This window comes from Rhipicephalus microplus, chromosome X (assembly GCF_043290135.1).
Source record: "Rhipicephalus microplus isolate Deutch F79 chromosome X, USDA_Rmic, whole genome shotgun sequence".
Taxonomy (NCBI): domain Eukaryota; kingdom Metazoa; phylum Arthropoda; class Arachnida; order Ixodida; family Ixodidae; genus Rhipicephalus; species Rhipicephalus microplus.
Genome location: NC_134710.1, coordinates 237933993 through 238006081, shown reverse-complemented (window position 1 = coordinate 238006081; position 72089 = coordinate 237933993). Strand labels below are relative to the sequence as shown.

The following is a 72089-nucleotide window of genomic DNA, read 5'->3' as shown; positions in this document are numbered from 1 at the left end:
GACGCTCGCCACCAGCCGGCTGCGTTGTTCTGGAACCCGTGGAATTCGGGTATTTCGCAGACGGCTTTTTATGATAGGACCGCAGACAAAAGTGCAGAGTGACAACGCGAAGATGCCAAGCTGGTCCTCGAGCTGCATGAGAACATCACGGAGCTCTCTGCGTTGCTCGGGTGAACTCGCTTCTAGGTCATGTGAGGCGGCTACGTCCAGCATAGCGTCGGCGGTGCTCAATGCCGGAAGAATAGTGGGAAGAACGACGGTACTCGTCACTGCTCGTCGCTGTGACACGAAGTCGCGTTATCGTACGCTGCAGGACCGCGGCACTCTCCGGTGATTCGCACGCGGAGCCCATGGTGATGTCCAAGGAGTAGGATATTATCCTTGTACTCGCTTGAACGGGACCCTGGTCAGGTAGAGCTGTAGTAGCACCCTTCAACAGCTCAGGTGTCGAAAATGCCCTGAGCGGGAGGTTGTCGCTGAGGGAAGCATGAACAGCGTCCCCGTGCAACAGGAGGCTGTGCGCCGTCTCGGTGGCGGTGGGGTAGTCCTGCCTTTTGGGCACCAAAAAGGCTCGCACGCCACCCTCAAATAGGGGTGTAGGTCCTATCGTAAGGTCGTGGTGTACATGAGCGATGAAGCGTGGGCGGAATTCTTTAGACATAGATACCCTGATGCTGAGGACCCACGAAGGCCGATGGCTTCAGCCGGGAGGTTCAGTTGTCCGGCTGTGCATCCATGGCCATGGACGCGTGGACGGCGTCCCTTGTCGTGAACTGGCACCGGCAAAGTGAACCGGAGCCACCGAGGAGGCTTTGACGCCGTCCCCGAAAGGTGGTGGCAGTGGCGGCAGGTGAACAGCTGCGAGGAGGCCTGGACGCCGTCCTCCAGCTGCGCTAACCGCGACTGCACGTTGGCGGGTGTCCTGGACGACGAAGCCGGGACATATAAGACCTTTTCTTCTTCGACTGCGCCATTGTGAGAAATTATACAAAAGACAACACTTTTCCTTGCTGCGGGCCAGCCGTTCTTTTTCTGCAACTATTTTTCCTTCTCCTCTACGTCGTTCTCGCTAACCGTGCGCTGGAGCCCTGGCGTCTTCCTTGGTCATGACAATAATATACATACATACATACAGAGAGAGAGAGAGAGATTTTATGATGATGATGATTATGTTGATGATGATGAAGATGATGATGATGATAATGATGATGATGATGATAGGTGTGGTTTAACTTCTCAATACCTTCATATGATTATGACAGACGCCATAGTGGAGGGCTCCGGAAATTTTGACCACCTAAGGTTCTTTAACGTGCACCCAATTATGAGCACATGCCCCTACATCATTTCCGCCTTCATCCGGAATGCAGCCGCCGCAGCCAGGATTCGATCCCGCGACTTGCGGGTCAGCAGCCGAGTACCTAAGCCACTAGACCACCGCGACGGAGCATAAAGCTTTTGACGTGACCGGGGAAGGGGTTCAGGCTGCCATGCAAGCTCCGGCGAAGAACAACTTTTGCGAGGCTTCTTTCTCACAAAAATCAACCGTATTACTTACATATTTACAAGAGTTAACAAACTAGGTGTATAGGCGTGCCTTAACATCAGACACGAGAAGGCTAGCGAAGGCCAGAGAGGGAGCTCTAGAGAGACAATCTATAGAATAAGCGACCACCTTATAAATACATTAGAAATGTCTCATGTAATATAGAATTAGCACCTTCTTTCCATTGCAACTGTCAGACGACCGCACGCGTGTAATGCATTTATCTCAAAGCAATCGGTGAATTCGAACGTATAGCCACATTCCAATTCAAACTCCCCCGCCTATCGCTGCCGAAATTCTGTTAGAAATTGTTCATTCATGCCATAGCAGCAATTTTCCATACCGTATGCTGCTTTTATCTGCAACTATAAAGCAGCTCATAAATATTGCTACAGTCACTACTAACTTTTTTTCACTCTGTGGAAGACGTCCGTCGGGGCTGCAGCATGAGAATATTTAACCTTGCGTAATCCTGTGAACTCATTATATGAAGACAACTTGTGTATAATGCGGGAGATATTATCGAAAACAATGGTTTTATTTCTTGTAAAAATAACCACCTCTTTGTAAAGTTTAGTCATCATGTTCTTTTAAAGACCATTTACGTCAAAAATTGAACAAGTCGTCTTCTCGATAAATCTCAAAAGTACAATATGCACAGAACGCGCGCAACCTCTCATGAGAAGCCTTTTTTTCTCAAAATACTCTGTTTTTGAGTGTATTATTATCCTCAGTACCAAAATGAAAATGACATCGAAGGTTGAAACAACACTTGTACAATAAATCCGTAATAGAGGTCACATGTGTGATACAGTATACGTACGTACAAGAACTGACACTGGTTCAAAGCCCTCAACTGCACCAAACAACAAGAAGTAATACAAAGAGCTTTTAGCCTTCTGGTACCAACGGTATAGCTTAAAGTTTACTGAAATTGTGCTTTTCTATAGAGAAGGCCACTACATACTGCTAGATGTGCAATATGCGAACTTCCTTCTATTATACCAAGATGCATATTATTCCATTAAATTGAGCCAGCCTGTATACAACGTCCAAAAAAAGTGAACGTATAAATTTTTCAGGGCTTACATAATGCATTCACATCCAACCAAAACTCAGTGCGGCGTTAAAGGACTCACGCACTATTTTATTTACATACATGTACTGCACGTTTCTATACAATTTAATGCCCTACTATTTTTTCAGCCCACGCATCAGCGATGTAAAAGAGAAAGAAGCGTTGATTTGTGCAACAAATCAATCGAATTTTCGGTTCCTTGTTTTTCCTTCCGTATAACCGCTCACTCCTTGATTTATATGGAACAAAAAACATATAACGGCAAAAGTCGTTTAAATCAACGAATCAACAGAGTCACCGGGCCTTTGCTCCGCTTGTAGAGCGTACAACCTAACATAGGGCTTTGACAAGTGACCCGTGTGTCGTATTTCGCCCCATCAAATTTTTACCCATCAAAGCGCTTCTTTTACTACGGCTCAGTGCCGCGCGTGTTCCCACAACAGTTTCCCCTTACGGCTTACACCGAGGGACACACACGATTAAGTTGATTTTTCCCGACAAAGGTGAACACCTCAGTCAGTGGCCATTTCGCGGGCACGCAGAACTCGCTAAGTGACGCGCACAGTTTCGCTGGAACACAGGCAGCACCAGTCCGTGCGTTGCAGCATGCGACGCCGATCATAGTGGCGGAGGCTTGTGTCCTCCCCCGCCAAATTAGGCACTGCACGGCACATTTGAGCTCGCGCGCTGCCACGGCCGCAACAGCGCAGCTACGCCGACGCCGCATGCAGGGCCGCGCGAGCGAACCCGGCAAGATAAAGCGACCTCGGGCGCGTCATAAAACGGGGTTATAACCGCTTCCCTCGCCGCCCCGCGGTCAGGCACTGGGTGTTAACGCAAACGGCCCGCGCGGGCGCACACACGCACCGAGTGCCTCGCTGCCTGGATGGCCCTTGGCCGCGCTCCCGACGCTCCCTCTAGACCAACAACGCGGGCTCCGGCCTGAGAATTATGCCCCTCGTATGTTTCCCGTCTGGCCCATAAAATAAAAGCGCTTGCACTCTACGAGTAGAGCTGCAGAGAGAGAGACTGAAAACAATAAGCGAAGAAATTGGCGAAAATGAAAGCAAAGTAAAACGAGCCCTGCAGTCTTCGCTGTCTCGGGGAAAATAAGGCACACCGATGGGTGCTCAGAGTGCACGCCGGCTGCGGTGCACACAAGGTGTACGTATGATTGCGTTGTAGCCGAAAATTACGCTGTATGGCCTGTCACATGCAGGTGGAATGGTCTCAGCCATACATCTACTGAAGCGTCGGCAGATGTGGTCACATGCGTTGGTAATGCTTGTCACAGGAGGTGTTACGCAGGTAGTGTAGAAAAATATTCTTCTCAGCTGGTGAGACTCATGGTATGAGCTGTTCAAAGGAAGCTGTCAGGTGTATCAAAGTCAAGTAAGTTTGGATAACCGGCCGCCTATCGCTGAGTCAGCCCTGCAGAAAGAGGAATCGCGTAAATATTAGGCGTTGTCCATGTATGTAAGAAAGTGAGGCTGGTTTAAAGTGCCTATACGAACAATTGTTTGGTTTCGTTATCAGATGAGCCAATCCTCATTGCTCCAGCTGCGTGTGCAGCTTTGAGTCGGATGGAATTGACTCGTACGACATCATTTCATTGTATAGCAGATCCTCATTATTGAGAAATCATTTCGCCCTAATTATACCAATAACATTAATTTCTCATGTTCACGATCAAAGCTCGTAAGTTTAGCACCTGGTCATTCCAAGTACATGGACGGGAATGCACTTCCCGTCCATGTACTTGCCCATGGGGCTGACGAAAAAATTGCGATTAGCTCGTTCTAAATAATTTCCCGTGCATGTTAGGGTTGGACTCGGAAAAGATCTCAAAAGCACCAGTGACCTGTATGCACAATTGTGCATCAAATAGTCGTGAAATGTTCACATGGTGACTTATATACGCTTGCCAACGCGGTTACTCCTATTCTTTCTCCGACCTAAGAAAGGCCCTTGTGTGACCTCAGACACAGCTGATGAAGCATGTTAATGAAGAAGTGAAGGCACATGACACAGACCAAGAAAAAGATGAAACACACAGCACATTGGAGACCATACGCATTCTTCACTTGCTTCGAAACGAAGCGGAATGGTTGCAAAGCGGAAATGGCTGCGAGGAAGGATTTATTTGATGCGCGCAGAATACCAAACACACCGTGTTCGCACCAGGAGTAAACACACGGCGTGCATACATAGCACGCATGCACAACAATGCACGGGACAAGGCTTATCCGAATTAAAGCCCAGACCTGATACCATTGGGTCAGATTAGGGAACGGGCTCGTTTACAGATGAGCCTATAGATCGGGCATTCAAACTAACATGGGCGTTCTACATAGATGTAAGACACAGTGTACGAAGCAAAATTATTTGACAAAAAACAGGCTCTTATAATTACTTTAACAATCACGCCTCCCATAAGAAACAAAATCCAGCAGATCCCACATACCTTGGGAATCGGTGTTTTGTGAAGCACCCGGAAGGAAAATGACCGTGTTGTAATTTGTTTATTAAGCGATTCGTTAGTAAATGACGCTAAATACCTGAACAAATGTTGCATGAACAGATATATGTTGAACAGTTTTAGATGTTTATATAACCAGTTGCTTGCATTTGCTCAACAGAGCCAACAGGAACTTGAGTATTAACTGCACCAGAAGTGATAAGCTGATACAGAGCGCTGCGGCTCGTGAGTAGCCCTAGACACTTCTACATAAATCAACTTCAGCGCATGGCACCAATATACAATTGACGATAACCCAAGGTGACGGCTGAATCATATGAGTACATATATAATGTTTAAAAACGATTGATTGATTTATTTGTGGGGTTTAACGTCCCAAAACCACTATTTGATTATGAGAGACGCCGTAATGGAGGGCTACGGAAATTTTGACCACCTGGGGTTCTTTAACGTGCACCCAAATCTGAGTACACGGGCCTACAACATTTCCGCCTCCATCGGAAATGCAGCCGAATGTTTAAAAACGACAATTGACGCTTCGTGAACATTTGGGTCTATTTCAAATGTAGTTCTGATACATGGCGTGGCTCTGTCGTAGAATGCTTGATCGCCACGCATAATCATGGGGTCGATTCCTGCTGGGACCCTGACATTCAATCTTTGCATTCGTCGGGTCAACGATGCCGATGTCGTCATTCCTTGGTAAATACTAAGTGTCAATCACCTGCGGCGCATACCCGCATACCGGCGCACATACCCGCCCGCGGATATGTGCCACTGTCTGGCGCGAAGTGTTGGACGATGTACGTGACGGGATTGTGACATTATTCGTGTCGTGACCACGACGTCATATTTGTCGAACCATCGTACCCTCCCACAATAATTTTGTTTTACCCAAAGTTAAGGGGTGATCACGAGTACACCCAGATGTAAGCGGCTAGATAGGTAGATAGGTACATAAATAAATGAATACATAGCTACGCAGATAGACGCCAAAAGCGCTTGTAGTGCGCAAATAAATGCTTTTCATTTAATAAAATGGTTGAAGCTGTAGTGACTTGTCGCTTTTTTCCCGGAAAAACAAATGTGTTTCTGTCGTAAAACTCTAAACACTCTACTAGCGCGCCACCGTTGCGATTTGAATATATATATATATATATATATATATATATATATATATATATATATATATAAATATATATATATATATATATATATATATATATATGTGTGTGTGTGTGTGTGTGTGTGTATATATATATACCCTCGTTCTTTTTTACGATTGTAGGATGTTATACTCTTACGAAATAGATACCTTACTTATAATTGGTTATTTCAGGTCTTTGGTAATTAAACGACATTTAAGACTTCTTCTGAATGAACCTTTTATCACACACTGATCGCTCACATGCAAGGTGCTCTCACCATGCACTCTGTGCTTCTTAAATTATCTTGAATATTCGCAAATGGACTGCATAATGTTGACCAAGCAGAGTTAGTATGACAGCTTATTTGAATGTTCACGCGTGCATGAATGTGCTTCATGTCTTTGCTTCCCTTTTTTCAAATTAATAAATAATTGCTGTTGGAGGTGTTAGCTTGGTAATTTCGGGTACTGCTTGAGTACACTGCGTGTGATCATTGCCTCGTTCACCAGCTCATCCTTTCATTTTTTTTTCACACAGGATAAAATACACGCGTCTCATATTTCAGCTGCTCTCGCTTGCTGCACATTTAATTCTAAAATATTTTAGTACGAAGAACACAATGGGGCTCGAACTCAGGTCCACTGCGTGCCAGTTCAGTATTCTACTACTTAGCTACGCTGGGGCTTGGGACTTGTTCGCAAGCTTGTCTTAGGCAGGCTTAAAATAGGGAAAGAAATCACGTTAGTGTGAGCAATAAAGTGTTTTAGAACAGTAAAAGAACAACCAGTTGCCACACACTAAGAATAGCGTTACGAGTGGGTCGTTTAATGATTTAACCAACTACAAAAGCTTGTTCTTGGTCACCTAATAACTATTGCACATACCCACTTCAGGCACAATTCCTCATTGTCTAGAGCCACTGCATGAAATATTGGCACAAAATTACTTGGAATTGTTTAGCGGATACCACGCTTCTTAAAAGAATGACGAAGGATATCATAGCGAATGCCAGCCTACTACCCAAAAATTATTATTAATACCGTGGTGGGTACCCAGCAAGTGTGCTTGCAGCAAATACCCAATGAGTGTTTAGAAAAGTCTGTGAAAGGCCGCTCTTTTCGCTTTCGCTGTAACTGTGGTGCGCCTTCCGCACAGGCCTGGCGTTTTTTTTTTTTTTTTGTACAAACTGCTTAATAATACAATAAATGTTGGTGAATGTGGTTAATATTCCTGATTTCGTTCTTATATAAAGTGTACACAAGAGTTTTCTATAATGTTCCTTCCCTGGAATTTTTAACCCGGTCATTGCTTTTTCTCAAGTTTTTCATTTTATGTGTACTTGCTCGCTCAAAAAAAAGTGATACCGACGTTTTATTACACTGTATTTCGATATGCGACATTACAAACGGCCTTTTAGGCCTCGCAAATACACATAACACCTCCATTGGAGCAAGTCTGGACCTGGTCATATAAGATGCGAAATTAGGCCAGGTATGAGCCAAGAGACAGCGCTGGGTTCGTGTTTTAAATGGTTTGCATGGGGTAGGACACGGCACAATAAATGAAGCCGGTGCGGCGCTAGCTGCGACAAGCTACACGTCTTAGAGCGCAGCAGTTACGTGACGCCGTCAAGCAAAAAGAAGGCTCAATATTTTCCGTCGTGGCTGCGTGTGGCGCTGGCTAACGCTATCACGTTTATACAAACCGTAAACCTAAGAAAGTGGATGACGCAACCACCTTCGCTGCATCACATATCGTAATGCATCGTACAAGTAGCCTAACGCGAAGGCCGAGGGTCCCGTTATCATCAGCGGCAAGTTTTTCCGTCTGCATTTATTTTTCTTCGTTTAGCCCCGCCGTGGTGGTCTAGTGGCTAAGGTACTCGGCTGCTGACCCACAGGTCGCGGGTTCGATTCCCGGCTGCGGCGGCTGCATTTCCGATGGAGGCGGAAATGCTGTAAGCCCAGTAGGGTTGAGAGCTAGGCTAGTTGGTGAGACATCATTTAACCATATGGTGTAGTAGCGCAAATTCACGGGGACGAAGAGGACAAGAAAGCGAGTGTCGTGTTTTCTTGTCCTCTTCGTCCCCGTGAATTTGCGCTACTACACCATATGGTTAAATGCTGTAGGCCTGTGTACTGAGATTTGGGTGCACGTTAAAGAACCCCAGGTGGTCGAAATTTCCGGAGTCCTCCACTACGGCGTCTCTCATAATCAAATGGTGGTTTTGGGACGTTAAACCCCACAAATCAATCAATCATTTTTCTTCGTTTATACTTTACTGCACTTCAATTAGAAACTATATACGTATAACACGCCTTTGCTTTTTTTTTTGCTCTATTGTGAATCGGCTTCATATTGTTGTGCCTAACGAAAACAGCCCCTGGATCAGTTCGCCTTGTATAGTTCATTACTGTGTAGAGACACTCCTTAAAGCACCCAAGCGAGCATGTTGCGTCAATGTTGGGCAATACCCTTCCATTTTTTAAAAATGCAATTTTGAAAGAGCCTAGGAGTTTTCTGATACATCTTCAAGCAGCTTGAAAAATTCACCACCTACAAGTAGTAGTTTTTATAGTGAATATCGGCCTTACCTACTCTATTCTTCAGTATACGCCATCGATGCCATCTTCATGCCGTTTGAAAAGCTCACCGTTTACACCTAGTAGCTTTTATAGTGAATATTGGCCTTTTGGATTCCATTCATGCGGGTAGGCTACCACTGCCAACTTCATATTTTTTGGAAAACACCTGGTACGCAGGGTAGCGTGGAACTGTGCGGCATCAAGGCGTGGAGTCGTCACGAAAGCAATGAGAGTAGCGGTAATAAGCACTTACCAGACCGGCAAGCTCCGATCGACATGCAAATAGCGAAATAAATTCTTGACAAAGGACTAAGAAGCAGAAAAAACGCCATGATTTGAAAGCTAGATGAGAGAACCATACACTGTGCGGATGGGTGACCTGATGATGCATCTGCAGATGAAAAGGTCAGCGCGTCGGACTTAAAGGATTCTTGATATTTCTGAAGGAATACCCATCATTATTTACATACCTATCACTGCTGGAATTTGAATTGAAAACGTTAGTTGGGCCGTCGTTACGTGACTATAAACAACATACTTGCATCTTATCTGGATATTTCAGTGCGCATAACATTTCTGCTTGTGCTTATTGTGCACTCATCCGTGAGCCTCGTAACACTGTGCTGAATTTGAAGTGACATATCAACCTTCTTCATTCGTGCTTCGCATATCATAAATAGTTTGTGCCAATTTTTTCATGATATGTACTTAAAGGGCACTGACACAGAAGGGATCACGTATAAGATCAGGACACTATAAAGTGTTTCTACGATTGCTCGAACTTGTTTAATCGACTCTTATCATGCCACTCGATGTTAGGACCAATGTAGAACCAATGCCACGACCGACTCCGAGTAACAAGGGACACTGAAACTGGCTACAAAAAATCCATATTCATTTATTTAGGACACTCTAAAACTTCCCTGTGAAATTTTTATCGTGTTGGCGCCGCAGTATTTCATTTATGGCAGAAAATGGATAGTCGAGAATGCCGTGTTTGTGAATTTCCTGCATGCGCAAATGGCACCTATACCGTATCGCACTAAATCCAGTCAAAGCTAAATTAGGCTCTCCTACGCGCCCGTAGATGCATCTTAGGCGTGTGAATACTCAAACCTAGTTTTATCAAAAGCAATGAGGTTTTAAAATTATTTGATTGATATGTGAGATTTAACGTCCCAAAACCACCATATGATTATAATAGACGCCGTAGTGGAGGGCTTAGCAAATTTCGACCACCTGGGGTTCTTTAAAGCGCACCCCGATTTGAGCACATGGACCTACAGCATTTTCGCCTCCATAGAAAATGGAGCCACCGCTGCCGGGATTCGATCGCGCGACCTGCGGGTCAGCAGCCTATTAGCCTCCAGATCAGCAGAATTTAGCCTCTAGACCACCACAGCCGGGCATGGCTTTAAGATATGCACAAGTTTGATGTATGACACCCATAATTGCCTCATGCAAGATCCAGAAATAAAATACTCGTGCAGTGAGACAAGTGGAAGGCCATTCGCACCCACACTATCGCTCGTCCACTGCAAAATAAAGAGTGAGCAGGATTGCACATTATATTCATGTAAAAAGCGTTTTGCAGTCCTTTCAAAAACTAAGCACCTTGCTAGCTTTCTATTGGTAAAAGCATGCAATTCACAAACTGTTCCTTTAGGAATAAGAACTGAGAATGACGACAACACTTCACCTTACATAGTACCGTTAATATGGCTTCATGAGCAGCTAATTTCTGCACTTTATTAGTCACTTGTTAATTCATTTATTTAACTTCAGTACAACACTGCCAGTGATTTTGAGCTGCAGGTACAAGACGTTTCACACACCACTGCTGGTCTACATCACCGATACAGACTTACATGGTTTTTTTTCCTTCATTTGCTAATACATCAGTTACGTCAAATATCTTAGACAGGTAATGGTGAGGCAGGTTTCACAAGGTTGGTTTGAAATCTACCAAATGTCCTGAACCACAGCGTCACCACTCTCTGCACTAATGTTGGGACGCTACGGTGCAAAAGAACTGTAAAGCGGAACAAACTATGAATCCATTGGTCTGTCGCTTACACTCGTAGAAACATAGTAAGAACTGGCGTTTTCATTAGAGTGGAAAGAAACTTCATAATAGTTAAAATTTCCTTATCATTCACGCTTCCTAAAAAGCTTAGTCGTATCTGCAATTCAGTTCCGGAATTTATACAGTGCGTCAACAATCACAGGAATAAGCAGACATTGGAATGTGCCTGCGTAATTTACCTTGCGAATTTGTAGTATAGAAACGGCTAAAGAAAAGAAGGTATCGGCGATGCTGAAGATAAAATAAAGGGAGACATCAAGTTAAACTTGCGTATTCCTGCAGCGCTGCTAATTACGCCAGCCTGTTCGATGTTTGACAGATATTCTCGAGCATTCCTAGAACGCGGGCAAAGTGCAGCACACTTTCGCTCAATCTGTCAATTCAACCACAGTAACGCCGCAACTGGTCAAACACTGATCGAATGCCGACAAACGAGGAACGAAAATTGTTTACGACTCAAGCCATGAGCACACACCCATCATAAGTTAAACACTATGCACAATCATTCGCTACTACACGTCTGAGTGGAGCCACTCGCAGATTTATAGGTTGAAGAAGGCTGGGGGCATTGAAGTTTGTAATTGATCGTGGCGTCGCCACATTCATCACGAAACGTGGACAGCGAGAGTAATCCCGCGGCGCTGTGCTGCGACGTGAATCGCTCGCTGCAACATTAAATGAAGCCCATGAGCTCGCACACCCGGCAAGGCGCCTCGAAAGAGCCCTGCGCATGCCCTTACGAAGTGATGCAGCGGCAAAGGAGTGGGACGAAGGAAGGGAGCCGAGGCAAGCAATGGAAAAGAGGGGACGTATAACACAGGACAGCGGGTTTGGTCTGCGGGCGCTGTAAATCACATTTCAAACCGAGCGCCTTTCTCACTGAGCCGGCAGGCTGGGCCGAGGTGAACGGCGATGGTGGTGGTGGGGGGAGTGGGCAACGGCAGAAATGGGGAGGCCGCCGGTTCGAGCCCACGGCGCGGTTGCTGGAGCCAGCAGCGCGCGTTTAATGGTGCTCGTAAGCGCTGGCCTGGGCAGTTAAGGTTGACGCCGCTATTACATTTTGTCACATAAAGGCTGAGTTATGGCCAAACCCCAGGGATGTTGTAATTGTTTCTCGTCCGGCTTTTTTTCTCTCTCTCCCGCCTTCCCGCGACCTTCCTCGAATCCCGTGAGCTCGGATATAAATATATATATACATATATATATATATATGTCCGCTGGTGCTCGTGTGTCTGTGTGAAAGCGGGGACCAGGAAAGAGCGGCGGTGAAGAGAGACCTCGGCGCCGTCGCGCGGGGCCCGCGGCGCAGTGTTTCTAATTTCTTGTCCTTTTACGACACGCCGCTTTCTTCGCGCTGCACAGCGCGGTGAAAAACCGGCAGGCTGAAACGAAATATATACGTATTATTTTTCTCCCGTAATCAGGCCCCACCAGGCGCGCGCGATTCACCTACCACCGACCCTGTGCCGGTGGCCGTTTGAAAGCGTTCACTGTACGCGAGCCCGCCGTAAGTCTCACCGGGGAGTTTGGAGAGGGCAAAAAAAATAAAGGTGTTGATAAAGAACACAGAAAACGCATGCCGAGAGTTTTTAGTCCTCCTCCAATGTGCCCTCGGACTTGTTCTCGGGTTTTGAATTATTCCACCAGGAGTTAAGTCTCACGACCCTTTGTTCCGGAAACGTTTGGCTTTGCTAAAAAAAAGCCGCTGAAAAGGGCACTAGAAATAATTCTTCCATGTGTACTAAAAATAAGCATGTGAGAGCTCTCGCGCACGAGGAAGTTTTTTATGCGAGCAAGTATGGGTAGCAACGATGTGCGCACGTTCTTAACAGTGCATGAAGGATTGAGTGTCGCTTCAATGGTCGTTTGCGTCAGGTGCCTACTTGGTTGCTGTTTAACGACCTGCAGTAAAATTGAATTGTATTCATGACGCAAAGGCATGCTGGTGGCGTCGTACAGGGCAAAACTGGTTGTAATGACGCAGTAGTTGTAGTTGTACAAGTGCTCAGAAGGAAAAACACAATGGCAAGAATAAACATAAACAGTTTGTTGGGACAGATTATGCAGGAGTCATAAATAGAGCCCTACTACAGTCATAATTACACAATTCCGTAAGTGATTCCTATATACATGTCGTTGGAATGTGACAAATATCGCCATACACAGATTTAAAAACAAAGAACAAAACAAAACATATGTGTCTATCACGTATGTACCGTAGGTTCCATACGTGACTGAATAAATGTAATAAGGTCACAGAACTTGTCCTGTATGTCTAGCGTAGTTCAGTTTTTCTCAAGTCATTTTTTGTGTTTTATGAACGTCTTCTTATCAACACACTAAGATGGCAGGATTCTGTTTGGTGTAGCATAAGTCTGTTTCCAAACTTGGGGGTATTTGCCCCTGCAGTTACACCTTTTCCGTATGATACTGTGTAATATGCTGTGCATTTGAAAAGTGTCCGTGTAATTTGTTCTGCCGTTTTACTTGTGTTTCAGAAGTCGGAGCCCCTTTACTCCGCTGCACGTTCCGATTACGGATTCGATCGTCTCGCGGAAGTAGAAAATTTATGCGTTCGGACTCGACTGTGCCTCCAAAGTATGAAACCCACTCGCAACGATGGGTGTATACCGGGCTAACATAGGGGCGTTTTGTTTGATTCCGGCACGGGTTTGATTCCGGCACGGCGATCGCATTTCGATGTAGGCAAAGTAAGAGAGGCCCGAGTACTGTGAGGTGTCAGTGCAAGTTGAAGAACCCCAAGTGGTCGAAATTGCTGGAGCCCCCCACTACGTAGTCTATCATAATCATATCAGGGTTTTGGGACGTACAATACATGTATTATTATTGCGTATAACAGACCTACATAAACCGCAGGATTTGCGTGACGTTTGAGGTGGTGAAGGAATCAACGAAGCAACTTTCTGGCAACAAATTGGTTACATTTAGAAAAAATCGTCCTAGTTCAAGTTATTTTGAATAATATTATTCTAAGTATTTTCTTGGCATGAACACTTGTTGACGCTCAACCTGCCAAGCATATATAAAAATCATTAAGCTATCTTTTCACAGGGTCTACCGTCTATGTACTGCTAACATATTCTTATTCACTGGGACACTGGAACAACCCTAAAAAAGATGGATTCGCCCTTCTGTATTCGCTAGTCCAGAAGGTTTATTAGCATGTATTCAAATACTTAGCTAGAAGAAACAAAAGCGCCTACGCGTATGATTTCCTTGCATATACTCCTCATGAGTGTTCTATTTGGCTGTCGTCCAACCTACTCGATGCAAAGGGAAAAAGCAAGCTGTACCGAAAATCAAGAATAGGCAAGCGCAGCAAGCTTTCGCAAGCAAGCCTATAATTAAAAGGCCATCGGTCTGCATTAGGTAGCACTAGTGAAGCAACACCAAAAATCCCCCCGCCCTGTCGCTACCAAAAGATCTCGGAAACGGGCCGAGCACTGTTCGCCTAATGAGGATGAAACCAAAAATAATTTCTTTCTCGATAGCATCTCTGGCACGTGCAGGATCACGGCTACGCAAAACAAGGGAGCGCGTGCGCTCTGACAGCGCCTGCTGCTTCCTCGGATGTTGCTGCTGCTGCCGCAGATTTCGAGGCTCGATTACAGGCAAGCTGGAACACAAAAGCGCTTATGTATATTTCATAGGGTCACACTTCAGTGTAATATATATATATATATATATATATATATATATATATATATATATATATATATATATATATATATATATATATATATAGGCGATTTGCTCATTTTCTTTCGTTTCTTAATTGGTGCCACCATCTTAAGCTTTTGCACGAATGGTGTATATATTTTTCGTGCAGTGACGCCCAATTAACGAAATTGTGAAAGGTTGAACACGTCAGTAAAGCTGTTTTCATACAGATAATTGTACGGTAGTGATGTTAATTTAGCTTGCACAGATACAAAATGCATCGCAGCGGCAACAAAAACACAAGATCGCAGCTGGCACTTCGTAACCCACCCGCCGCGGGAGATTGGTCATGAAACCGACAGTTAATATCGTTACGGTGAGAGATGTTTAGTTTACAGGGCGTGGGGATACATAGCTGCGGAAGGCTTAGCCCAGCGAGCGTACCATTGTACTTCCTTACTTCAACACTCGAGATAACGAGAAATTTGTCAACATGAAGTTCCACTGGTGCTGACGCTGGTGCCGACGCTGGTGCCGACAAAGGCTGCAACTTCTTCAAGTTGCTTCCTTGAAGAACGACAGCCCGCTTGTCGAATCATCGGCACCAGCGACATACCATGTTGACGAATTTCTCGTTCTCTTCAAGTTTTCAGATTTCCCAAACTTCTGCCGGATTTTTTAAATATTTTTTGTGGAGGAGGGGCATTTCCGCGGTACGAAGTCACATCTGTCAACAGATTAGCAATTATGGGATATTTTACACTATACAAATCATAGGTAACTGCTGGCCTTGTTTGCGAACAATCATCGGTGAGGTAAAGTTTTGTTTCCCACATCAATTGCCCAAACAATAAGAGCTGTGTGAATTGTTAAGCAACATTCCTTCTATATGTTAAGTCAATAACTTTTGAATGCACCACTTATTTGCATTTCAAACAATCAATACGTAAAAACTTGAACGCTATAGTTCAGCGAAAGCGGTAGAGCTGCAGAGAGTTGTGTCCAACATCTCATCGTTGGTGAAAACGTTATAATAACACGTGCTATTAATCAACGTTTTACTTGTGGAACTGGATTAGCCACAAATGTTGATAATATTTACGCGACGTTCTGAAATTAGTGGGGTGATTTTAAATTGTTATAAACTGAATTTTACTCTAAATATTTTGTGACACAATCTTACACTTTGTGAATTGTAACCAGTGACCTCGAAAGCCGAATTCTCTTGAAATGAATTCTGAGAGAAACCCGATTCACAATCTGGTTTAATTTATGTTATAGTAATTTCTGAGCTTCAGAGCTTTAAAAGGCGCTTCGTTGAGAAGTCACAGTTTCGGCACAAGGCTAAAGCAATGGATGCTATAGCAATACATGGGACTGCTATACGAAGTAAGGCTAGGATATTTGAGAACCATACAAAAGGTAGCGAACACGGTCAAATGTGTGTTAAGCTGCAGCGTTTAGCGCAGGCGCAGCAGCATATTCTTTTAGTGTCTAGGCCCGTATGCGAGCCCGCCTTGCTTCAGCGGGGCTAGCATTCCGGGGGAGCTGTTTCACAGGCGTTCGTGCAATACGTGGTGGCGTTACAAAAGCTTAACTAGATACAGAGTTTTCGCTGGCGTTTGTGTGCGGCGTTTCCTTTCTTGGCGTCAGTCAACGTCGAGAATACCGGTGACGGTGGCGAAAAGCGCATTTCCAATGCACTTCACCAAAACGTCCACCTCATATTGTCCCGCCTATTGCAGTGTGGGCGTCAATGCCGGAAGCAGGTGGATGAGGGGAGTAGCTTGCTTGCTCACTTCGCTTTGCTTTGCTTTGCTTTGCTTTGCTTTGCTTTGCTTTGCTTTGCTTGGCTTTGCTTGGCTTTGCTTTGCTTTGCTTTGTTTTGCTTGGCTTGGCTTTGCTTTGCTTGGCTTTGCTTGTCTTGGCTTTGCTTGTCTTGGCTGTGCTTGTATTGGCTTTGCTTGGCTTTGCTTGCTTGCTTGATTGATTGATTGATTGTTATATGGCTCCCACCCGCCACGGGAGATTGGTCATGAAACCGACAGTTAATATCGTTACGGTGAGAGATGTTTAGTTTACAGGGCGAGGTGATAGATAGCTGTGGAAGGCTTAGCCCAGCAAGCGTACCATTGTACTTCCTCCTTCTCTTGCACCCTTCGTTCAGAGTATGGTGTCAGTTTCCCGGGTGCAGACGATGCCCACCCGGCGACTCAGTCAGTATCGCGAGCACGACATGGCTTCAAACCGGCGACATGCACAATGTCAGTTTTTCTGAAGCGATGACTGGCAGATGTGAGCCGTGACATGACGTACGTAACGTCACTAAGGCGCTAAAAATCGACAAAGGGTCCCGTGTAGTGGGCCAGAAACTTTTGGTAGAAGCCACGTTTGCGGTATGGAACCCACAGCCACACCTTATTTTATTTGCTGTAAGAGACATGTCGATGTCGCTTATCGAAGCGAACCTTCAAACGGTTTTGGGATGCAATAATCCGAAGACGTGCGATGTGCCTTGCTTCCTCTGCACGACAGAGTGCCTCGGCAAGAGGTGACTTTTCCTGCTCCGAAAACGAGAGAATGGTGTCAAGCGTTGTGCGTGGCGGACGAATGTAAAGCAGGTAGAACGGGTTAAAACCGGTGGTCTCATGGACAGCAGTATTGTACGCGTATGTTATGAACAGTAAAATGGCGTCTCAGTTTTTGTGCTTAGAGTCAACGTACATAGCAAGTATGTCAATAAGCATCTTGTTCACGCGCTCAATGAGTCCGTTAGTTTGTGGATGGTACAAAGTGGCGTGACGAAAAAGCAGACCTGCGAAGCAGCTCCTCCACGACGTCGGCTACAAACTGTCGGCCGCGATCACTGATAAGGAGGCGAGGGGACCCACGGCGGAGGAAACGTGGTCAGCCATTACGGCGGTGAGCGCGGTGGTTTCAGCATAACGTGTGGGGTGACCGACCCATATTACAATCCAGTGGTTCCCTGTGATTGACCACGGAAAATGGCCCATCAAGTCTTTACCGACGACCTCAAAGGGGAAACACGGAGGTGATAAGGGATGCAGAAGTCCCGGTGGTGAATTAGTTGAACGTTTGTATTGTTGGCAACGCTCACAACTCGCGACTTACTTAGCTGTAGCTTGACTCTTGCATGACCAATAGAAACGTTTTAACGCACGGTAGTAGGTCCTGGCAAATTCCATGTGGCCAGATGTTGGGTCATTATGAATAGCTTGCAGAAACATGATTCGAAAAGATTTAGGGACAAGCAAAAGAAGGCGGTTCCCTTTTACAGAAAGATTTTGCCTATAAAGAATGTCATTCTCTATAGCGAAAGGCGACTGACGCGGCTTTTCGACGGCAGATGGTAAAAAAAAGAAGCCAAACAAGGACCTGTGAGTTGTTCCGCACGAAATGTAGCAAAATCTGGAAACCCTGTGTCCAGAGCTACCAGGCAGTCGTCGAAATTGTCGGGGTCACATTCTGTCAAAACATTGTGCTGTTTTCCCGAAAGAACATCGCTGTCTGACCGAGTCGAGTCTCAAAACCAATTTTTATAACATAAACAGCTGCTCCCGTGTCGACTGAAGCTGACGTGGGAACACAATCTATGAGGACGCTGACCTTATTATGAAACATAAAAACTGGCGGAGGCATGTCTTCGTGCAGTGAAAAGTGTCCAGTGACCTCACCTCCATCGGCTGCGGCGTCTAGTTTCCCGGCGGAGGAGGAGAGGTGAGATGTCGATGGCCTGGTGAGGGCGATTGACGACAGCGGAAAGTCGGTAGCGCCACATTCCGCACAGAAGTAGGCGAATCACTGCGATAGTTCGGGGCGAAATCATTGCCGTGGTAGCTGTTCGGTGGCCTGTGATAATAACCCCGTGTACTTGTACGCCGTCGGGGTGTGAGTGGTCGTTCATACAGCGGTAGAGGTGCACGACGGTGCTCCGAGCAAAAGTGAGCTATTCGCCATTTCATTCAGTTTCAACATAGTAATAGCAGCAGCACGTGTTGCTACCCAGGATACTTCCGGTCACTTCATTTATTACTCTCTGACACTGAAACGGAAATGCTGTGCTTTAGGTTGTGCTGAAGTAAGGAAAGACTCTTCTTTAGCATTCAGGTAAAAGGGAGGCGCTAAAAGTTAAGGACTAACTCTTATAATGTTGGGACTAGCTCAAAAATCATAAATACACTTACCTTAAACCACCGCATTATCTGTCTAGAAGGTCTGATCGGGACCTCAAGATTCAAGAACACCGGACTGGAACGAACCTTTATGCTAATTTTTTTTTTTTGTTCATACTGTACAAGAGTGGAATCAATTGTCTTGTGACCAAGTGTGCTGTCATAACGAAGACTTGTTTTTTTTTTTTCAAAGCTGTTACCCCCCCCCCCCTGTTTACACGCCTTGGGGCAAAGCAGGGTATTTCTGAATAAATAAATAAATAAATAAATAAAAGTGTACTTGAAATATTTGACGCGACACAGGGAGAAAGCTCTTTAAAATAAACTGGCAACTGATTAGGGCTTCTGTTCTTCCCTAAAAATGCTAGGCTACGCCCACACGCAGAACCGTGAGCTATCCAGCATCTGTGTTTGTAAACAGCAATATGTCCATGGATGCCACAGTGGAAGCACACAGGCGATTGACGTGCGACAGACCGGCCGAAGGTAGACAGCGGGATCTTGCCACGATGTGATGTAGGAAGCTGACTTCTGGGCGTAGTTGTCTCGCGGCTCATAATTGCTGGTACGAGGACGCGGTTGTTCCGGCGCCCTTGAGTTGTCGGAGTCCGTAGAATTGATTGCTACAGGTGGGGTGTCGCACTGCAGAAAAACGCCATAGAAAAGTGCTGTCGACGTAGCGGAAGCGTACAACCGATCGAGTTCTTCACACACTATGTGCCGTATAGTTGGTGCCAGATCACTGGCTGACCACACCAGAGCCTGATACTGCCTCAAGGTTTCGCCCCGCAGAGCAAAACCCGGCAGTTCGCGTGATTTATACAGACGTGACCACGGCTGTACATATATAGCTCGCCGTGAGTTGCATGGATATCATGAGCGGCGTGGTTTAGTTGGTTAGCAGTGCGATAAGGAGCAAGGGATCACTCGTTCAAATCCCCGGTAGGATGCCTTGAAGCTTTCATCCTAGTTTATTGTTTTTCTTTGCGTCTTTTTATTGTTTTTATTTGTCCATATCCGAAACATCACGGAAAAAAAAAACAGTCGAGTGTGTCCATATAATTGCTATCGCAATAAAGGCAAGGAACATTGAAGTTTGCCAGCAATTGTGACTGGTCGTGGTATGCCTTACGAAATCACTGTCCTAGAACCTTATATTGCAATATGTGCATCAGAATAAATCGTTTAAAGTTGTTTTGTTACATTTCATCAGTATTAAACTGTAACTTTTGACATCCAGCTTATGTGAACGTTCGCCTTTTTGAGTAGTCTCACTCAAGCAGTAGAATTGTGTGATATGCCAGAGGCAATTAGAAAAAGTTTTTCATCTGGGGCACGCACACACAAAAAAGGGGTTGATTTCACCATCGTTCAGCTGAAGGATGTTGAGTGAACCGATTGAGTAATAAAATAATTGCTGATGATTTACATGTCTAAACCGCGATATGGTCATGAGGTATACCGTTGCGGACGGTTCCGGAAGTTTCTACCACTTGTAATTCTTCAACGCACACCTAAACCGAAATACCTGGAGATCTGGCATTTCACCATTATCGCAATGCCACTGCCGCGCAGAAATCGAACATGCGTCGTTCGGGTCAGCAGCTGAGCACCGCAACTGCTGTACAACTGGCTGCGGCTTGAACCAACTTATATTGCACAGTATTGATTGATATGTGGGGTTTAACGTCCCAAAACTACCATATGATTATGAGAGACGCTGTAGTTGAGGACTCCGGAAATTTCGACCACCTGGGTTCTTTATCGTGCACCCAAATCTGAGTACACGGGCCTACAACATTTCCGCCTCCATCGGAAGATGCAGCCGCCGCAGCCGGGATTCGATCCCGCGACCTGCGGGTCAGCAGCCGAGTACCTTAGCCACTAGGCCACCGCGGCGGGGCTATATTGCACAGTAAACGACGCTGTGAAGCTATACCTTCGCAGATAGTAGGATTTGCGCATACATTTCGGCACACAGGCAACGCAGCCTGTGTACCGAATATGTAATGTAAATGTATAAGGCTTCGTACTCCTCGTTGTAAATTTTGCATACAGTTTTTTTCTTTCGTAAATCAAAGGTAATTGGATAGTACTGCTTTCTTAAAATGGGGCGAGATGGCTATTCATTCGAGAGCTATATCATAGCACAGAGGCAAACCAGTTGTCTTCTGTAGATGTTCACATTGATTGAGTATAGTTTCGAAATTTTCGTTTAATATAAGAGTATTATTTAAAACTCGTTCATCTTAAAAATACGGGGCGTGCAAACATAGACACAAGATAGAATTCAGGACACCACAAATGCCGGCGTTTGCGGTGCCTCAACTTATCTCGTGCCCGCATTTACGCTACCACTGCCGCTGGATCGAAAACCGCATGCGTTCGCTTTCTATTCAGCGGGCGTTGAAACAATCAGTCTCTGTAGTTAGAAAACTTACCAACTAACCCAGCCCTCTCTTCTTTCTAAAACTTGTGAATATTGCAGTGTAATTATGCTCCTTTATCACATACATCAAAGGAAAACTTATTACACTTGCGTGTCTCGCTTGGATAGTATCCGAAAACGAGCCATGAAACGTAAAACCTCCACTCTTCCCCGCACATCATCTAAGCCTCTATATTTCTAAAATTGGGTTTACTTCCTGTTGTTTGCTCAATACAAGATAGTCTGATGGTTCCGATGTACAAAGCCGTGTACCGTCAAGTTGCTGTTGATGCTTTTCCAAGTCAACGATTCGCTAATGACTATATAACTGGGATTGCTCAGCAGAAGAACTTTCTCCTGCCCTAACCAGAGTCCCTACAAATTGCGGTTAACTAATTGCATGTATCAGTGAAATATCATTTTGGAATACTTAGAGCACTGATTTGAGAATGCTACCGTTCGTGCGTTTTAGGTCCTCGTTGAAAACACACTTACTTTCAGAGTTTTTTGAGCTGCTTTTATTGATGTTCCTCCGTAACTTTTTATTATTTCATGACGTCTATACTACAGTCAGTTCAAACCGACATGGTCAATCCATTCCTGTGCTCACTAAATGTGCTTTGTTCGATTTGACAGAGCGTTCTCTCACAAACATTAGTCTGGAGTCTTTTTTGGATATGTTTCACCTGCTTATGTATAGTATTTTGAGATTCTGTTAAGAAAGTGGAAACGACGTTGCACGTAACAATACCTTACGGAGGACGAACTGCCACTCATGTTTGAAAAAAGCTTTAAAGTTTAAGAATTATTTTGTCTGATCTTGTGAGGGTCATAACATACCCGTCATTTTTCCCATCTAAATTGAACGCCCACTGTAGTTCGCAACAGAATATCATCGCCCACACTTCACTGAGTGGAACTGCTAGAACGCTGGTTTAACCGACCGAGTCTGCAGTAATCCCGAAGGTAGAATAAGCTTTTTGACTGTGCGATACTGAACAAACAGCTCCTTGCTTGGAGTAATGGCTGTGTTACATATATTCACGTTCTACCTAAGTGCGTCGTGTTCGGTGAGAGCTATAGTTTCTTATAGTTACTAGGACCTGTCATGCTTTAAAGGGCAGAAGGCTCTTGAAGCCTTTAACCTCGCCACGGTGGTCTAGTGGATAAGGCACTCGGCTGCTGACCCGCAGGTCGCGGGGACGAATCGCGACCACGGCTACCCCTATTTTCGGTGGAGGCGAAAATGCTTGAGGCCAGTGTGCTTAGATTTATGATCACGTAAAGAACCTGAGGAGGTCGAAATTTACGGAGCCCTCCACTACGGCGTCTCTCATATCCATATGGTGGTTTGGGACGTTAAACCCAAACAATTATTAATTAAAATATTGAAACCTTTCAGCTGGAAGTATCACGAATTTACAAGTTGATTATTACTGTCGCCTTCAGGATAGGTAATTCATTTCAAGAGGAGGCGATGCTGCTGTACTTCTGCTTCAACTGCAGCGGAGGACAACGTATTTTCTTCAATCCTGAGGATTTCTAGACGTGGGTACGTCACCCACATGCACAGTCTGATATGTAAAAAAAGAATTTACCGATGTCCGACGACAAATTTCTAGTCAAACAGTAAAAATATACCAACTGGGCAAGCTGGAATACCATTCTTCCTTTTTGCAAGCATTCAGTGGAAAAAATAATAATTATAATAACAATGATATATCGGGTTATACATCCCGAAACCACGGTATGATTATGAGAGACGCCGTAGTGGAGGGCTGCGGGAATTTCGACCATGTGGTGATCTTCAACATGCACCGAAATTGCACAGTACATGGGACACAGCCATTCCGCCTCCATGGAACGGCGACTGCCACGGGTGGGACCGAACTCGCGACCTTCCGCAAGCGAATAAATTAAGCTGTCACTGGAGATGATGTTTTCCTAGCGACCTGAAGGCAAAAGTGCTCTAGAATTATCTTAGCAGATAAATCTTGGAATGTTTCATATACCCAATTTCCCTTTCTGAATCTCGTGTCCTTGTTTTTCTTGCCTTTTCCATTGATCTAGGCGAGAAAAGAATGGCTAGTTGCTCCAGGTAGAAATTAAGCATCGCTTATCTCCGGCCATACAAAGAAGGCGGGTCCACTGAGATCTCGATGTTTTCTCTTGCTGCGTCTCGGTTTTCATGATTGCCTTGCTCGTTGCGGTGAATGATGCGCAGTTTGAAACAAGCGCGAGCGGCTGCGCTGAACGGCCGCAAAATCATCATTAGTGTGTCGACACGCAAAATCTGTGCGCCAAAAAGCTCCTTCATCACGATTCAACTAGAGTGGGGTGCTGATTGAAGCACGATTACGACGGCTGGGATGAAAACACACTGCTGTAAGTGATTGCAAGCGGCTGCTTTCAGCAGTGTATCATAAATTAATATCACGGGAATGTCAGCAGAGAAAGAACAGCTCTGAAGAAAGGAAAGACCACGCTACGACGTTTGAACATTAAGTGAATTTGAAGCATCAACGCCTTTATAAATGATATAGGCGAGCAAACTTTGAGACAAAAAGTAATTGGTGGCGCCAGGTTTAAATAAGTATATAATTCATTGACGAGACTTTGTGATACAGTATAACGTAATTAAATGTCAGTTAGAGCAACGGGATGTGTTGCAGCATTAAAAAATTCAAAAGATGAGAGGCGAACATTATGACAGAAAATGACGGCGCATGGCTACCTTTTGCAAGTGCTATAAAGAGGCAATATTGTTGCAGAGGTGAAGCTGTAAATGTTAGCTGAACAGCAAGTGTCGACAACGCCGTAAATAATACATTGCTCATAATAAAGCGATCAAGCCGACAGACATTCGAGCCAAGGAAAGCACTGAGTATCTTATCTGTGGTTTGTTAACTGTTTCATGATTTTGAGTTATTCTTCAAATTTAAAATTGTCCTCTATACATCCATTTCTATGGCATCGGCCCCTGAGATTCCACTCCTTTCGCAACCATAAGACTTTCTGCAACGCAAATATAACTACCGGGTGCCTGCAGCCTTGCGCATTACATGGCCTACCTAGCTCCGTTACTTCTTTTTCTCATCCTAAAGCCAGCTATAGAATGTTCAAAACAGTTCAAATCTCAATGTTCACGAATTCTCAGTTCACCTTAATTGTGCAGGCGAGCGTATTTGTAAAAAGCACGCGTCTGTGTCAGAGCACGGTGTGCACTCCGTATTAATCGTTAGATTAATGTATTTGCAGTGCTAACAATGCAGTTCAACGTTTGCACGCTCAATGTGTACACCTCTGCAAAGGACAAATCCACACCTGTACGCCAAGCCAACAAACAACCTCTTCGGTTTGATAAGGCATGAAACACCGCTGCACTCATTACTCGATTGCGTAACGTCTACACATATACTGGGCGATATATAAAAATCAAAACAATATGAGCTGAGTAACCACCGTCTGAAAATGACAAAAATATTTTATTTGCGTATTTTTTTCAAGCTGAGAAATGCCTCTCTACCCATCCCGAGAGAACAACTGGAGGAATCTCTCAAGAGCAGCAAATCTTCATACTCAACTCCAAGCCGTTCAGAGAACCAACCATATTGCGGCCGGAGTTTGACTTGCGGTTCCATCATGGGTGGAGTCACCGTTTTGATCTGAAAGGGCTCCAGCTTCCATATACACCTTACTTCCTCAGGACTGAAATAAAGTTCTTGTCATATAATGGGCAATTGCAGTATCATGCGGCAGTGGGCCGGTACATAACCGTTCGTAGCTTATTCCATTTCAACCCTGGTGGACGAGGAATAAGGGGTGCGCAAACCTGCGCATGGTTCAGACACGTATACCTATCACTACTGGCCGCGGTGTTTTCCTAAAGGGTTGAAATATTGAGTTTCAAAGATGACCTATGCTCTCGTGAGTGTTGAAGATTGGGCGAGTTGGTTCGTCGTACTTGAACTGGTATAGCGCATTATGGGGAAGAAGAAACGGCCAAGCAGACCGACACAAGAGGACACAGCGCTACCTCTGTCCGCGCGCTCTGTCCTCTTGTGTCGGTCTGCTCGGCCGTTTCTTCTTCCCCATAATGCGCTATACCAGTTCAACTATGCTCTCATATTATGACGAAGTTGCCAGAGGCACCTGACATAGCAAACAAAGGGTTTCAATACACAGAGAACTTCAAAGACTCCATCAAAACAAGGGGATTACGGCGAAGGCTCAAGTTCAGAAAGCTGGAAAGTACTCGTGTTCGCTATACTTGATGCGCGTGGGAGAACCCCAGGGGATCAGAATAAGGCGTTGTCTCCCTCATCGCTAGCGTCGCAGCTTCGGGACGATGAACCTGACCTCTGAGCTTGTTTTTAATTTTTCCTTCCACCAAACCAAGCAATAGTACCAGCAACGCTGTGTGATAACAGTATAATAATTATTCTGAGGTTGCGCTGAGAGAACCACAATACGATCGCGAGTTGGGGACGCCGCATCGATTTCGACCACCAATAGAGTTACTTAACGTGGACCTAAATATAATCACATGAATGTTTTTGTTTTTTTTTTGCGAATCACCCTCATAACAGCGTGGCAGCCATGGACGGGAATCAAACCCGAAGCTTCGAGCTTAGCAGTACTGGTACTGCTAAGCTCGATGGTGCGGGTTCGATTCCCTGCTATGCTACCATGGTGGATGACTGGCACTACAGAGCAGTACTTTTCACAGCTTCACGCGTCGGCGATCGTATACTCGCGCAAAACAACCTTCACGACATCGACTTGATATGCCTCGAGCCATGCTTGGGTAGACCTAGTCGAGAGTCTCAATGCTACCATGGCCATCGAATAAACATAATTTAGGAACGTGGCTATCGACGCATGCGATCAGAGAATGCATACAGAGACATTTGATAAGAATCTCTACACAACACATGAATGGCGCGGCAACAGCGTCCGCAACGGAAGGAGTTTGTGCTATGACACCTGTTCCTTCGGCAAAATACCGTCAAATCAGCAGAGGGAGAAGCATCCTTCAACCTCTCCCCAAGCAATAGTGTTTGCTCTAAATTAGTTCTGGTGTCGTTCAGATGTGGTTGCTGTGTTTATCTATTGTGTTCTCATTCGGGATCTACATCTCTGTTGCGCACGTTCACTTTTCACTGATAAACAGACTTATACACTTTCGAAGGAAGCTGAGGTAGCAAAAGAAAATGCGCAGGCACTTTGAACGCAGAAGACAAACTACGAAAAGGCAATTCAACCAATTCAACCGCCAACCAGAAGAAGCTTGCTGCCCGTGCACAACCCTATAGATAGGTGAGCTAACACTTCTTTTCTGTCGCTTGGCAGGCACGACGAAGCAAACACTCTGGAAATAAAAGAAAAAAAGGTACATGCGCAAAAAAGAACGGGCACGCAAACTCCGTGTTTCGCGGGAAACAAGACGAGCGAATGCCTGGGCAGACAAAAGAAATAGCGGGCAAGTGGCGCACGCGCGCGCGCGGAAAGACGGAGGACATCAATTTCGCGGGACGGGCCTGAAAGAAACAAGTTGATGCATGACTCGGCCCTGAGTGATCAATAACGAGAGCGGCCGTGAGCGATGGCCGCTCCGCCGCAGAGCGAATCTCTTGGCAGCTTCCGGATATATGCTGCTGCCACCGCCGGTAGCGCGTCGGGATGCGGAGGCAGCGTCGGCGCAGCGGGATGAATGAGCGCCGCCTTCGGTCACGCCCGCGCGCAGAACGCGTCTTGCTCGCTGGCGAAAACGAATGCCCTGCGCCGCGGATCCCGACTGGCGCTGTTCCTCAGAACGACGACTGCCTCGGAAACGGTCACGCGGCGCACGCCGGGCACGGACTGGGCGGAGGACGGGCACGTAGCACGGGCGTCGCGTATACTATCCAGCTGGAATTGAATTCCGAATTGTCTGCATGAAAAACATCTATATATATATAGAGAGAGAAAGAGAGATTGTAAGAAAGAGTATCCGGAAAAAGCTTCCAAGAATGCGTACTTGACGTGACAAATTTCTCGAAAACTTTCGTACCTGGGCATTTAAAACGATCGTCAGCAATGAAGTAGCGTTACTGCCCCACCGCGCTGGTCTATAGTGGCTAAGGCACTCGGCTCCTGACCCGCAGGTCGCGGCATCGAAACCCGGCGGCTGCGGCTGCATTTTCAATGGAGGTGAAAATGCTGTAGGCCAGTGTGCTCAGATTTGGGCGCACGTTAAGGAACACCAGGTTGTCGAAATTTCCGCAGCGCTACGGCGCCTCTCATAACCATATAGTGGTTTTGGGACTTTAGACCTCATATATAATCGAAGTAGCATTACTGTCAGATTATCGTGTTTCGTATCTGTATGCGTGCGTGTGTGGTGGGGGGAGGGGACAAGTACAGCTAATTTTCGCTATATCAGTGGAGTTCATTTTATTGTATGTACCGATATTTCGGTTCCCCATTAGTTGAGCACATTTACAAGGACCACCTTCGATCATGAATCTAGCAATTCATGAAAGTTCCTCCGTGTCGTAACGCTGATATTTCTGTACGAATTACCCTAAGCCTGTCTTCTTTTTGTTACGCACGCGCATACACTTTTGACGAAAACGTAGCTACCATCATATCAATTTCATCATGAACTATGACACCACACAAAAAACACACATTAATATCTATCTGTTAGACGACGAATAGCAAAGCTGAGTTTGCGAATGATTGATAGGGGGGGGGGGGGCGGGGTTTAACGTCCCGAAACCACCATATGATTATGAGAGACGCTGTAGTGGAGAGTTCCGGAAATTTCGACTACCTGGGGTTCTTTGAGTACATGGGCCTCAGATATTTTTGCCTCTACCGAAAATGCAGCCGCCGCAGCTGGGATTCGATCCCACAACCTGCGGGTTAGCAGCCGAGTACCTTAGCCACTAGGCCACCAAAGTGGGGCAAATTTTGCAAGTCATATTAAGGTGAATGAACAGTAATGAAAATGACATCATATTTTTAGACACCGAAGCTTTATTTGTTTTTCTTCCTGGGAAGATGGTTCGAGAGCCTTCACTTGGTGCAGAGTGCCCTGTGTACACTAAAAAAATTCATGCGTAGAAAACGTGGGTGGGAGCAATTTTTGTGCGTGTTTGTTCTAAGTGCGTGCACTTTCTCGCTAAACAAACCACGATTGCCATCCACAACTGGTGACATTTGGACGCTTAGAGAATACGTTAGAGAGAAGCTTTACTTTAGTAACACGGCATTGTACTGCTCTTTTAAGTACTTTTCTTACCTTCAGAAGTCACATAAAATGAAAGCTGGAAGAAAATATTTCTTAGGCTGTATGGGCTTGGGGCCTGTTTGGAGGGTTTATATATGCTCGGCCTTAATTGGCTAATAACGAAAAAAATTGACTTTCACGTTTGATCTTGAATGTGTGCAAACAATTGAACGTTACACTGCGACAGCGGGAAATGAGCTTGCTAGCCGCAATACAGTTAAGGAATAATTGTTTATGGTACAGGTAGTCACCAAGAAATAGGAGGCAAGCTGTCATTAACTCACTCGCCCCCCTTTCTGCGTTGCACCCAACAGCACATATTGCGCGTCTGCGCACAGGTCAAGATCGGCAGGGCGTTTTGTGTTTACGCTGCAGCTAGAAAGCTCGCGTTGGACTGTCGCAGTGGAGTGTTTTATAGTTGACACAAGAGCAGGATTTAAACTTAAAGTTTATTTTTGTGATTAGCTAACTTATGCTGCGTACTCAGTATATTATAGCCTCCAGGCAGCCGCCAACTAATAACAAATAAACCACTACAAATATTATCTTCTTTCAGCTCCATTTTTTAAAACCTTTCTGTCCATCAGAAACACATGTTATAGAGCAGGATAATCCGGCGTCAAGTAAATAAAAATCATCTCTTACGCCTAAATAAGCACCAGGAAGGCCTCCAGTCTCTGAATGAAAAGCCCCATATTGCCATTCCGGCGTGCCATTTTCGCTGTGCACCGTTCAAAACTGACTAGAGTTGGTGCAATGAAAGAGTTATGGACTTTATCTGAAACTTCACTAGTGATGAATGCAAATGCCGTGGAAGGCACTGTTCGTCGAACTTTCATACAGCATTTGCCACAAGTGCATTTGACGAATCTGGCAATTAAGCTGCTGATGTACATTTTTTCAGTGCAATTACTTATACACGCGGTCGTCAAAAAATTATGTGAGGGATTTAATGTGGATTGCTTTGAGGCTTTACACTTTTTAATACATTAGGAATTCATAAAGCAATTAAATTAAACAAAAAATACGGTAATGTTAAATTTGAATGAAACTATCTGTTTTCAGTAGTGTACAAGAAAGCTTGTTTTTGTAGAAGAGCAATCCAAGGGAAAAACACAGAAACTATAAAATTGGCACTCTAAATAAACTTTTGATGTCGCTTTGAGCATGATGCGAACTGTGCTTTTAATTAACTGAAATGAAGTGTAGTTTCGTGAACCAATCCTGCGCCGTTTTTTTTTTTTCGCCTACGAAATTTAGTTATGCCGACACACTTACCAACTGCTTGAACACAGCCAAACAACTGCCAAAAGCAGCCCGATACGCAAGGCCCTTTGCGTAGTACACATACAAACGAAGGACAGAAGTTTTTTTTTTTTTTTTTTGAGCGACGTGCCTGGTTTAAATTTCACGATTTCGCTGGGTTCCTTGCTGCATATACCAGCTCCTTCAGGTCAGTGCGCACAATGCACAGTCCAACAGTGTCAATGGGTTAAATCTGGTAAGAGTAAAAATGGGAGATTATTTTGGTACCTGATAGAATGAATCGTGAAATTTCACATTATACAGAACTACAAGTACATGAAAATGATTTTATCGAGAAAGCTTATATTGCGGTTGCGGCGTTAAATCTCCTCATACCAGGCTCAGAAATGAATAGTGTTAGAGGAAGGAGAATGTTTTGGATGATCTCAAACTTTACATTTAAAAAGTATTTTACTCACCTCTGAAATTATGGTCATTTTGCGAGCCTTAGCTGCCTACTGGCACACGTCGACCTTTCTGAACGATGGGTCCGCTAATGATGCCAATATCACCACTACAGGGAGAAATTGCCTTAGGTGTTTGACATTGTCCTCTATAGCATGCTTGAAAATCTCAATTTGCTTTCTAAGGCAAGCTGAAAGAGAACACGTGAAATTAAACTTCATGAATGCAGAATGCAGCGGAAATCAGCTAAACTTCGTGGCTCTATGTCAGTTTAGTTATACAGGGGCATTGGGGGCCAGCAAGAACATCTATACGAACGACATTTGACGTTTTACTTCAAGTACTTTAGAACATGGCTCGACACTAATGTGAAGTTCGGAGATCATCGCAGGTCTACACAATGCACTAAGAACATCACTGTTCAAAAAATAGGTGCAAAATATATAATGAGATATTTCGAATTAATTTGCTTACCCAGACATTCCAAGCCACCGTGAAATGTGGGTGAGTACCCACAGCACGCGGTTGGCAGAGGGGCGCCGTGCCGCGCGAGAATTCCGGGCAGTCGCAATTGGAGATGTGCACGCGCTCCGGTTAACCCGAAAGCCCGACTCGGCCCGTGGGCCGGGCTTGGGCAACCCGACGTCTTTTCCCCGCGGGCCCGGGCTCAGGCCCGATGAAGAAAAGCCCGAATCAAGCCAAAAAATATAGATGATGTGCCGGAATTCTCGTTGTTCATATGTATGCTTTCTTGGGAAAGAAGTACACTTGTTGTGAAAGAAAAATATTTGATTTGTCATAGTTTTCATAGTTGTGCAAGTGGGTTAATGAGCTGAATTTCACGGCTTTACGGACAATGTTAACGCGCGAGCGTTAAGAAGTACCCGACATTGATATCGTCGACCCGACGAATGCAAAGAACAAATGTCAGGGTACCAGCTGGAATCGAACCCGAGCATTCTGCTTGGCAATGAAGCATTTTATCACAGAGCTCCACCAGGTCTCAGAACTACTTTTCAAATAGACGCTAATCTTCATGAAATGTCAATTGTTGTTGCAGTGCTGCCTACCCAATGTTATAAACATTACATATGTACTCTTTTGATTGAGCTGTCACGTTGGGTTAACGTCAGTTGTGGTTAGTTGCCATACGCTGAAGTTGATTAATGTAGCAGTGTCCAGGGCCAGCATCCACGCGGGCATTGGCGCTTCATATCAACTTCTGGTGTTGCTAATACGCATGTTCCAGTTGGCATCATTGCGCAAGTGCAAACAACTGGTATGTAAAATCTGTAACTCTTCAACATACGTCTGTGCGTGCTACATTTGTGCGTACATATATTTAGAGTCATTTTACGACGTGTAGCTCAATAAAAAATGGAACATGGTCACCTTCCTTCCGCATGCGTCGCATAACGTCTATTTCCCGGGTACGTGGAATCTGCCAAATTTTTATTTGTACTCTTTCGAACATCTGTCTTCAGAGACATGTAGTTATTAATGAGAATGTGTGCTGCTGCCACAGGTATGTTATTCAAAAGAATATGACGGTGACAGCTATTGCAAAAAAAAATCTTTTGTTTCACAAAAATCTCTTGTGACGGATACGACAAATGGCGTTTCCTCTCTTGCTCCGGCCTCCCTCGCAGTGCAGTATTCGGTCATATAACTTCGGGCCTGGGAATCTATATTAAACCATGTAGCCCCTGTGGGTGCTTCTACAGCACTATCGGTTCTTGAATCGGTACATTTTTGTTAGTGGGTTCTAAATATTGTAGCTTGAAGTACAAGTCGCACACTTAAATACCAATTGAGAAAGCGCTTTCCCGGACGTGTCTATACACGCATCCAGAGAGAAATAAATAAAAGGAAGAGACAGGGAGGTTGACCTAGAAGAACTGGTTTCGTACCCTGTGAGGGGGTGGGGAAAAAGGTCGGAAAGAGGATAGAGATATAGATATATAAACTAAATCAGAAAAAAAAATTCCCTTGCACACATTCAAGGAGTTCCGATCACAGTCGTTTGGACAGGTTGGTTGAACGCAAGAAGTGCAGGAGCGCCTTCACAGCCTTCTTCTGCGACATAAAGTCCTGTCGGTAGCGCAGGATTCTTTCTTCCGAAAGAGTCTGGTTGCCCAGTTCATCTAGTGCATTGCAGAGCGACTGTCTCTGCGAGCAGTATTGTGGGCATTCATACGAATCGAAATTTCAAAGAAACATATTAGGCTAAGGCGCTGCACCATAATGATACCGCAATAAAGTGGTAGGAAGAAAATACCACGCACAAAACTGATGCACTAAGAAATTCCACGCATTCCTTCCATTTTTGTCAACCAAGTAAACAGAGGTAGTATAAGTTTGCGGCGCTAATCATCAGTATCAAAGTGTTTGCCGACCATAAAGAAAAAAACGCCTGTTCTGAAAACGTACTGCCACGTGCGTCTAATATTTTGATGCCAAGGCCTACGCCAACAAGTCAAAAGCACGCATGACAGCTTTATTTTAGAGCAAGAACGGAACAGGGAGGAGATGGTGCCATTAAAACGACTTGGAAATATGCAGTATGGAAACACGTACCTTCGGGTCACGAAGAAAGTAGATGTCGACGGCAGCTTGACGAACGACACGCTACCATTTCCTTCTTCCGTTGTTCTTGGGAAAGGAGAACACTTGCAGCACCGGTACCTTTGCCCCGACAATTCGCCGCGCAGCGTCGCCCAATTGTTCGGATTTCCAGCCGTAAAGATTGCAAACATCCAGTGCACAAGACACACACATATCCACGCTGCAGTTTACGTACACAGAAAAAGACGGCCTTCTCGAGTTGCCAACAAGCACAGTAGCGCACCAGGAAAACGTTCGTCGGGGTTGGCAAGCCATGTCTGTCGCGCGACGAGAGCAAGCGTATATAGTCACGTCTGTGCAGCGAAACACACGGGCAAAACGGAGTGACGTCAGAGCCCACAGCAGGCGCAGTAAACAGGCCTGAAGTTATCTATAGGTGGCGTTGATCAGAATACGTGGCGACAAGCTGCGTGATCGGAGGCGCCGACTTTTGCCTGGCACGAGTTTTCTGGTTCTCACGCATAGAACCACGCATCACGCGTAAAGTAAAGGGAATATTAAAGACGATAGTCTTTCTAGGGGAGCTTCGACGCAAAAAGTTTTGTCTGTCTGTCTGTCTGTCTGTCTGTACATTTGTCTGTTTGTCCACCCTTAACGCGAACCGGGTACTATAAACAGCACCAGCCGATACCCCAACCGGCCGACCCCATCCGCAGCGACCACCAATGTTGCTTAAGATTCAGCATTCATACTTGCGCGATTGTCAATTAAAAAGCAATAATTCGCATACCTGAGGCACCATAACAACACGTATATATTCTGCATGTGCGTCTTTTACTAGAAAAGGCATAGATAAGTAATTCTAAAGACCGAAGCGTTTATCACGCTGCGCTGATCATGCAACGCTTGCACGAAAAGTCGAGTGTTTGTAACGCTTTGCTAAGACGACACGGTGGTGGCGCCTACCCGTCGCCTTGCGTTATACACCTTATCACCTCTGTGACGGGCGCGCACGACCGTCTCAGGGCCACGCGCTTCGTTTTCAAAAAAAAAAACTGCCAGATAGCGCTTATGTCTCACGTGTGACGTGACTTGATGCGCTCGTTCGCCTCCGCTATACACGCTCGAGACACTCTTACCACAGTGCCTCCAGAATATCATTCACCGATTTTCTTGCGCAGAACATCAAATAAATGTTTTGCTCACTCTCTACACACGCAAGACTATCGTCTTTCAACGACATTCGCAGATAAACATGCAGATACGGGGCCAATTTTTTTGTTTCCTCGACCTGCGTCACGCTTGGGCGGAGCAAAACCACGCATATTTTGAATAAATGATATTCAAGAACTATTTTAACCACCGAGGGGCGCGTTTCATGCTTACTATGCGTGAAACATTTAGAGTGTGGGTTCTACCTCCACACGGTATATCGCAGATGCGGCAGCACAAAACCTTCCCATATTTTGGCTACAGAATACTGCGGCCCATTCGGAGCATTTGTATAGGCGCAATCAATGAAGCCATTGACTCGGTAATGAAAAACTGCCGCTAACCGACTCGCTCTAAGTAAATAGAAGATGGCTTTAGCACCAACACGCCATTTTGATGGCAGTGAGTGGGACAATAACGATGAGGAAAAGTATAAGGAGAGGGGGCGTAAGAACGTTTATTGAAATGAAATATAAAAGCGATGGCGCCTTTTTTGTACGCATGTGTTTGTTACCCGATATATAATAACGTGTATCCCACGTTGTTCGAATGTGCTTTCTGCATAAAATAAATTTGATTTACTCTTCCAGTGGGAACCCTTCGTTTATTTTTTGCACTGTGATAGCATAATATTCTAGTCAAATTTTGTACAATGCGTGATTAAGATGGAAGAATGGCTTTCTCTGCCGCCACACGCGTCCAAATAAGTATATATGCAACCAAATTTCACTTATCTCTGTCGTCGTTCTGATAGCGAGATGACAGACATATGAAGCCACTCTAGACAGTGCATAAAATCTTGGCTCAATGACACGGTGTCATCCCAGTGTATGTCGAGAATCAGTCATTTCATGTCTGGACGAGAGAGTAAAAAGTCATAGTCGATGCCAGCTATCACCAGTGCCGGTATTTCTACAGGTTGTGACTGGTAATTCAGAATTAGCAGTATCCATTCACCATGTTCTTCTTATGCTTCTGAATATTTTCTCGGTTTGCGCTTTACTTCGTTTTATAACTGAAACTGAAGCTCCGCTATATACCAGTGCTCGCATAGTTTCACCATTTACTTTCAGTTGTATGTGCAGTGAACTTGATGACACAACTTGGACAGTCTCATGCGCCGTAGGGATGAGTTTAGAATTATTCTGTGCTTAAAAGTTGCATTCACCATTCAAGGGTCTGTCCTTATTTTGTACTGGAGTTGGGCTTCTTCTAACGTCAGAACTAACGCCTCCAAAAACCAGCGAGTACTTTTAACCCAAGTGGCTTACGCTTCATGTCTCTGAAATATCTTCTTTAACTTTAAAACCTCGTACAGGGCAGAGATGTGATAACAACTTGCGTAGTTGGAGAAACACTTCAGGCGTTTCTGGGCAGTGTATTAAAACCTGTCGTTGCAAATCTCTGGGTAAGCCATGTATGATAAGGGAAAGAAGAGAAGTGGTAGGCAATACAGGTTCAGCTATGTGAGGAAGTCGGTGCTTTTCAAGAAAATTCTTCAGAGGCAATCTAGACGTAAAACGGTACAATATTGCTTCATGCCATCTCTCAGCCGGATTCTTTTTGAAAGTTGCAAGTAAACTTTCCATTTACCTCAAGGTTCAGGCTCCTGTTTGCGAAATCGTCACTCGTGCCACTTTTTTGGTACACCGCGAAGAAATTGTCGCACATTCATTGCAAAGTCTTCATCAGACAGCCATCGATTACTCTTCGCAGCTTGTTCGTAATAAGTTATCCACCCTTCTGGATTGTCAGACACACCGTCGACTATGTCTGGCTGTATTAGTCACGTTGATTACTTTGCCCGCTTTGTCAGCTTTGCAGTGAGTGTCTCAATAACAATGTTTTGCCGCAAATTTGTGGTACTGAAATGTAATAGATCGCAGTACCGTTGTTGACTTGTCCGACGACGCAGGACTGACTATGAAATTCCTCTTTAGCGGAGTCAGCATCAGCTCGTTAAACGTAATTAGAGGAATGTTAACTTTCACGAACTCTCGCTTTAAAAGTTCCTCTAAACACATGGTGGCTTTCTCGAGAAGGAGGTTGAGATGATCAGCTGTAGTCGCATGCTGAGTTCTAAGGTTCTACAGTGGCATTGTCTTCGACTTGAAACTTATACCGCAGAGTCGCTACGGTTGTCCATTAAGAACGTCACTCGCATTATGGCTCTTGTAGCCAGCTGCGCCAAATGTAATAGGACCACACACGAAGCAACAAACATTACTATTCAGATCAACATTTCTAACTTCTTTGTTCTCCTTCTTCACCCCCCGAGTCCCCTTGGCGTGAATTCGGTCGCCTTCTTGCTTGAGCTTGCTTTATATAAATGAATGGATAAACTTTATTTGGTCCTTCGGAACGCGCTTCAACATATTTCGGGCCGCTTGCACGTCTAAACAGAAAGAACAACTTTCTCTGCTGCGTCACGGGCCCGTTGGACTGCTTATAACTGCCGTTCGAGTCAGCAATGCAGAAATGACGGAAGGTTTACTGAATATAATATCCGGTTTCCTCCAACAAAATGGTTAAGGTAATTCACAAAGATTGGAAAGAAAATATTTAGGTAGACAGAGATATCGGTAGAAAAACGCGAAAACAAACTTGGGAGTGTCATGCGGTAGTTGAACAAGGTGTGTTGCTCGTAGGAACTCTGCAAGTGCCTTCATCGCTTTCTGATCGAATAGGCTGATGTTGCGTTGTTTGTTGTGTAGATGTTGTATTGTTTGTTTCTTTGTTTTTTTAGTGGATTACATCAACATAAGTCTAATCAGTGACACTTCATCTATTGCTGGTAATTACACCAGTCTACTGCAAAGCTACGGATACGAATTCCTAATTTATGGATCTACACGGCAAATTCTCAATGGCCCTGAGACTCTGATTTATCATGCTTTCTCCAACTCGCTAACTTCCCCACAAGTGAAAATTGTCGACATTGACATGACTGATCATTATCTGCTTTTATCTTTCAATTACAAATCTCGTTCATGCCCACTTTCACATTGCAAATATGTTCTGCATAAAGAGAGACTCACGAGTGCCATAATAATTTAGACAGCAGTTAAATCAAACCTTATATTAATCCTCATAAAGTGTTCGCTAAGTTTCTTCTTTACTTAAATCACTTATTCAAAGATTTTCTTGTAAAAAGAAATCTAAAAAAAGCCTTAGCGTTTGCCCACAACTCGCAGATTTTTCAAAAATTATTAGCAGCTTTACGCAAACGCGATAACCTCTACAAGAAAGTAGAAGTTGGCCATTTCATGCTAAGTTAATTCCCTATAGCAGAGAACTGCGTAACGCTGTAAACCAACAGTTAAAAGCGGCAGACCTTTCATTCCTCGAACAAAAGATATCTTAAGCAGCTGATAATGCTAACCTGAAATGAGACATTGGGAATTCCTTTCTAAACAGGATTTTTTTATATTGCATAAAGTTGCCCTATGGTATCAATACATAATAAACAAAAATTACAGTCGAGGAGTATACCTGTAGTTTAGACCGCAAATCTATTGCTGCAAGTCAGGTGGCCTGGTGTGCTGAAGTCGGGCGTGCCGCAGGTGGCGTCGGCGAGCCGCTTGAAGCCCAGGGAATGTCCATGGAAGGTGTTTCAGCTCTGCTTGCCGCATCGGCGTGGGACAAAATGGGCAGGTTGAGGTTGTGTCGGTGTAGCCCCACTTTGCTCGGACTGAAAGTGTCACGGCAGCACTCACGCGAACCCTTCGGAGTGATATACTGCCTCTTGTCGAGTAAGTTCACTCAGGAGGTCACAACCACGTGGAGGTAAGAGAGCTTGTGTGTTGGGCTGAAGTTTTTGTTTTTTTGTGAACGTTCATAGTGTCCGGTAGCAGCAGGACCAAAGGTAAAGAGCACATGACGGTTATAGGATGGCAAGCGGTATTTTTCGAGGCATGAGCCAGAAAACTAGATGGGTGAATTCAGCACACCCTAACTGAGCCCAGAGAAGCGCCGTACACCGGTGAAATTGGACTGCTACACCCACAAAACGGCCAACGCGACGGAGTGTGCGAAGAGCTTGCGTCGAGTTCATGTAAAGGATGACACTTGATGGGTGCTGCTTCTCGACGAGTGGCTGAAGTGCTGCAAGACTATCGCAAAGAGCAACCAGCTCTGTCAGTACAGATGTAATAGGGATCTCTAACGCATTCGAACAACTGTGGTTGACATGCGGGTGAGAAGGGCACACTAAGAAAGTGTGCCGTATGGATGGTGTTAACCCGGCATCGACATACGCCCTTAGTTCAAGTTTCTGAGATTACAAAATTGAAGAGTGTAACTGCCTATGCAGAGAAAAGTTCACGAATACATCCCAGAGGCTTGTTGGTGGTAACTTGACAATGACCCATGGGGGCACTGACAAAGTAGGTTCGTGAAGCGAATAGGCTTTAAGGCCCATGTAATGCGCTAAGGTAGCAGCCGAAGGAACACTGCTGTGCTTTATCATCCTTGCTTTGCGCCTTTGTTGAATGAGCTCATGCAGCGTATTGAGTTCTGTTTCTGCCTGCAGAGTCGGAATTGGAGTGAACATCAATTGGAAGGCCTGTGACCACAGGCGTGGCTTCACGTTTGAGAGTTTCCACTCTCAGCCATTCTGATTTAGTGAAGTGCTAGAACTGTGCTTAATACACTAATCGAGGCTGGAATAACAAACATACCAGTTGCCGTGCGATGCGAGTTCGCACTCCACCACTTCGCTGAGCGATGCGACGAAGAAGATGAAGCGTGCTGGAGGCTGTCTTGTGAACAGATCGAAGCCATAGTGAGGCCCATCTATATTCAGAAACGTCTGCCTCAAGGATGCAAATTGTAGATGCCTCAGTTAGAACACGACTATCCAGCGTAAGTCTCATAGGGGTTCGGTCAAGTATGCGGCTGCCCTAATTGATAGCAGTGCCCATGTAAGTTAATTTTTCTTGTGAGAGTGTAAGTCCTACTGAAGAACACCAGGCAAATGTGGTATGGAGTGCTTGCTGCAGTGCCCGCACTTGATGGTCCAAAGAAGAGTGAGTCCACCACACTGTCACGTCATCAGCATACATAAAAAATTTCAAGTCGGGAATGCTTGATTGCTTCCACGCCATTGGTAGTCGTGCAATGTTATATAATATTGGTGCAAGAGCTGACCCCTGTAGAAGTCCACGTTGGGTGTGCAAGTTACCATAGCTTTTACCTAAGATGCGGACGGAGAAAGAGCGCTCTAGAAGCAAGGAAATTGTGCATTCTCAGACACAATCTAGCATGCGAATTCATGAAAGAACCTCAAGAATTGCTTCGTGGCTGACGTTGTCATAAGCTCGGTGTATGTCCACTGCTATCAAAGTTCGTACACGGTGTGAGCGGCCACCTAGAACCATCGGAGACGCGAGATATTCTAGTCCATCTTGGGTTCTAAGTTGAAGCCTAAATCCGATCTGGGCGGGTTGGTACAGCCTGAAGTGTTCCAGCCACCATGCAAGGCACGTAGGCACCATTCGCTCCAGAAGTTTATACAAGGTTATGGCGAGCGCAATCGGCCACAGGTTCCTGGGAATGCCATGGCGTTTGCCTTGTTTCGAAATGGCTAGAACAACTTCATGTTTCCGTGATGCTGGGACTTCTTCCGACATCCAGACCCCAATAATGGTATCTAGAAGCCACGTAAGTGCGGGCCCTTCCATGTTCTTGTACACCTCATCTGGGAACCCATCAATGCCTGGATCTGTCCGATGTTTAGCCTTGTCGATCGCCGCCAATAGCTCGGCCATAGTAAACGGTGACTTCATAACTTCGAGATATTCGGAACTTGGCACTGCTACCACCTGTTTCGGAATGAATAACGGCCGTAAGAAAGCCGTTGGTGCACTGTGAAAGTTTGGTTACAAGGATCTCACAGTCTGTGGTGCAAATAGAGCAGGAACTTTCCCAGTTGTCAGGTATGCTGTGGATACCGAGTCGGGGTATCAGGCACCTCGCTCCATCACCCAAAAGGTATGCCAAATCGAATGGGTTGTAGAGAAAAGGCCAAACGGCGCACACCATTGCATCGAGTTGCTTCTATAAAAGCACCTTTCATGTCTTCGAGCCACTGCAGTCACGCAGTGGAAGTTGCACCAATCCACAAATTATTTTGGGGAGTGAAAAGTAGCTTTTTCCGAACAACAACGCTCTGCCCATGGCCGTAGCAGTTGTAGATTAGGTGTGGGGCTGCACTAGTCGACCCAAGAACTGACGGTAGCTTTGGAAACTGTGGTTCGAATGGCATCTAATGGATCTGCTCTAGCAGCCTCCACAGTTGCTGATATCCACTCACTTTGCTTACAGCGGAATATATTCCTGTTCGTAATAAGGCCCTTACGGCGCAACCCTTGTGGTTTATCCGTGTGCAGCTTGACGTGTATTGGGTAATGGTCGCTACCGCAGCAATCTGGTTCTTGTTTCTACTTGAGTGATTCAGGGCCCAGCCACTAAGTGAGGTCAGGAGAGTAAGTAGGAACACCCGAATCATCGCGGCGTTGAGTTGGTGAGTCTGATTAATTTAGTAGCTTGAACTGTACGTCCACGAATGCTTTCATCACCACTCTACCCATATGGCTCGTAGAAGGATAACCCCGGGCCATATGCAGTGCATTAAAACCCCCCGCCAACAATATTGGTCGATCAGAGTACGTGCGCCGCAGATGTCGCAACCACCCGAGAATAATGTGTGAGTTCAGTCCGATGTGTACGTGCACACTAACAGGACACCAGAATTACAGTCAAACCAACACGTCAACCACTTCCTGCCACTGGTTGCATTGATTGTGTCAGGGGGGTGGGTGACGGGGGGAATTGGTTGGTCACATACACAGACACATTTTGAGGGGTACACTCGGAAGCACCGCAGAGTTTGTCTACAATAAGGTGGTCAGAATATGCATTAAAATCGTATAAAGGTGAGGCAATCAATTGGTTTCTTGTGGAAGTAAAGCCCACACATTCAGTTTGCTCATGCGTATGCGCTGATGAAGCTCACCAACTTTTGGTTTCAAACCACGGTAACTGCATTGTAGAACGCCAGGGAGAGACTGACTGATCTCTTGCGAATACATTTCGGAAGATTAGCTTCTAGCACCGCTTATATGCTTTGCAGTTGTTTGGATACAGAGTGCAGCAGTTCTGTAGAAGATAAGGCCCCAGCTGAGGCAGACAGACACAGGCTGAGATTGGCGACATGATGGACGCTGCAGCTCAAATGGTTGTGTGTTCGGTTGGGGTTCAGATGGTCAGATGATGCGTTGACGTATTGCAGCATGACGCTGCGTCAGACGACAGACTTCTTGTAGAGCTGTCAAGCATTTATCCAGCTCAGCTAACGTGGGATACGAGTTCATTTCTCCGTTTAAAAACGTTGTGGTCACTTGTTTGTTTTTGGTACGTTTCTGTTTTAATGCCTTGTCGTATGTAAAATGAGTGGGAGATGTAAGAGAGGTTTCTCGTTGAGTATCATCCTAATCTTCTTAGTTTCTTGCTTTTAGTATTGCAGAGGGATTGGTTGTGAGCACTGCAGTATACAAGAAGCTGGGTTTGCTGTCTTGTTTTTGTGGTGTGACTTTCGCTTAGATTTCGTGGCTTGTTGCTTGGTGGAGCAATATTTTCTGTAATTTCATGTTAATTTGATTTACACAAGCCACACTTATACGCAGGAGCGTCTCCCACCATCATGTTGGAACCGGCCCCATACAGACACGAGGAGCGCTTATGTCCAGTACGGAAACACCTGTAGCATTGAACCACTGATGGCTGGCAGGGACGAAATTGCACCATGCATTCATACTAACCAGTGCGCTCTGGAGTAGTTGGAGGACCCCTCACAGTGACAAGACACGTTGGATCTTTCCCCATGTAAAGAGCATTAACAACTTGGGGTGAGGCACAAGTTAGCGCAACAACTTCTCTGTGCTTTCCCCCTTGTCCACGTCGGTGACAACATTCCAGTGAAAATCAGTACCCACCGTAAGATAGGCTTGTACAAGTACTGTTGTCTTGAGACGCCGCCACAGCCTGCAGCGTACATAGTCGATCCACATCCTGGAGGGAGTGCACCCAGACCGATATAGTGTTCGTATTTTGTGGATAGCAAACACTTGAAAGTTACTTGTCTTCTGACAGGAATTCAATGCATGCTGAAGTGCACAGTTTGAGAATGATGCCACATCGAAGCAAGCAAGGGGCTTAATAGACACTTTGTGAAGAGGCCCCGAAGAACTCGTCTTTTTAGGCAACAAAGTATCGTTTAGACGCCGGAGAAGCCACCGACGCAGCAGATGTGGAAGATGACGCGGTTATTCGGGGTTTGCCACAGCCAGAAGCACTCGGTTCTTTATGCGTAGGTGTCGAAGTGTCCAGATCGGCACTCATTACCTCAGCACAGCCCTGAGTTTTGGTCATTACCCAATCTGCTTTGGAGGTTGTTGACAATGCTGTCATGCACGAGTGACAAAATACTGCTGGATGCAAGACGAACGCAGCTTTTTAAATTCGGTTTCGTGAGCCGCTGCTGCTGAGGGTAAGGCCTAAGTTTAACCTCAAAGTGTTTGTTGACCCGGGGCTACCTCCAAGGCATTGTGTTAGATTGATTACCACTTGAGGAGCCAAGAGATTGCTTGAAGTTACACAATGCACAGAGACAACAAAGCAAAAGTATAAGGAGACACACGGTTCCGAAAACCACACCTTGAAACGCCGGCTACCGGTCGTGAACGTGCAGATTCCCAGACCCCCTGAACAAGAATTCGTAACACCAGGTATTGTGGGGGTGCTAACACCCCCTGCAAAGTCGTTTGCGCCTGGTGGCGCACACATGTTTTGCGCATAGGCGGCATTTAGGGTTCACAACTATCGAGAGGTAGGTGGAGTTGTGTTCGCGAGCGTTTATTACCACCACCATCATAATCGTGGTTAGCGTGGTAGCACCAGCAGTGACGCCTGGCAAAAGCCTGGGTGGCAGCACATGAGATATGAACGGGCATCTTTGGCGCGTGGTGGTTGGCACGAACGGTTGTGTCCTGCGGTGGGTCCGCGGTGGACGGCATCGCAGGTCGTCTGCCGCGGTGCCGACTGGCAAGATGGCGCGTGGAGCATCTGTGTGCCGCGTGTGCCCTAAAGGTCATTGTCTCTCACGTTTCGATGAGCGCCGTCTCCACTGAGCATTCTCTCCTGTGAGTGCGCTCATCAGACTGTTGATTTCGGAGAGCACAAAGGTCACCTCGCTCGCTGCCGCGGCCGCGTTAATGAAAGAAGCATGCTACTCACACATGAAGTAAGAATTCTGACCATTGTTTGCAATGTTCCTGTGTATACTTGTCCATTCGTGTCGTGCGTCTTTCTTTCTGTTTTTAACAGCGCACTTTCAGTGTCGAGCAGTGACAGTTAGTCCAGGGTCATCCTGTGTATGCTCATTTCATGCGTGCTTTCTGGTTGAGGTGTACGCAGCAAGTTTCGAACTGCTCGTATTTATTTCATCGTGCGACTTTGCAATTTGTTGCTGTAGCATTCATTCATTCGCCCTTGTGGCAAAACAATGCACAATAAACGCTCAACTACCTCTGTGAAGACCCGTGTAACTTTTGTTTTATGCCTATTCCTAGATAGAGGGATCAGTCACGTATTTATCTGTTTAATGATCTAGCTAACTGTCCGTCCTGCTGTAATAATTTAATTCCCTTCTGTACACCGGTGACATCACCCAATTTGCACCTGGCAAAAGTAGTTTACTTCTCGTTAACATGCTTACCCTGACCTACCAAATGTTTAAGTTGTTGTAGTGCTAACTTACTATTAACGCAAGCAATGCTAAATTTCTTGTTTTTTCAATCGAAATATTCTGCATCCTTTTATTCTTTACCGTTTGGCTTGAACTCTGTTATTCTCAGCCCCTGCTGATTTTTTCGTAGAATTTTTCTTCACTTTAACTTGAAACACACCGATCACATTACTCACATATAAAGGATATATCATACGATATCCCCGCTCTAACTAAAACTCGTCCCTAGTTCATTCGTGCCACATTACTACCAATCTACACCTCATTCATTAACTCTCACACTAATGATGACATAACGCGCTAGAGTAACACCTATAACACTCATTTGATTTTCCTTCAAGTATTACTAAACCCATCCATAAGAATAATTAATAACAGTACACGCTTTTGAAACGTGAATACCTACATCATGAAAACAACACCCTAACCATTTCAGAGCTCCTCAAGTATAACTCAGGAATCATATTTTGTAAACAAATAATCAAAGGTCTATCTCCAATTTGCTTATAATCTTCATACCTAATTGCTCATAGAAATACTAGATTGGCGCATGACAATAATGTTCTTTTGACTAAAGTACGCACTGATTATGGTAAGCATGCTGCTGAATATTTATTGATATCACTACAAAATACGCTATCACGTTCTATAAAAAATGCAGGGCACTTACACATGCCATTTGAAATAGAACTAAAATCACACAATATACGTACTTACTAATTATGACCTATTTAATAGCTTCCTTTGCTTTTAAATGCATATTTTTGTATTACATGTTCATTTTGTATTTTTTTGATCTACTGCAAATGTGCTTAGCATTATTCATAACTTTGTTCTCTTTCATTGTTGATGTTTCAATTTCATTTTGTATATTTCTCTACTTTCTGCTACAAACCTAATTTGTCCGATTCATACTTACGAAAAGTGCTACGTTTGCTACAAACACTGTGCATTACCATAATCTGCCTTTAAGAAGAGGTCCTGATACGGTCATCGACTTTAAGACCATCTTATGTATACCAAACGCATGTAGTTTTTCTGTATTTGTATCAAATAACTGTGACTATGATTCACATCAGCGACAGCTGCCAAACTAGCAGCACTTCATGCAGATTTCAGTCATTAAAGAACTACCTATTACGTAGCCTACATTCTGCGATATTGGAGAAGCAGTATAAAGATGGAAGCAGTAACGTCAATGTTAGAAAGTCATGAGTCAAACGGTGTCTGCTCTGTAGTGGGGCTGATTATGTTTCAGCAGGTGGGGTGAACGGTGAAGAGAGTCTGAGAATAGTAAACAGTCAACAAGTGATCGTCCACTACAAGATGAAGGAGGACGCTCACAGTTTCCAGGACCAGTCACTTGCGCAAGTAATTTTTACTGGTTTCAGTATGCCACGCAGCTATCATGTGCCTTAGTATGCAAAATGAAAAAAAAAACATATGATTATTCCTATTCATTAGGGTCACAGCGACAAATTTTCTAAGTTCAGTTGCCCTTAATGCAAGCCTAATCTATGAGTGCACGAAGTAAGGAAAAGAAATTCTGCAGTTGCCAGAAGACACCCGTCATTGTGGTGTAGTGGTTATGGCGCTCGACTACTTACCCAGCGGTCGTCGGATCGGATCCAGGTCACGAAGGGTGCATTTTCGAAGCAGGCGAAAATGCTTGAGCGTTTACTTATACTTTGTGTGTGCTAAATAACCCCAAGGAGTCGAAACTATGGAAGCCCTTCAGTATGGCGTCGCCCATAATCATGTCGTCATTTCGGGACAATAAACTCTACTAATGATTGTTAATACAGAAGAGGCAACTCCCTCTACCTTCTATCTCTAAACACAACTGTGGCTGGGAGTAAATCTGTGAAGATTGCAGATCTCCATACCTTTTCCGAATGAGCTCACTTGCTTGATGCCAGGGTAGGCATATAGGATGTAAAGTACTCTCGCCATAGGTTCGCGGCAAAGAATATCTCATTACATAAAAATAATATTATATAAAGTGTAACAGCTCTCTCGAGTCTTGACTGGGTATATAATCCCGTCTCTATTTTCACGTTGCTTTCTATCTTCATTTTGTCTTGTCAGTGACAGGGGAGAGATTGAAACTCTGATTATTTCTAATCGAGTTAGGACATACATCTGTAGAAAATACGTGGTATTTTATTATGCCGTCAGAACGCTCCTACAAATAATCAACCAACTAAAGCAGAGAATTTTGCCGGTCTTGTAATCGCTGTCTTTGTGACAACAGAGCAAAACGTTTGTGCGTAACATTAAAACCATACTTTAATATCGGTCATTATGATGGTGGTATATATTTATACCTCTCCACGTTTAGGTAAACAGTGAGTGGCACGGTAGAAGTAGTAGAAAACTCTGTTATGTCTGAGTTTTTATTCTCAGAGGTTGTAGTCATCATTCCACGACCCCATTTGCCCCTGCAATCTGTCTGGACAAGTACATCAATCCTCGCTGATTCTTATGGGCTGCGCTCGAAAACACGACTTCCGTCGGGAGGGGCAGCCTGATGTAGCGCTGCATTACGCGTGAACTCGAATCGTGGAATCAGTTAGGGTCATAGCGCGAGCTAGACGTGCTTGATATGCCTGCTTTTATAGATAATAAGTATGTGTTGCACTTTACTTTTTAGTGTTGTCGGTGTGTAGCTGTTTGAAAGCGTTCGGAAGTCGAAATTAGTTTAGAACTATAGACATCAGAATCTTCTGCCTAGTTGATTTTCTTGATTCAGAGTGAACGGTGATCTGAATCGCGAAATAATTATGCCCATATTTTCTTCCTTTGTAGTTGCAAATCGTTCATCAGCTTATAACTATCACTTTTATTGTTTTTATGTTCCATGTGCACTATTTTTTGGCTTAAAATTATTGCCCTTCCTTTTACCTCTAAAAATTAAAATCGCCTCTTAGTAAATTACACCACGATCAGTTCGATAATTAGCCTCCTAATTAGCCGATAATTAGCCTCCGATAATCTAGCCTCCTACATGGTTTTATGCATCTGTGGCAGCTTAGAATTTAGCCTACCTCTTCATAGTTTGTTTTTATTTTTTAGTACGGCCTCTACTTTACTAACGCAGTTACCGAAGTCTTCTCTCGATGTCTTTCCAGCTTTTTAATCAAACTGTAATCATATTTCACTCACACTGCTAACCAGTTTATACTTATAGCCACTTTTAGTTCCCGCTCCTCTGAAATATGGACACTTTTTACAGGTCTCACTGGATAAATATTTTAGCATTCATTTACAATTTCTGAGCTTATTCCACACTGCAATGCATCATCTTCGTGCGGAGTATCTTTTCCAGTCTCCAATCTGCTTTCATCCACAGGCAGCCAGCTTCAACCTAAAGCAGCACAGCATCGCCCTTTGTGCTATGATACGAAAGTGGCTTTCTTATTTCATTCATGTTATATTCGTAAATCTACATGGTCTTGTTTTTCTCTATCTTCAATTCCATTTTATCGTCTTCATTTCTCCAACTTTCTATTTGATGACTACCGGCTGTCTATTTACTCTTTCAACCAACCGCTTACGTGGTCACCCACTTTCTTTAACACTTTTCTCATTTCATGCCACTGCTTCTGAGGTACAGTTATTCCTGCAACTTTTAGCCACCAGTATCTTAGATCCACGCAACCAAGTGTCTCTTCGAAACTAATTTAGCTCAACGCTCCTGTGATGTGAAACAAAGCCCTTCTTGTACCATTCTGAATTGGCAATATTCGTGTCTCTGTGCTTCACCCAAGTGTGAGTTTTTTCAGTGCCCTTTATTATGTTTGCTGAACTGCCCCGTTTATGTTTTTTACGTGAGCCCCAATGCAAAACGGCCCACTGACTTTTGGTTGGTACGCAATCCTGTACCAAAATGTCACTTTTAGCACAAGATGCACTTGCAAACTCCCCTCCCCTTTCGTTGGTATCATTTCTCATTTCCAATTTAATCGCGCCTCCTCATACTTCTTGTTACCTTAAAGTATCCGATGTTTTAATAGGGTTGTATTTCGTTTCCATTCCATTCTTGCAATATCTTTGAGGGCATTTCAGGAGGAAGGCATTCCTACACGAGCAACTGTAGACTATGGTGTCGTATACCGCCGTACACCACCATCACGCATATATCACCTTGACGCTATGTGTGTGCGTGTGTGCTTCCCTCCTTTTCTCTTTGTTTATGCTTCTTTCAATCTCCCCCAGTCCTTTTCTATGTGAAGGGTAACCTAGCAGTTACGCAAAACTAATCAACATCCTTGCCTTTCCTTTCTATTGTTTTTCGCCCTTGCGCAAGAAAGGGACAAATTGTTTTCATGCGTGAACATTACTGGTATTTTATTTTTGCCATATGTAGTATTGGCAAAGGCGACATTCCAAAATAGTGGAAAAACCTTTACCAGAAATTGATGAGGCATAGCCTCCCTTCCCCACCCTCCGCTTCTGTTATTCAAGCGGTGAACTACAGGTGTACTCTGTGCGGTGCGCTCACCTCAAAGAAAGCTGTCCCCAAAAATGATGATTAACAGCATGGGATACTAATACATAATTAAAATTACAGGTTTATTCAAATGTGCAGAAAAGTAGCGCAACACTTGATGCCGTACAACAAGTGTTACAGATGGTATCGTTTGCGAGTTTCGCGAATGAGCGAGTATGATATAGTCCACTGCCACAATAAACGGAGTAACGGTGACAAGAGTGAGGTCATGATATCTTCTTGCGTTCCATCATCACAGCCACATAGGATGACAGGCGCAGTATCGTGGACGCAGTCACATGCTGAAGTGCAATACCCAAAACACTGCAACACCCATCACATATTGACAGTGTGCATGACAGATGCGAGCGTCTGCGGACTTCATTCTGTGCGTGGACGCCGTGCAGTGCGCAACTAGAACTCCAAGCCAACGTGGGCAAGCGCACATTCAGTGACGCCTGCATATTTGGCCCGCGTGCAAAGAGCGTGCGTGTGGTGGCGCGGGGTGGCCGCAGCAGCAGCAAGAAAGACGACGCAAAGAGTGAAGGGGGGCCCCTGCGGCGGCGGAACATGAGCGATGGAGCGCTCAGCAACTGCCTGCCGCCTCGTCCATTCATCACGCCATCCCCCGAATCTACCGCCGCAGCGCGTGGCTTACGCGAGGCTCAGGGCTCAGGCCTCGCGCACCTCCTCGGCTAAGTGCGTGCACGCGAGCATCCGACGGATGGATGGATGCGCACACAGCGCTATACCCTCATCAATCACGCTCAGACGCAAAGCAGCCCGCCGGGCTCGGCGCGAGCAGCACGGAGTCTTGCCTCTCTCTCTCTCTCTCTCCCTGACGAGTGGAAGGCGGGAGACGCACATAGGGCGGCGATTCTAAGCGGCAAAAGCGACCGCCACCACCCCAATTGTTTGCGGCACGCAGAAAGTGGCGACAACAGGAGAACACCGCTACAGTTCCAAGGGTTTCTCGCGCTGATCTGTGATGCCGTTCGTTTCGAGCCAGCCAGGCGAAAGCAAAAGTTGATAGGTGGGACTAGCATATTCTGCGGTGGCGCCGCAGAGCAAGGATGACTGGATCAGCTTGCATTAGCATATATTTCGCAAATATGTGGGAGGTATAGAAAAGTATGCTGATGAAGAAAACATCGAAATTCTACGTTGCATTCTCAGTAGTGCTCTTAGCACTATGTTCAAAGCATCAGACACAGTTTCAGCGGTACAGCATAACGTTCACGCCACTGTGTATAACGGTCGATTATTCATTGACCTTCGAGATTCACTCGGAAGACATAACGGCCATACTGGCCTATAAGGCGCTAAGGGAAAAAATACGCAAACATCAACAAATAGCGTTAAACTACTGCACGTAATGTAAAATTATGCCGCATATTAGACGAGCCTGAAATGTGTTCGTTATGTCCCCGGTCTGCATGCACACTTCCCGGCATAAGACTCGCAGGCCAATTTCGCGAATTTTACCCTTTTCCTTCGTGTGCCGAAAGTGCGAGGGCAGTCATTAACGCACTGACTATAAATTATAAAAAAATGCTTTGCAAAGTGTTGTTTTGAAGTTGCCTCGAAACACAACGTTGCGTGCTGCACAGATATCTAATGGTGTCGGATATTGGCTATAGCAACAGTGTTCTTACGACGCCCAAGACTAAATGCTCCATGCTCCCGAAAGTAGAAATTAACTGAAGCAGAATCAATAACAAACAGTCAAGCGCATATGGAAGCACCCCGTAAAAAGGGTCCTATACTTTGCGAGGCACCAGGTGCTCCTCCTTTCCTCATGCATGGTAATGCGCTCAGAAGAGCAGGCGCTGCAGCATACAGTATGGCGCGGACCCAGTATCAGTGTTGGTTAACCGCTGCTGCCAGCTCCGCGTCGACAGAGCGAACCCGACGAGGGGCGGCCGCTTTTGATGCTGGAACAAAGGAAGAATTCACGGAGCACCACCACGGCCGCCGTCATTTATGTGCGGAGGAAAGAAGAAAAGTGTGTGGCCGCCGCGTTAAGGAGAAACAAGTTGGCGCTAATTAGGAAAACCATTTTCGTAGCCACCAACCTCTCGCGCTCTCGGCCCTTCATGGCCCTGCTCTGAGGCGCGTATTAATTGACCTTTAATGGCGGCGCCATTTCCTTCGTGTCTCGACCCTTTGAAGTTCGCCTGCAGAGAGCCTCACCTCTTACAACATCCCCAGCTCCATCTTTTCTTTTTCTTACAACTTTTCCCCCTCGTTGCCTGCTTCCATTCTCGCTTCGACTCCACAGTGACGCGAAAACAGGAGAGGAACATCGGGACGTCCGCCGAAAAAGGTTTTATACCGGCGCAACTTTCGCGTTTTCTCTTAGATTATAGCAAGACGATTGAGCTGCGTTGGGGGTGCTCAAAAGGTGCGAGAAACTCCGTCATGATGACAGACTGCCTGTGTTAAAACCAGCCAAGAAGATTGAAATTCATGTGAATACATTGGAAAACGCACGAAGTAATGTTTCTGTGCCACCGAAATGGTCAATGGCATCTCTGCCATTATGTCCGCTCTCTAAGCGAAAAATACTCGTTGAGTGCTTCACTCTAAAAAATTCACATTTTGTCGCCAATTATGTCTCTCAAAAACTGAACAAAGAATAATAAATACCTCAATTTACGGTCGCGAAACGGTGCCCAGACGAATTCAATTTAGTCACGAAGACTAAGGCAGTACCGTTCATGGGAGTGCTCCCTTTATTGTCATTGATTATGAGGATGTTGACGCTTTTGACGACGCTGATGAGCACGGATGAACAAACTGTGAATCACAAAAAGCTTTTTGGTACTAAGAAGCACTATGACAAATAGGGTACCGATCGAAAATACGATGACTCAAACTGAGTAATTGCTTTTTAATCAATGGTAATGTTAGAGAACACTTGGTTTCACACTAAGCTTCGGCTCAAATCTCTGTCATCGTGAGTCGAAATTCCTTGCAATGTCCAAACTGCGTCGTGCACATTTACATGTTCAAATTATTTACTTTCTCAACTTCCACGTGAGGTGCCACAATGGTTAGTTTTTTGAGGTGCCATTTAAGCGTAAGACAGGAACATAAGTAATCAATGACGCCATGCAGTGTACGGAAGGGCGCGACATCGTCCCGAAGCAGAATTATGAGGAGAAAGCAAGTTGGTCTCGCATACGAGTATGTAAGCTAATAATTTTGAGGGTTTTAGTTCTCATAACCACGATGTCATTACGACGGACGCCGTAGGGAAGGGCTTCGAAAATTTCGACCATCCGGCGCTTTTTAACGTACAGTAATATTGCACAGTACACAGTGATCCATCAAAATGAACCACCGTGGCCAGGACCAAGCTCCCGACTTTCAGGTCAGCATGTGAAAACCATAACCATGTGCACTGCACCATGATGACGATGGTGATTTGCTGCTCATATTAGCGAAGAAGCTCCTTAAGGCGTGGGTCTGCCCATCCCTTGTATGTATGTAGTAGTACGTAGCCACCTGTAGCACAAGCACATACCCGCTCTAGAGCGGGCATGAGCCACAAGGGATGCGAGATGAGAGATGGCGGTACTTAAGAGTGTTCACTAGATGAGCACACGGACGGACGGACGGAAGGACAGACAGAATAGCAGGCAGACGGACGAATGGATAGACGCGTGGACGTACGGACGGATGGACGCACGAACAGACAGACAGACAGACAGATGGATGGATGTACTTGCGGACGGACGCATGAACAGACTGACGGACGCATGGATGGACGCATGGATAGTCGCGCGGACGGACAGAAGCTAGAATGAACGGAGGGACGGTATCATGCACGGGCTGACGGACGCTTCGCTCCACTCATCATCATTCACTCCGCGAATATGCTGTATTTTTTTTGGTACTGAGCTGGTGTATCATACATAACCACTTCAGTACATGTGAGACCACACCCTTATCCTTCAGACCCCGTTCGCCCTTTTGTTCCCTTTCGCTATTGCAGAGCAGCCAACTGGACACATCATCTTAAACAATGTGTCTTTTCTTCATGTCTTTATTTTCTTTTTTCCGCAAAAGCCATACACGCATATTTAAAAATAAATGCACTGAAATATGAAGGATGTACCGTTCGAGGCATTCCGTCATTGGTGCTGCCGTCATATGGGGCGACAGACGGTACACGTAATCATTATACGATAATTTACAAAACGCCATTACTCGGCTTTTGAACTCCCAAGTTTAGCGGACATGACCACTGGAACTGGAAAACTGAAGCAAGCCCTCGCAAATCAGCCTTCGTATCTCAAAATGTGCAAGTACGCGTGGGAAACGTTACATCATAAACCCGAGTTCCGAGAGCACGATGAAGCGAAACTCAGCTCATTATTGGCCGCAACTCTCAAATCGACTTTGCTGCTTACGTTACCTTGCGGAAGGTATACCTGTCGGTACACCACTCTATGCTATCGAGGACGCAAAGGTTCAATGCTGACTCAGCCACCAAACGCTGACTGCTCGTCGTTCAGTTGTACTTGGCAGGTTTGCGTTTCACGCGCTGTGTACGAGGCGGTAATGTCACACGTTATCGGGCAACCACATTTCTCACCAGATTCAAAAGGGTACATAGGCTTGAAAGAGTGTTACCTTTCATTTTTGAATTATGAGAAGCCCACGGTGAAAAAAATTTGACATATAACTATTGAACGTTTGCTAATTAGTGACCAATTGACTCGTATCACGTAATATATCATTGACTCACTGGTGATGTCACGTCTCCTTGAAGGAACCACCTTTTATATCAACGGATATTCGCAATATTCCTAGGAATCTTTGTAGAACTGCTGCTTGGCCGAGTTGGTTCATGATTATTTAGACACATTTATCAGCGCAAAAAAAGATGAAACCTTCAGAGAAGAAACACACACAGCGCTGTGTGTGTGTGTTTCTTCTCTAAAGGTTTCATTTTGTTTTTGCGTAGATTAATTTGTTTAAATAATCTTTCTAGAAACATCCAGAACTATGTAAGGAAAACCTTGGTTATACGAACCTCCAGGAATATTCAAAAATATTCTTATCCCCGGAAATTTGTGTTGAAAACCCTCTTCGTAAGCTTCCAGGTTTCTCCTCCGTTGGCAAGTACCGGCAAGATGCAGCTATTATATACCTTCCTCTTCAGAGTTAGTGGCAGATTACCATTCATGATTTGAAAATGCTTGCCGAATATGATCCCCCCCATCCGTATTCTTCTAGTTATTTGACTCTCATGGTTCGGCTCCGCGGTCACTACCTGTCCTAAGTAGACATATTCCTTTACAACTTCCAGCATTTCTCCACCTATCGCAAAGTGCTGCATTCTGCCGAGGCTCTGGCACACTACTAGAGTTTTCATACCTATCTTTCAGACCTATCTAGTTCAGTAATCATGAACTGTATTTCATCCCCTGAGTTAATCATCAAGGCAATCTCACAAGCGAATCACAGGGTACTAACATACTCTTCATTAACTTTTACATCTAACTCGTCCCAATCTAGGGCCCTGAAAACTTACTGTAAACACGCGGTGAATTGGCGTTAAGGACATACCGTGGCACCACCTACGTGATGACGTCACTCATAGGATGCCGGGTTGTGTTGTCTGCTAGAACACTGCATTTACTGCGTGCGCATTTGCTGTGGACACCGTGCGTGCTTCCCTTTGTTTTGAAGCTCAGTGCTTAAAGAAGCGGCAAGACATGATAATATGGGCAATCAAACTACAAATCAGTGCCCCGGTGGCACTCTCATGTCTAATTTGCATCGTAGAACCACGGCTAATTACTGGTGCAGCCATGGGGGACGATGCAAGCAAGGCGAACCCACGCATCTTATCTGTGACGTCAAAACGATCGCAGTGCTGGCCTCTCCAGTGGAAGCCCTCGCAGCCGATAGCATTGCAGAGATCGCGTCTGCCTGCCTTGCACCCTTCTTTATTGGAAATCTGCCCTTTATTCATAGAGAACTATGGTGACGGTGAATCCGGTGTGAATTTCTTTCAGTATGTTTTTTAGGGTTCATCGATGTCCCGATTCTGTTGTGCCTGCCGCACTGCTGATATCTCAACTCGAACACTGATCTTGTATGCTTTTTTGCATGACATTAGAGTACTGCAGCAAAAGTTACCTAAGAGGCGTTTTGCACATGGCGGAATAAGGCCAGAAAATTTTCGAACCACTGTGCATTGTTCTTATTTACTTATCGCGGTAGGCTTGCTCACGAGAGGTCTGCTCGGGAGGCTTGCTCAACATTAGAGTATCTTCTGAGCAAAGCAGAGAGTTGGCAGATGCACGTCCCCAACAATCATGCATGTTGACGTTGTGAAGCCTAGCGCCTTCGCCATAACTTTCCTCTTTCAGTCTTCGTCTACCTTTCATAGGATGTCTGATTGCGAGGATATAGCTTACATCAACACGGTAGACCCGAGTAAACACAGTGAAACATCACTACCTCAAGAACAGAAGCGCTCATCGGAGGGGGGGAGGGAAGGGGTGATGAACGGCAACGTCAACGCCGTCTGTAGTCTAAACACCAAGGCACGTGAAAGTGCATTGTGACCTCAAAGATGCGCGTGCACAATTTGTCGTGTCTTCCATGGCAGTGCCAGCAGCTCCTGTTCTAACCCGCGTGTTAGCGTACATTCGTACCAAACGCCGCGAGGTGAGAAGCTGTTCACAAAAAACATTCTCCATTACATGGCTGGCTAATCGGTCTTGGCGGGGACTACAAAAACATTCGTACGATTTCGAAATTCTTACGAGCCACAATCCTATCACCGAGGTTCCCCGTTGTCACCGCTCATCATTAGCTCAGCATGCGGTTGGTACACGATGTCATTGTCATAAGATAATATTGAAATGTAGAAAACCGCACTGATTCGAACATGTATTTATCGCATTCAATCACTGTGAAGATCGCCGATGCCATTAGGTCATTAACTTCTACATCGAAAACATAAGAGCGTGATGCACCCCGTGAGGATATAAGTGTACTCATGCGTGTCGTCCTGTAGCCAGGAAATTTACAGGCAAATTTAATATGATGTATAATACTTTAGCACCAGTGAGAGAGTGGCAAGTATAATAATTAGGTTTCACAAAAGGTACACGATGAAGGTGGTACAGGGCTACGCGCCTACATCGAGTCATGATGATCATTTGATTGAGCGCTTCTATGAATACGTAGAGTCAGCCATTAATAAAGACACAGTATACTATTTTGATGGGCGAATTTAATGTCGAAGTAGGCAAGAAACAAGCCGGAGACGATGCAGTGGAATAATTTGGCATTGGCTTTAAAAATGCCAGAGGGGAGTCATTAGTGCAGTTCATAGAACGTAATAATTTACCAATCTTGAATACCTTCTTCAGAAAACGGGCTAACCGTAAGTGAACGTGGAGACACTGAATTTGAAATTAACTTCTTTCTGTGTGCTCACTCAGGCATTTTACAGGCTGTAGAAGTAGTTATCAAGATACGATGCAGTGATATTAGAATAGTATATGAGCTCTTATTCACCTAGATGTCAAGAAATCAAAGGCATAAACCTGATACGCAAGAAGCTAATTAATGAGCTAATGGTGAGAGGGAAAGTAGAGGACGAATTTCGCTTCAGAATAAATTTGAGGCTCTAAACGAGGTAACCGACGTTAGAATTGACACAATGAACGATAACATTACCAGTATCATTAAAATGTGTACAACGTAATTCGAAGGTACAGTCACTAGACAGGACAATGTAAACTATCTCAGGAGGCAAAAAAAATTGCACTAAAAGACGCCAAACGATGAAATCCTCATTGCAACCTACAAATGGAGTAAGTGGAGCTTTCGAAGTTAATAAATAGGCGAAAAACTTGCCGACACCAGAAGGTATAACGTGGAGAGAATTGAGCAGGCTGTAAAAAGTGGCAGAAGCCTTTAGAATTTAGGTGGTGGAGGAGTTCTACAGAGAGCTCTACAGAATCCGACACAACCAGGATGATATCGCAAGAAGCAATAATGGCCCAGAGTATAATTCTTCATCCTACCAGTAACGACTGGGGAAGAAAGGAAAGCCCCAGAAGGAATGCAAACAAGCAAAACCGCTGGTGAGGATAAGGTAACGATGGACCTGCTGAATGTTGCCGGCGAAATTAAGTTAGAAAAACTGGCCACCTTACATACGAAGTCTCTCATGACTGGAAGGGTAGCATAATCTTGGAAGAACGCCAACATCATTTCTTTATATAAGAAAGAAGATGTCAAGGACTTGAAGAATCATATGCTGATCAGCTTAGTGTCCCTTCTATACAAACTATTTACAAAAATAATTGCTAATATAATTAAGGCGACGTTAGAGTTCGATCAACCAAATAAACAAGAAGGATTTCCTACAGGCTACTCCACAATAGACCATATTCATACTATCAATCAGGTAATAGAGAAATGCGCGGAATGCAACCAACGCCAATACATAGCTATCATATATTACAAGAAGGTGTTTGAGTGAGTCGAGGCATCAGTAGTGAGGCAGGCACTAGGAAATCAGGGCATTGACGAACTCTGCAAAAGAAAACATACTGTAATAAATCTACCACAGCTACCATAGTCCTCCATAAAAGTGACAGAATCCCAATGAAGAAAGGTGTAAGGCAGGAAGACACAATCTCTCCAATGCTATTCACCATGTGTTTACAGGACGTTTTCAGGGCCCTATATAGGGAAAAGTTAAGAATAAGAGGCATTGATGAGTATCTTAGTCACCTGCGATTTGCTGATGGCATTGCCTTAATGGGTAACTCAGGGGACGAATTACAGCTCATGATTACTGAACTGGACCCAGAACGCAGAAAAGTATGCATGAAAATTAATGATTTGCAAAAAAAACTGAAGTAATGTGCAACAGTCTCTGCATAATACAGCCTCTTGCGATAGGTGGAGAGACGCTGGAAGGTGTTAAGGCGGATGTCTACTTAGGAGAGGTAGTAACCAAGGAGCTGAACCATGAGAGTGAAACCACTAGCAAAATTAAGGATGGGGTGGATCACATTCAGCAAGCATTATGAAATCATGAATGATAATCTGCCACTAGCCTTCGAGAGGAAAGTATATAACAGCTGCATTTTGCCGGCGCTTTGGTATACGGAGCAGGAAGTTGGAGGCTTACAAAGAGCGTTCAGTGTGAATTGAGGACAACGGAGCGAGCGATGGAAAAGAAAGTGATGAGTGTGACCATAAGAAACAAGAAGAGATCAGAATGGGTCTGGCAAAAAAACCGGGGTTAAAGATATGATAGTTTAAATCAAGAAGAAGAAATAGACATGGGCCGGGCACGTAGCACGTAGGTAAATGACGGATTTGTGGTGTTTAACGTCCCAAAACCACCATATGATTATGAGAGAAGCCGTAGTGGAGGGCTCCGTAAATTTTGATCACCTGGGGTTCCTTAATGTGCACCCAAATCTGAGCACACAGGCCTACAACATTTCCGCCTCCACCGGAAATGCAGCCGCCGCAGCCGGGATTCGATCCCGCGACCTTCGGGTCAGAAGACGAGTACCTTAGCCACTAGACCACCGCGGCGGGGCGTAGCACGTAGGTGGGATAGCCACTGGTCAATAAGGGTAACTGACTGGATTTCCAGAGAAGACGAGTGCACGAAGGAGAGACAGAAAGTTAGGTGGGCCGATGAGATTGGACAGTTCGCAGGTATAATGTGGCAGCAGAAAGCACAAGACCGGGTTGATTGGCGGATCATGGGAAAGACTCCCTGCAGTGGGCGTAGTCAGGCTGGTGATGATAATTATGATGATACAGATGTCAATTCAAATCGGGGTTTTGTTGTGTGTCACCATTATTCTGTTATTTCATTCTTTAAAAAAGTTATTTCAAATTTCTAAACTCTGTTAAGGCAAACAGGCTTCTGGCGTCGACGCATTTGTCGAAGTTTCAATTTCGAATGAAGACCTGCTGGTTATTTTTTTTTATAATATACATCTAGTGCAAGCGTATACGTTCTTATAATAATGTGTAATAGGCGTTAAGGCTCTGCCGGACTGGGCGTTCATTTCGTGTTCCCGTTAATCGTGTGGACAACCCTGTGGGATCACCGGGTTTGCGCTCACTCTGACGCAAATGTGCAGCCATCATTATCGGAGTACGCACAGAAACGCGAATCATATCCTCCCAAGTGGCATTAATGTATGTGCTATACTCACTGAATCGAAAGGGAGGAAGCCATAAATTGTGGACGGCTCGGCGGGCACGCATTTGGCTTCTAGCACGGGAAAAGAACGAGGTGGACAATTTGTTACACAGCAAGAAATGAAGGACATGAGAGCGCGGGCACCCCTAGGCCCGCTTTTCTCTCGCTCTCCACTCGTCACGGTCACGTTTCTGAGAGGGCACATTTGTTCGCGTCAGCGACGAAAAAGGCGTTCAAACGCGTCACGTACAGGTTTCGGCGGTGCGGGTGGCGGCGCACGCGTTTTGCGTATATCGGGATGCGTGTATAGTCGCCGAAGAAAGCGACAGCGGCCCCAAAAACAAGAGCCACGAAGGAGCTCAACACGGTGCTGCTGGCACTCGCAGTGGAAAGGGGAGGTCTAATTTAGACGTTCGTTAAGCCTGACGAAAGAAATTGCAAGTTGCCACTGTTTCTGCGAGCGCCGCAGAAACAAGCACCTCGCGCGCGCGTTGGTCCGTGCGTGTGCACGGCAGCACGCACAAGGCGACGGCAGTGGGTCCCGTAAACGGGACGATCCTGGCCCGCAGCGCTGGTAATGGCACTTAACAGCTCGTTGGCTCGACCGGGCCGAATGCACCGCCTTGTGCCGGAGACAACACTCGCGAACGACGCGCCTCTTGCTCTTTCTGGCGCGCCCCATGAGGCACGCGCGCCTGCGGAACGCCTGGCCCCGAAAAGCGCACAAAATTTGCTGCGCAACGGAGCGCTGTGAAAACAAAAGCGCGCGTCGGCGTAATTGCTTAATCTCCCGGAGAAGAGACTCGCTTCCGCCGCTTGCCGGAAAGGTAATTTTGGGAAAACCTGAGCGGCCGAAAATCGTGCTGCTCGCCCAAGTCTCGTACGTCGTTCTGAATCGGGTGCGTCGTAGGCGAAATGCACGTGAGCGTGTCCCCGCGAAACGAGGCGCTCCGCGGCCGGCCGCCCATGCCAGACGTCGTCGCTGCATGCTCCGATTTCGCTAGCTGTCTCTGCCACATTTGATAAATGAAGAGCTGCCATCTGAAGGCACGCTTGTCTTCTTGCGCGCAATTTTCTCGTCGGACTCGTGACACGCGCAGCACCTAGAAGCTTGTCGCTCCACTTTGCGTGCGGCCGAGTTCTTGTATGTACACATGCAAAGCACGTGCGAAGATTGCCTGTTTTAGTACTCCCATGAAAAGAAAAGCTCATAATGTATACGGAAGACAATGAAATTTTTATTGCACCTCGTGTCGTGTCGTTTACCTCCGTTCGTGCTTGTGGAGTATTCCTGTGAATCCTGTGGCAAAACAACGAGCGCGTATAATTATACGCAGGCCAGCTTCCACAGTTTCCTCCAATATGTACGGCTTTACGTGAGCTACTGGCAGTAGGTTCAGTTTCATTATTTACTTATATGAATATACACTTGCACAAATAATTTAGTGAATAAAAACGGGACCATTTAAAAAAAAGGGCACATACGTATTCACAAAAGCGTCATATAAGCTGAAAGTTCTCGTAAGAAAATATTTTACCCAATCATGACACGGGGCATATCATTAGCCAATACGGCTAACCAATGAATAAACACACTTCAAGGAAAGAGAACTCTTGTGAATTTGGCCAAAACGGTCGGCTTTATTTAAATAAATTCAGCTCGCCCATGTTTACGTCCAAGCGAGAAGTAATCAGCATAATGTGCCACATCATTGAATCACTAAGTTCATTTATAGCTTGGTTGCTGCCGAGGGGATAAAAAGCAAATAAGAAGCGTCAGAAAGTGATGTATTGCATAGCTGGTTCCAAGCGGTTTGCTTTCAGCTATCAATCATTTCTGAAAAGGCGTGTGTGTGTGTGTGTGTGTGTGCGTGTGTGTGTGTGTGTGTGTGTGTGTGTGTGTGTGTGTGTGTGTGTGTGTGTGTGTGTGTGTGTGTGTGTGTGTGTGTGTGTGTGCACGCACGCACGCACGCACACACTTACTTGAGCTATATAGCCCCCTAACGTGACTTCTCTGGAATTATTATTCCTCTTGCGATGCAATTCTGATGATTTTATCCTTTTTGCATACATCGCGTAGCAAGCACTGCTTCAAAGCGGCAATTCATACGAGCAATGGCAGTACTCATGGTTGCCACGATTAGAGCTACGATAGTATATGAGAAACTGTAGCCGACTACAGGGGAGTAGGTTTTATATTTGACCGGGAAATATAGGGGGTGTGGGCGGGGAAGTGCTACGATCAAAATTTGAGATTGGGTTACGCAAAGTTCATTCCAGTGCTATAACACATGTCTAGACTAGCACTCAGTGAAACGGCCACCTATGGGTACTTGGGTATGTGCAGAAAGGGAACTAAGCAGCCCCAAGCACTGGCGTGGCTCTAAGGTAAAATACGTGACTGCCTCGTTGAATACCTGGTTTTGGTGTCGGCTCAGAGTGCTTTTACCTTTTTGATTTAATATTAGGACCACGCGAGAATTTGCGCTAAAAATGCTGGGTGTTCAAACACGGGCACAACGCTGAAGTTAAGACAAAACGGACATCCTGAGTGATGCAACACAATATTTTGTGATGACGTCACCATATGAAGTCATCATGACATGGCCAATTTTAGCTTGATGACATGGGACATAATGCCACACGATACTGTAGCGCTTTACTTTGGGCGGAGATGAATAAAATCAGAGAGGGCGCGACCTCAAGAGCAGAAAATGAAGATGGCGCATGAAGCCACGGGTCTTCTTACGTAAATGCACAGGAAATCCTGTGAGTTTTTAGGGGCGAAGCTTTTCATAGCGGCACCCGTTCGTCCCTCGTAGGCGTTGTAGTAAGTAACGAGTATAACATTTTGACCTCCAAGGTGGTGCTGGTGAGATTTCTTCTGTGAGTCGTTGAACAATAAAAAATAGTGCTCAATGTACATGCCAATGGCTGCTAATAGGGAATAAGAGACAGGAGCATTCGGCTTTTAGTTAACGCGCACGCTGCGATCCTCATTAGCAGCCATTGGCATGTACAGTCGAGTGCATAATTTTAGAGACCACGGAAGCGCGTGCAGAGGCGCGTCGCTGCGCCTTCTGGCGGCTGCACGGCTCTGTCCGGGAGCGTGTACTGTGCACGCTCGTCCCATATCACCCGCCAGCCTGCCCTTTCGCTCGTTTCAACGGCGCGCATCTCGGAACGATGCGGACGGCGCAAGGTGCCACTTCTGCAGTCGCTCTGCAAGCACCGGTACTCCGGAGCGATAATATAGCGGTGAAAATGCCTCTAATGTAATAGCATGGCTCGAGCGCGCCATGCAATACGCTTTCTTCCTTGATGCAGCGCGGAAAACATGCAGTTTCTCAGCTTTTCTCTAACTGAGTTGCGTGATACGCTCATTTTGCAGCGATGAATTTTGTGCTCTGACTCGGAGACGTTATGCCAGCTCCATTTCTTGATGCGAATATCGAGCGTGCAGTGGTGTGCAGTAAACCACTGAATATCGCGCGTCCAGAATGAATAGCCAGGAAACGCGATACATAAACAGTTTATTCTTATAAGCCAAAAAAAAAGAAAACGACAGCTATAACTGCTATCCAGGAAAGATCACTACTTTAAGTATTTAATCGAACGCCCATCGGTGGCAATCACTTGCGCCACACGAGATGGTATCGAATTGCAAAGCGCGGCCACGATCTCGGCGCGTGAACGAAGTGCTTCCCACTCCTCCTGTGTGGCCGCGAATAGGGTCTCCTTCGTTGAACTTCCAAGATTCCGCGCCGCAAGTCGGCGTTTCACGAGACCCCAGACGTTTTCAATGGAGTTCAGCTCCGCTCCTACAGGTGGCCATTCCAATGTGCGAACGGCAAGGCCCTCAAGCAAAGATTTCACACTGCGATCAGTGTGAATCGGGCTCCTGTCATGCTGGTACACGAAACAACTATCCTTGAACGGCCCATTCAAGACATAAGGAAGCAATTCTCTCTCTATTATGAGGGAGTGCGTGGAGGCTGAAAGGTTCCAATCGAGAAGAACTAGTGGTCCAAGTCCTTCCCTGGTCATGGTGGCCCAAACACTCACAGAGCATCGGCCACTGGCAAAGACCGACTGCGTGTACTGTGGTGAATACCTGGCGAGGAAAGAAATGCTGGATTGGTCACGCAGATTTATAAGAACGACAATGGCACATAGTCACTTTATCCCCGAACAATTTCGTCTTACTTGAAGATTCATATAATGAAATTTTAATTATGCGAGATCGCCAAGATGGTGCGAAATATTCGACATGTTGGTAAGGCACCCTCAGTGCGTTCCAGAAGGCCTCGCAAACTCAACTGTAATTTTCTAAGGTAATGAGGTACAATATACAAACATTGGCTAAGGTGCTTAAGTTTGGAGAGCTGCTCACGATAAAAACTAACACAGCTTAAAGAGAATCAAAGCGAAGCAACATTTCACAGCAAGTTCGAAGACTACAAAGTTAAACGCTTAAACTGTAAGTCATCTGCTTTTTCCAAGTCATTCATTCCGCGTACCACAATCGATTGGAATAATCTACCATCACACATTGCCTTAGAAAAAAACGCCACGAAATTTCAAGAACTAATTCAAAATACTGACATCATCTAACTTTTGCTCTTTTACTTGTTTACTTGTTTTTCCCTCTTTTCTATAACGTGCAGAGCACACGTGTAGTATTTTTACCTTGATTCAGCTTATTTGATGTGTGATGAGTGAGTGTATATTTTTTATTCGTTTTTGAGTGTACGCTTTATTTGTTTTCTTTTTTCTTTTTCATAGGTTGTTCACTGGGTACTTATCTGTATTCCAATGATTTGTTGCCTATTCTCTTCTCTATTTTTGCTGTCTTTACCAATTACTTGTTATAACATATATCTCAACCTTAGTCTGTATTTAATTTGAATTTTTTTACCTTTTTTTTGTTTTTGACGTTTATTGTTTGTAATTTTGCTCATGTAACCCCCTCTATGTAATACCCTCTCACGAGGGCCTTTAGGGGTATTATGAATAAATAAATAAATAAATAAATAAAGTCTTTACTTGCCTTAACCAGAATGTAATTAAGGCGCACTGTAGTGGGTGACCTGCCATTAATGTTTACCAGCTGCGGTTACTTACCCTGTGCACTACTCTTTCTACACATTCAATGGTAAATAGTACAAGGATTACATTAATGTAGAATACAAATCACAAATTTTACCTCGAGTTCATTGGATGCTATACTCGCTGTTCCTGATCCCAGCGACTTGAAAACGTTGATTCATCGCTGAACACGACTTCTCCCCACTCTTCTGATCCCCATGTCTGCACAGAACGCGCAAACTGCAGTCGCATGGATCTTTGCCTGTCCGCTATGTGGGGCTTCTGGGCCGCGACGCAGTTGGCAAGCCCTGCTTCTGCCAACCTCCTACGGATAGTCCAGACGGACGCGTTGAGATGCAATGCATTTTTTGTGACTTTCGCTGTTATATGAAGATCAGCTACTACGGCGGCGATAATTAGCCTGTCCACTTCGTCATCTGTGCATCTTGACCTTCCAGCATGGTCTCTGTCACTGATCCCCCCTGTTTGTCGGTACGCTTGGATGGCACGACTCACCGCATTTCTTGACCTTTGAAGGAGCCGGCAGATGACCCACTGAGAAAAGCCTTGGATGCTTAACTCTACGATGCGTCTACTTCCATCAGCTGGTGCTCATGGCGACATTTTTGAAGACGAATGTGGGGGCCTTGACACCCCCGATCTTATACTCTTTCGAGAATGGCACTGTGCAATAGCTGTCTAATAGCTGGTTTGTGCCGCGATATGCTGCCATTCAACATTTGCTGTACGAGATAGTTTCTTATCGTCACCAAGCTCGCAAAACTACGAAACAAGGCGAAGAATTGACAAAAATGACAAAATGGTACTGCGCCTGCGTCGCAAGCACGCGTGAACCTTTTGAGTGCCCAATTTTTCTGAGAGAGTAATAATAAAGAATCGCGTTTCCACGCAGTGAGTTATGTGTACAAAAGGAGCGGTGTGCCGCCGTGCGAGGTGTTTGGTCAAACAGCTTTAGGAATTAACTTTTGTTTCCTTGTGGGGCCTCCAACATTTGAGCACTTCGAACTGAAATGTGCTCGCCTGTAATTCACTGCAGTATTTTACAATACAACGTGACCAGAATACCAGAATACACGCTGATGCTCGAGCGACGGATGTTAATGGAGGCAGTCTCAATTCCCGACTACTTCGCGTTCGAGAATGTTCCGTGCATATGCCATGGGTAGAGTTCTATTGAAATACTGAAAGCGGTGACGCCCCTTTCAGCCTTCGTGATTTCCTCTAGTTTCCGGAAAAAACATTCCCAGATACCCCCAAATATGAAAAGACTCGAAAGTGAAAGCCTATGACATCTCTTGCACGTCTCAATCCGCATTAATTCACGCTTACTTGTCTTAATCTACTATAATGCATTCAATTAATGGGTTGACTTCAATCGGGGTTTATGGTTCGAGTAGTAGAAGACGACACATGAATATCTGAAATTCGAATCCTAGAAACTCTTGGGTCGAGGCTCGACTCCTACCAATAATAAGTGCGGGCTCTGGACGTGATAAAACCACGATATAGAGAGAGAAATAAATTTTATTATATAGATATGACACAGAGCTCCACCAAAGTAAAGTCTTGGGATTGTTTGCTCCTTCGGGGTTCCTTAACGTCCACTCAGTATACTAGTTTCAAGTATCTCTCCTCTATCGAAATACGGCATGTGCGACTAGACTTGAAGATGCGTCTTTCGGGTCAGCAGCCGAGCATCGAAACCACTGCACCATCACAGCGGCCTTAATAAAGGATTTATCCTTAATAAACCGAGTTTTTTTTCACCTTTCTTCCTCGGCTCTTTTCTGCAGCTGTTGGAGGTTTGGTGGTTTCATGCATGTTCATAGACACATGATATTTGGACCGAGTATTACTACTTGCTTTAGTTCGGCGAATGAGAGCGCAAAAGGTAACACTGCTGGCTGAGCTTATTGATTGCCTAACTCGACATTCCAAATGTGATCACGCCGCGGATCGCCTAGGAGTAACGTGCACTATGTGCAGCACGCCGAAACCCGCAAATGATGTGCTGTCATCACATTAACGCTCGGCTTTTTTCATTGTCTTCACAGCGACTACAGAAGTGACACCTTGCACCGCCCGCATCGTTTCGAGATGCGTGCCGTTGAAACGAGCGAAAGGGCAGGCTGCCGGGTGATATGGAACGAGCGTGCGCAGTACGCGCTCCTGGACAGGGCCGTGCAGCCGCCAGAAGGCGCAGCGACGCGCCTCGATACGCGCTCCCGTGCATGGTATCTAAAATTGTGCACTCTACTGTGCATTGAGCACTATCTGACAAGAAAGGGTTGCTACGTTATACTCGCTGGATGTAACCTCCTTAGTTTTAGAAAGGTTTAGCGAGCTTTGAGCCGCAGTGCCGTGAATACAATGAACTAGTATATACCATGAACTCGAGGTGGTTAAAGGTGGGAAGAAGATACGAAGCGCAAGCCATAAAAAAATAAACGCCGAATTCTCCTGGCTCTCATTTCCCATTAGCAGCCATTGGCAAGTACATGCAGCACTATCCGACAGGAAAAGGTTGCTCCGTTATACTTGCTGGGCGTAACCTCCTTGGTTTTAGAAAGGTTTAGCTAGCGTTGGGCCGCAGTGCCATGAATACAGTGAACTAGTATATACCTTGAACTCGAGGTGGTTAAAGGTGGGAAGTAGACCCGAAGAGCAAGCCATAAGAAAGTGTGCGTGTACCACCTCTCGTTTAGTCCTTGGAATGTCCACTGGATGACGGTGCTTCTATATGGGGAATATATGATGAAAAGATGCGCGATGGTGGTACTTGTAGTGTTGAATAGATGGACGAACGGACACATAGACAGATGCATGGATGGACGCATGAACGGACGCAGGGGCGGATGCATGGACGAACGCAGGGACCGATGCATGAACAGCCGCACGCACGGACGGGAGGATGGACGCATGGACGGTCACACAGACGGACGCATGGATGGACGGAAACAAGAACGAATGGACGGACGAATGCTTCGCCACACTATCATTCACTCCGTGGATATGCTGTCAATTTTTTTCTCTTGAGTCAGTGTTTGCGCAGTTAGTTTTTTGCACGAATACCTACCAACGTGTTCCGCTCTCTGTCGTACGCCATCTTTTTTAAGCACGGTGTCTTGAAAGAAACACAAGACTTTCGTTTTAAAGGACGAACACAGAAATGACAGTTGAAGCTTAATCTCAACACTAGTTCTGGTTTGTGTATAACTTTGGGGGTTCGTGTTCTCTTTTTTTATTTACGTCCGACTCAACCTATGCAACTGAAACGAACCAACTGTAGCCCGAGAATCGTTTAAGTATCAATGCTTTCTGTGCTCTCGTCGTCAAGTCAGTGTACACTTTTTTCTTTTGGAAATAATGAACAAAATATAGGAGGGCATTTATTCTAATTTAAACGTATGCGAAAGCTCTCTAGGCAAGCTAGACGTCCGATTTTTAAACAAGGTTTTTTAAAGTAAGGAGTAACGTACGAGCCAGGTTATTCCACACGCTTGGCGAAAGGCTTCAGTCTTTAATTTGTCGCTCACATCCCGCGCATACGGCTCTGTTTGTCAAGCGAGAATGGAATCCGTAGTATACGTAGACTGCTAACTCGTATATTTTTTTGGCACCATGTTTGTTAGAGAGCATTAGGAGCTCGCTCCCTGGGAGACGCTGACTCTCTTATCGCTTTGCTTTTACGTGACATCTAATGTAGTCAATCTCTTTCATTCACTCTCTCTCTCTCTCTTGTTTTTTTTTTTTTTTTGACATGTCTATATTGTGCACTACGCTGATTATTGGTAAGCGAGTGGTGACAGCCCTCACCATTCCTTAAAGAGAGTGCACAGTGATGAGTGAGAGGATGTAAAATACATGCAGGCAATAGACAAAGACGAAATGGACGGGGAAGGGGGTATAGATGCGTGGTGGAGGCCAACTGCACAGCACAGTGGGAATGACGTAGCCCGAGGGAGGTTATCGAGGATATGCGAAGCGGAGTAGGATCAAAGGCGAACCGCCGGCCATCAAAACCTATATATAGCAATTGGATTGCACCGGGGTGCCGCGCACCCGCGAAGCAAAGCTCGCCACCCTAAGAGACCCGGCAAGTCCGTCGCCTGCAATCGCTCATATATGGCGCGATCGAGCAGTTTTTATGACGTCACCCGCGCAGCCGCAGCTGTCAGCGCAGAGCAGCTGGAACTCCAAAAAGGCGACGTCAGCGACGAGCTAACGTGAACTGCCTCATCAACGACATTTCAGTTCAATCAGCATTTTCATCTGTCTCTTTTTGTCTGTTCGTTCTGTTTTCTTTTTCTTTCACTTGCGCGATCGGGAAAAAGCATTCTGCCTTTTTACGGAAGAAGGGCGCCCTTAGCCCATTTTAAGGATGGTAGGCCAACACACGCATGCAACAAACTTCCGCAACTAGTGAACGTTAGTTAGAGTGGCTAATCAGAAATGACATAAAGAGTTAGAAAGGACAAACCGAGGAGTGTAAATTTTTTGTTTTTAACCAAGCGCATATCGGCAAGCATAACGCAGCTAATCGCTAGCGACTATATGCAAACAAGCAAAGAAGACATGTAAAATCGCATGCTGTCCTTGAGATAACTAATATATACCCATCAAGTAAAATTATATGCAACAGAGGATTAGTGTGGTGATAAATGTTCCACGATTTATCATGGATGCAATATGGGGCTGCACAACATTGTGACTACTTCCTAGTGTACTTTGTGATGAAAAACCAAGGAACAGAGTATTCTACTCCTCTTTTATGCACTCCTGTCCTCAGACGAAGTACTTAACTGCCTTATGGCCAGAAGGCGCAGGGGAGTAGTGACACCAGTGGCGTAAGTAACGATGGGGGGGGGGGGGGGGGGGGCGAGCTGAGTCCGCTCAATATGCGCTCGGGGACTTCCTGAGAACCTAAACAGTGTGCTAGCGCTCCGCACCCTGTGGAAAGGTTGCCCCTACATGTTCAAAACCAGTGAGGGCATGCCATCACGCTGTTTCAACACTCCCTTCCTCACCTTCTTCTCCCCTAGTACCACCTCGCGAGGCTAGAGGCTATTTTTAGTTGTTTATTGGTCCTTTCCTTCAACAAACGAAGCACAATCTTCTATCAGCCTGTGGCTTCTTGGAACCTGTGGCTCATATGAGCGAGAAGCTTGTGGCTCATTCTCATAGACAAGCCTATAAAAAGCGAAAAGTTAATTGGTTATAGTGTAAGCCTGTTTACACATGAGGGTGAGTTTAATTATGAACGTAGGTATTCTGGATAGGAGACACAAATTTTTCTGAAGTTTTGACTTCTCTATATTGGTGATCTGGCATATGTTTGTATGTGCGCGTATGTATATACATATACAAGTGTAATAATACCCAAGCGGTGCAGATGGAACATCCCTAACATCCTTCCAGCTTTGCCACTGAACTGATCTCTTGAAATGTTCGTTCTTTTCTGGTTTGGCCCAAAGAACCTTGGTTATTCCACACGTACGTAAGCCTATTGATAATAAAAAAGAGAAAGCACTGCCCACGGTCTTGTTATTGAAAAGTTGCGATCAAAAAGCTTTTTAGCAACTCATCAAACATGTCAGCCTCCAAGCTTATACGGCGAGTTTTCATGGGCAGATGTCGGGATGAAAAGACGAAAAGATAAAACTAAGTAAAGGCTTCCAGGGCTTCATTCTTATTCTTTTAAACTGACAACCTCGTTCACAAACAGCTTTCTTCTATCGAATCGCATCACCCCTCCTAGTTTTTCTCTGTATCAGTACTTTCCCAACTGCATTTTCCTCGATCAGTGTGCGTAGGTTGGGGTTGACTACGGCGGATGACGTGCCTGAAACAATTCTTTTTTAGAAAACTAGTTGTTTCAGTCTTCTGATGGAGAAGGATGCGTCACGTGTGAAGTCAATCTCACTAACTAAATTAACATTTGTGTCCCGAGTCCACAGAAAAACTTGCCTTCTCGGAAGTGCTTGCAGCAAACGCAGGCGTGAGGCTTTAGCTTATTACTCATTCTAAACTGTACAATTATCAGCCATGCGTCACAATGTTCACTATCCTTGAGGTAAAACTGTAAATTTGAAATTACACCCTACTCTTTTGCATGCGTGATGCACGAATTGCGACACACTGCACCACCGAAAACATTGGTCACGCACTCAAAGTTGTTGTTGTTCCCAGATGCCAATGCACCTGAGCTGGTTGTGAAATGAGGCTGATTGAATTAGGGGGAAATTCGGAAAATAAATGTGCTCGGGCCACTGGCTACCCGCCTTTAGAGCGAGGTTCTGTGAAGCCACGGAGGAAGGAAAAAGGTAAGGAGAGGGCATGCCCAGCCGGCGCAGGGCGTAAAAAATGTGGCGGAAATGACATCATGGCGGCCATAGTCAGTAGGCACAATGGCGGCGTTGTTACGGTTACGTGTTGCGCAGTGAAGCTGGTCTAGCAGTGAGCGGCCGCAGCTGGCGGCGGAATGTGTGCCTCCCCAGGTCTCGTGCTGGGCCGTGGCGGACAATATCTGTGCTCTGCGCCACGTTATTGGTTACGCAGTGTTCGTCTGGCTGTTACATTACAATTAGCAACGTTTACAAATCTCTTTGTCCATCACGGGGTTTCAACAGTGCGTAGAACAAGTGCATATCCATGTGTCGAGCGGCGGATGACGCGGATGAAGCAGTTAGTGTTCAGCGAAATGGCGTTGGGCACCATGACGAAGCTGAATGACGACGAACGCCTTGCAGGTCAGTGACGGTTGAGCAGTGCTCCTGCTTGTGACAACGGACGACGCTGTTGAGCCCAGCAAGACGCCGTGAGGACCATGTGCACATACGTAGTTTCGTGTTGTGTGTGTACAGTAACAACTTGCATGTGCGTATTAAAACACCTTTTCTGTTCCGCTTGGTACACTCTCCACCAGCATTGCATGTAATCTCAACGTAACAGCAACCACGTTCAACTGTCACTAGCACCGTGCTCAAAGTCACCACGGTCGCAGAATGCTGACGCAGGTGAGTTTCACGCGGAACACGGACACAGTGGCAGGACGCTGCGTCAGTCGCGTGGCGGAATGCAACCGTAGAAGGCGCACGACCGATCGTGTTGTCTGTACAGTTGCTGAATTAATGACGTGAAAGCAATCGCCGTTGTCAGTGCATCTAGCGCGCGTTCTCTCGTAGTTGCTTTGTTGTCAGCGAGCTGTTACTCTTTTTTATTAATCGGACGAATCGATTTCGCTGAAGGTGTTCCGCTGGCTATGAGTGATGAGCCCAGTTCCATTAGTTTCGGATCGTCACGACACACGCGCTGCGCAACCCACGTGCTTTCCGAGCCGGAGAGGAAGTCGCGCCTTCTGCTTCGCATTCATATGTAAACAAGAGAGGAGAATTTGCCTACTCAATATGGCCGACTTCCGGCTTCATCGCGGCTTCACAACGAGCGACGTCAGGGCCTCTCCTTACCTTTTCCTTCCTCCGTGTGTGAAGCAATGTGGCGTCACGTGATCGTAATGTCTTGGCATGTCGACTGCTGCGCCCGTGTATGCGGTTGAGTCTCGTGAAAAATGGCCCTAAACAAATACAGGAACTATACTTACAATGAAAAGTTTCTTATTATGAATGCATTGATGCCATTATTCATGTTAACCGAGCTTCAACAATCGCAAAAAAGCCAAAATCTGTAGAATATATGCATGTACCGTCGGCATCGATCGAAATGTGTACAGCGGCAAGCATTAGAAATCGTATAGCTCCATCCAGTCATCACCATTGAAAGGCGACCACCAGTTCTATTTGGTAGCACTGCGCATGTCCGCGGTGATCACTAGACGGGGCGCACTATAGACAATCACTAATGCTTGCCGCTGCTCGTGTTTCACTTGACGCCGACAATCCTAACGCTCCCTCCCGTTTGTCGCAATCACAAACGCAGTTCAGCCATGATCTGTCGGCAGCTATTTGTTTTGATATCTTCCTCATTTCTTGTGTTTTGATTTCTTGATTCTACCAATGAGCATGTTGGCAACAACAGCATCCAGGCGTATAGGCTGACTGCAGTAGTGTTGGCGTTGTTTAAACAAGCAAGCCTCGCAGTTATACTGTGGCGGATCTCACCCGTGTTTTACCGCTGTCTCGCAAAAAGCTATGATGATAATATGTAGGATTTAACGTCCCAAACCACCACATGATTATTATAGACGCCATGCTGGAGGCCTCCGAACATTTCGACCGCCTGTGGTTCTTCACCGTGCCCCTGAATCTGAGCACACGGGCGTACAGCATTTTCGCCACCTTCGAAAATGCAGCCTCCGTAGACGGAATTCCATCTCGCGACCTGCGGGTTAGCAGCCGAGTACCTTAGCCATTACACCACCCCGGCAAAGCCCGCAAAAAGCTATGGGGCTTCGATAGCTTTGACCTCATGGTATATTTCTTCTCATTGGTACCCTTCCACCTGGTCTTTGGACCCCGGCCACA

General features: G+C 45.4%; 1 long non-coding RNA gene across 1 annotated transcript; it reads right to left on the bottom strand.

The window, feature by feature from the left end:
• Positions 1–29666: 29666 nt before the first annotated feature.
• LOC142777124 (uncharacterized) lies at positions 29667–33104 on the bottom strand. Its single transcript, XR_012887935.1, has 3 exons — positions 32788–33104; positions 30225–30400; positions 29667–29998 (listed from the first exon to the last, which is right to left on the bottom strand). It is a non-coding gene; the product is annotated as an uncharacterized LOC142777124 (long non-coding RNA).
• Positions 33105–72089: the final 38985 nt, after the last annotated feature.